This window comes from Acomys russatus, chromosome 4 (assembly GCF_903995435.1).
Source record: "Acomys russatus chromosome 4, mAcoRus1.1, whole genome shotgun sequence".
NCBI lineage: Eukaryota > Metazoa > Chordata > Mammalia > Rodentia > Muridae > Acomys > Acomys russatus.
In genome coordinates, this window is record NC_067140.1 from 70,320,190 (window position 1) to 70,392,278 (window position 72,089).

Consider the following 72,089-nt stretch of genomic DNA (forward strand, 5'->3'; position numbering starts at 1 on the left):
TTCTCCTCAGAAAAGGGGACACCCCTGCCCCCCCATCAAGTCACATCAGGACTAGGCATGTCCTCTTCCACTGAGGCCCAATAAGGCAACCCAGCTTGGGAAAAGTGATCCAAAATAAGAGGGGCCTTGTCGGAGACAGCCTCCACTCTAATTGTTAGGGGATCCTCATGAAGATCAAGCTGCCTATCTGCTGCCTATGTGTAGGGGACCTAGGTCAGGTTGATGCATGCTCTTTGGTTGGTGGTTTAGTCTCTGTGAGCCCCAGTGGTATTCAGTTAGTTGTTTCTGTTGGTCTTCTTGTGGAGTTCTTGTCCCCTCTGGGTCCCTCTATCCTTTTCCCCAGTTGTACAAGACTCCCTGAGCTACAATTGTTTGACTGTGGGTCTCTGCAACAGTTTCTATTCACTGCTTGGTGGAGCCATGTTTTCAAGAGCAATTTCTTCACTTGCTTCTGCCAGTACACCTTTACTCTCCTTCCCCAATAGCATTCATAAGAGAAATGATTGGTTTAGTGTGAATCCAAACACTAACTTGTTTAATTCCAGGCTCATGCCTATGCTTTTAGGGAACTCTTGTCTGCACACAGACCAGGACAAGTTTTTCCTTGGTTTTCATGGGCTGATGAGTCTTTGTTTTGCCAAGGACAGAGATGAGAATTTGCAGTTATTGCAGGTCATTCCCATTTTGTAGCAGCCAAGCCTTGTATATCTAATATCTGGAAAACCAATAAAGCATGTATTCAGTGGCTTCCAGATAAGTGGGCTTTTCACCACCACCACCACCACCACCGCCGCCACCACCGCCACCACCGCCACCACCACACCACCACCACCACCACCACCGCCGCCACCACCACCACCAAGACAGCCCTAACAGCTCCCTTACTTGCTTCTTGCTTTTTGTCAGTTTACCTTTTGTACTCCACGATGTAGCAAACATTTCTATTTTTTGTAGTCTCTTCCAAATTTCTGTTCTACTACACTGCTTACCAGGTATACCTTAGAGAGTCACATCTAAATATTTCTATCAAAAATCCCATTTTAATACACACAAAGATCTTCTGGCTTGTGTCAAACCCTAAGTTATTGTCTGCATGTTATAAACAGAGTCATTCTCCCAGCTCCCAGAGTTGTAGATGGTTTCTTGAGGCCATTATTTGAAACTACCACTAAGGCTCCTTACACTACCAGGAAAGAGGCTTATCTTCCTGTTAACATGTAAGAGCAGATCTATAGTTTCAAAAGGGGGGCTAATAGACAATAAAAATTTGCCTTTAACCTTCCTAGTTTATATTACTTAAAAATACAACTGCTGGGCAGAGAGATGCAAGCCTATAACCACAGCACACTTAGAACGCTGAGGGAGGATTGTAAGTTGTGAGGCTAGTCAGGGACAGATCTTGAGTTTTTGAGTGATAACCAGCATGACCCTGCTTCAAACCAAAACCTCAAATACAAAGTAAAATATTAAAAAACACAAGTGACAGCTAAAAGATAATTCCTCATTTTCCAGTAAGTAGAAGTGTCTGAAGTTCAATTGGCTTGGCTTGGTGCCTTATTTTACACAGTTGTTAAGGGTGTGAAAAGAAAACACACTGTACAGAATTGCTATTAGTCAAAATAATCGAGAGGTCAACCTGTAATCTATTATGTGCTTGAGACCTGTGCTTATAATTTACTGCCCAGAGAGCATGGGTTCAAAGAGCAGGCAATTCCATGGTGTAAAGACTTGGTAACCTCATGAACGTAGTGAGCCCTTTGTCCTTCTGCAGTACAGACACTTTCTGTGTCTATCATATAGTCACCACCCAAGTAACTGTAATTCCAGAAAAAGGTTCCACCAGTGACAAAAACACTCTACACTCTGATGGCTAAAGACTTTCCAAAGGGTAGCTAATGCTAAATTACCAGGATTAAACAGAATCCCACTTAATATATCCATGGAATCTATAAATTACTAAAAATCATTCGAACAAAAGGAAATACGGAAAGACAAACTGTGTAGCCATCACTCCCTCATGTAAAAAGAAAATCAAGGCCAAAATCTATCTGAGGGGTAGCTCAGTAAAGAACTTTCACTACATTTCATCCACACAGACAGAATTCTCAGCTTTACTTTGGTAATGACACTGTGAAAATGTAAACTTAATAACTTCTGGGTTTTTTTTTTTTAACTATACTGGTTACTATTCTCTTTCCAAAGGGATAAATGAAATCTCCATTACCCTCCCCCCCCCCCCCCCCCCCCCCCCCCCCGTGTTTATGTATATATGTTCAAAAGAGGCACCTTGTCTCTGCTTTTTATTCCTACAGTGATGGGAACAGGTAAATTGAGTCCAAGGAGACTGAGGTTCAGCATCTTGGAGGACTAGTAGAGTCATTCACTAAATGCACCAGCCCTGGCCATGGTTAGTGTAGTGATCTCCTATAGACAGTACAATGAGCTGTGATGGGTTGAAAAGCCCTTACATCTTTAGCATTGACTTTCAGCACATGGCATGGTTTTCACCAAGTTCAGGAAGGAGAGATGGAGAATCAACAGTCAGAGAATAAACAGAGAAGAAAAAATTTTTTTAACAAAGTAATATATTCAACTGCTTTCACAAATGCTTTTTTTGTGTGAAAATATGTATATGAAAAAGCAATACTCCATTCTGTTTCCCTTGGTCATCACTACCATTAGGTTTGACACAAATGGAACTTGACAATAAAATGGCAATATGTAGGCTAAGGGTTATGTACAATTCTGTGACCAGAGAATTTATAATGCGGGCAATGTAGCACTTGAAATGATACACTGACTTCTCATTTCAGTTGCTATACATCTATCTGAGAGAGCACAGAATACATAGGTGAAGAAAAAGAAATACATAGGGTTAAATAACACTGTTACAAAGAATAAACAACCATTTTATAATGCATTGGCTTAAAATTGAACAGCGTCTTTAGTATAAAAATTGCATTTCTACAAAGCTGTCTAGAAACAAATAAAATTCATCCACATTAGAAACAAGTCAAAGCCACATGTGAACAGCATCACAGTGTACACAGAACTTTTGAGAATATGCCTCCAAGGTCCACATGCTAGGCTGAAGCTGTCTAAGGTTTCTCAGTTGAGCCTCCTGTTTTGGGTAGCTGCTCAGAGAACTGACCCAGCAGTTTCAGCAGCCTCCTCCCTGGCTTCTGTCAGACTAGCTACAATCTCAACAGGACCAAATCTAAGAATGAGGTAAAGAGACACAACACTAGGACAGTTCTTGTTGGCACAAAGATTTACACAAATACTTTCCAAATAGTTGATAGATTTGACAGGCTAGTCAATCACACATGTACAATACTGTCAGGAATAACAGCAGGACACTAAACAGAACACAGGAAACCTGCACACACCAGCAAAAGCACCAAGCCCCCCCTCTTCCTCTCATTTCAAGCTTAGGATTTTATGCTGAAATGCCATTCACCACCCTTTTTAGTCTTTTCAAAGTTCTGTTTGGACTCTATTGTTTCCCATCTTGCAATTCCCTTAACTAGTGTTTATCAGCCCCCACCACCTCCTGCCCAAGGATGTTACAAGATGCAGTTATTCAAGCTTACATACACTCAAACCATGTGGCAATATCTTAATTATCAGCCAGTTTTTTGGCCCTAAAACTTAAGTGCATGAGATTTCAGCTGAAAGCTGATCTGTGTCAAGCTGATTTGCCTTCAATTAATTACACTAGTTACTATAGATAACAGGTACAGCTCATATGCACAGGGTAAGATTGCAGTGATTGCACACAGTGCAATGGCCTGCGTAGGGAAGGAGCCATCCATTACCTGCTCCATGATTAGCCTTCAAAACAAAACAGTAACAAAAACAACGTGAAACTGCCTGAGCACTGCTTCTGTGAGATTCTAAGCAAGCTGGCATGGTTCAGCACAGTTAAGGAGGCGGAAAAAAAAAAAAACAAAAACAACAACAACAACAACAAAAAAAAAAAAAAAAAAAAAAACTTTACAGAGGCAACTGGAATTTTCAGTATTTCAGTGAAGAACAAGGCACCGCACACTAACTGCCTGTACATAAAGTACTATGCACTCTCATTCCACAATCGCTATTGCAGTCACCCAATTTTAACTTACAGAAAATAGCATTCTACAAATAAATAGCAGATACAGCAAAGGAGAGGAAGCTTGGTTAGTTTTTGTTTTATAAAATCATGTTTCCATGCACTAAACTTCTGGATTAAATTTACTATGTACACAAAAAATAAGGTTATATTAAACATTGATCTACTTTTAAGTTGATCTTTTCCTTTGATTTTATATTAACTCAGTATTGAAAATAAACCTAAAGTCTTCAAATGGAAAGAAACTAAATTAGCTAATTACTTTCTGGGCTATTTACCAGAACCCAAGTTTTGCCAGGATGTTAAAAACAGAAGATCTAGGAAAAATGATTCCTATAGATAAATATAATTTTATTGGACTGGACTGGACTCTCTTCTCCATGACTTTTTCTCCCAGCCTCTAATTTCTTTTCAGTATTATCAAGAAAGGAAATATATTACCTTGTTGTATAACTAAATAGTATTTAGGGTCTAATTGGGAACTGGTTTTGAATAATTTATAAAAGCCAAGACAGGCTAATTCTTCAAGCCTTCTGTCTTGTCAAACATCCCACTAAAACCCAGTTGTCAATTTGCAGGAGCATACTTCACAGAGCGGAGAGTCGAGGCTTCCGTTTCCCACTCCTCTGAACTTGGACTTACTATCCTTGAACACTTCAGCATCTGCTGACAAGGGAAGGGAATCCACTGGCAGAGAAAAGTGCAGCTCAGCTCTAGCAGGAAGATAACAGGCACCACAGAACCACGGCATTTTTAAGTAAGGATGGGTCAGGAGGTCAGGAAGGCCTCCAGTTCAGTGATGGCCTCAGCCTTGAACTGACCGTTAGCTAAGCTACAAAGATGAAATAAAAACATTAATAAGGAATGAATTGTCACAATAATATTTTTCTTTATGCAAGGTTTGCAGCAGCCTCACACAGTACAGGAGGGCAGAATCTGACCTCCACTACCAAGGAGCTTCCCGTTGGCAGCTAATGCTGGGAAAGGGTTCCCTAAGCAGCCAGGGAAATACACTACACATCCTTTCTTAAAAATAACAAATACATCTTGAATTTCACAATCCTGTAGTCATTATTCTCTCTCAATCCAGGAGGAATAAGATTGAGTTTAGTCATCTTTCATACAGCTAGAATCTAATTTAATGGATTTATTCTCAGACATGAGAGAGTAAGAGAGGAAATGGTGAGATTTTTTAAAAAGAAAGCTGGGTTCCTTGGTACTAATATTAGCTTGAGTACGGAGAGATTTATAACAATACAGTTCTCTAGAGGATTAAGGGAGACAGAAGCAAAATCAAATATTTCACCTCCTGATATTGATTTTCATCATTTTTTCACCAGAAGCACATCAGTAAAAGCAAAGCAGACATGCCTCGACAGTTGTTATTAAAGTGCTTCCAGAGACAGAGGACCCCTCGAGATAGAAACTAAACACCACAGACCTGAAGCTGCCTTTACTGAACTACCTTGTGGTGACAAGACTTAGAGTCCTTTGGGTTCAGAAGAACAAAGAATGTGGCTGAAGGAACTCTTGAGGAAGTTACCTTGTCCCTACTACAGGCTGATCTAACAAGCTGTTGTATGAAACCCCTACTTTCTTTTGACTTTTCAGAGACTACAGCATGTCCTTTGGGGCACCTGGCAGTCTTAGCTTCATCAGCTGTGGTTGCTGATTACCTACAGCTTTAAGCCGAATACAGGCAATGGATGCCGACTCGCTGCTGCCTGCTGCTCTTACTACAGAAGTTGTGAGGTGTAGGAGTCTTCAGGCCCACAGAGGCAAAGTTACAGAAACTGAAGGCAAAAAATAAAAGACAACAGAGACCAGGAGAGGATTCCACAGTTCCTTTTTGAAGTTGTATCTATACCCAGGTCTCCCACAATTTCTAGCCCCAAGACAGTGTTTGGGGGCTGAGGTACCCAATGTTTCTTACGTGACAAAAACAAATGCTTAACAATGAAGTCCAAGACTTTTCCTGTACTTCACGGATGCTCTGGAGTAATGTGGCTTCACTCTCATTTTATTAGGCCAGCAGCCTCACTTTTAAAGGTGCTAATGAGGACTGGAGAGAAGTCCTCTGATTGACTCTTGGGCCCCCAAGCATATGAACTTGTTCTCCACCCAAGTCCCCACAAAGATCCTAACACCATGCTGGCTCAGTGCTCCACCTGACTCTCTTTAGGACCCCGAGGCTTACTACCATGTAACCACAGGGCCAGAGATCATCTTTTAAAAGTGACCATTGCTCATTAAGAACAAAACAACAAAACAAAAACAAAAACAAAATCCCTAAGGATTTGGCTTAAACTGCAGACCAGAGGGAAAGCTGCAGACCAGGGAGAAGCAGACTTGCTCTTCCGGCCTGCATGTTTAGAAATGGCATCAGGAACCCTATGGTCCCTTGTTGGCACGCTGGCTCTTGCGCTGCCTCACTGAGTCTTCCCCCACCTCCTGTGTACTGGCTGAACGAGCTCCATCAAGATCAAGCTCCCCGTGGGACACACTGCCCTCCTTCACGACTCCTTGGTCTTTGGGGTCGCTTCTCTCCTCATCCATGCTGCCTGCCAGGTTGTCCTCTTCCTCATCTTCTTCGGCTTCATCCTCATCTCCAAGGTCCTCTTTCTCTTCCTCATCATCCACAAGACTGTCTTTGTTTTCCTCTTCATTTGAGTCATCCTTTTCTTCCTCTGCATCCTGTAGCTGTTCAGCTGCTTGAGCCTCCTCTGGCCTCTGACCCTGTTCTATTGAGAGAAGAGAGCGAGAAAAGAAAAACAAAAACAAAAATCCTCTGGATAAACAATAACAACTTAGTAATTAACTCACCATGTAGCCATGAGATGGCCAAATGGGGAGTTTTCTGCTCCTAGAGTGCTGGTATCACATGAACAGATTTTCTGGCTGCAGCTTAGCCCCAACTAGACATTTCATACTCCCCTCTAGGGAGTATGACTGTGATGGAAAGGCAGATGGGAATGGACTTACTTTTGTTTTTGCTATGCATTACATACTGTGTAAAAAACTCAGTGACTCACTGTACATAGCAACTATTTCAGACAAGTGGACCAATCAAAGGCCTGCTCCCCAAGAGTTTAAGACCAAAGCCAAGAAGAAAAGGCCTCCTCTTACTACCAAGTTAAATTGATGAAATGTGCGTTGGGATATTGATAGTGTTCCCATACTCAATGAGCTTCAGAAATGTAACACTGCTTGGGCTGGGTAGGAAGCCAGAGAACCCCAGCAGCAGTTTACAATGGTTGCCTTTCACACTCCGTAATACTGAAGTCATACATGTCCTAGCTATCTGTGAAGTCTTAAAAACGTCTAGAACTAAAGATATGACCTTATTTAAACTCCTGAGAAATTCAACACTATAAGTAAAGGTCATCAAGTCTAGAGTCATGTAGGTCCAGAAGCAGAGGAAGTAAATACAGCTTTGAACAAACTGCTTAAAGGAGTTGAGGTAGTGACAACTGTTTTGGAGACTCAACAAATGTTGAGTTCCTCTAAGAATCTTTCATTCCAATTCAAAAATAAAAGTTAGCCACTGATAATTAAGGGGGATTATCCCAAGGAGAAAATGCAATCTCCAATATGAAGTATATTCTAATTTTAAAAGAGGAAAGTAAATGTTATTCAGTTATATGAGAGTTCCTTAGGGAACTCAATAGAGATGTCTGGATGCTCAGTGAAGGGTCCTGAAAGCTAGAGCCAAAATGCTGAGCTGCAGATTACCATAAAACTCTACAACTTCCTCCTATGAGAACTTCTCAGACTCACCACAGCGTTTAGATGCAGATCTCGGAAAAGGCACATAGAAGCATTCTGAAATCACCACCAGGACCTGGAGGAAACAAAGCGACTTCACACTGAGAAGATAAACTGCCAATCCGCCTCAGCGTCAGATTTGTTCCCTAACCAGATGTCCCTTAACCAGACACTTAGCAGCTAGTCAAGCCTTCAGAAAGATACCGTCGAGTAGAAGAGCACTCCATGGTACAGGCTTCTTGAATAGTTGAAAAAAAAAAAAAAAAAAAAACCCTGCGCATATATAAGAAAATTCTGTAATGCTGAGAACTAAATTCTCTTTTAGGTAGAGACTGGCAGGCTTCCCATCTGACCTTGATATATGAGTGACTTTCTACTGTATTAAAAAGTCTTTTTCCTTGAAAAACTAAGTTTATTAAGGCAAGGACCACCTTGCTGCATGTTCCATACCCAAGCATGGGCCATATTAATGAAACTGTGGCTTGTTCCATTAATTGGCTTGTTTCTAACCAACAGTGTAGAGTTAGCTGGAACCACAGTTAGTTGGAACTCTCCAAGTGCAACATTTTACTACCCTGTGTTACCATGCAGAACAAAGATCAAACCCAGAAGCTGCCCAAGTATCAGGCTGCATCTTCCCACAACTCACTCCCAACACACACCTTCATTCTCTCTTGTTGCAAAAGTCAGGCCAGCAATCTGTCTGACTGGCCTTGGACTTTGCAGTCCGCCCACCCACAGCCTCCTGGCTACATAAATACAGGCACTGCTATCAGAGGTATAGCACACATGCATTGCTTACTTGGATATTTCTTCTTTTACCTGGCTAACATATGGAGTAAGACTTCTCTCTGAGTGACCAGATTTCAGAAACAGGAATAGCACTTTATTATATTAGTATTTTACAGAGACTTTAAATTTTTAATTGAGGCCACAATCCTCTGGATTGCAGTAAAATACTTTGTACTCAAGTGTATATGCATATATATATGCATATATTCATTTGTTCAACTTCGGTTGAAGGTCCACCATGTTAACAGCTTAGGGAGAAATGTTGAAAGGGGGAAATAACAGTTTAACAATAAAGCAATATGGAAGGAACATGTGTTTCATATGAACCATGAATAAAGCACTGGGATACTTCAGGGATTGAAGCGATTACATCGAATGTAGGCTTTAGACTTCCCACTTGAATGAGGAAGACCCAGGGTCCTGGGCACAGGAGATGATGGGAAACATCACTGCCTGGCACCTCTAAGTTGTGCCAAGTGGGATTACTAATATGCATAGATCAATAGAGGGCCTAGAATTGAGGCAAGGCATCCACTAGAGAAGACAGTGGGATAAAGAAAAATTTTCTGGGTTGGACAATACGCCTTAAGCTATTTAACAGGTTTAGACAGCAAGGGTTAAAACATAGCTATCTGACAGACATAGTTTGAAAATTACACTTTAAAAGTGAGAGCCATGTGCTCACTACTTTATCTTTTGTGACTTTATGTTTATTTACTTCCATAAGGAGGTAAAAAATTTTTAATAATCCAATGTTTCCAATAACTTCCAGAGAGAGCAACACACTTACGACAAACTTGAGCTCTATGGAGGACTGAGTACCACAGCCTAAAAGAGATTCACCCTTCAGTCTTGCCTTTGTCTAGCATTGCTGTGGCCTTGGACACGTCACGTAACTACGGTCTCACTCCATGCTCACAAAGCTGTGAATGCGCTAGCCCACCATCAAAGTCTAGTTATGTTGTACACAGTTCCACTCTGTCTTCTTTCTCAGAAACTAGCAAGAAAATCTTCTAATCCTTTCATTAGGATTCTCTCAGTTCAAGATTGATTTCTGCTTTAAGGGCCACTGCTAGTTTCTAAGCCACTGTAAAATGGCAAGGTTTAGAAGCACTGCTTATAAATAAATGACACTTTCTTCATCTTACACAAAGATCCTTTCAGGTTTTGGCTTCTACCTAGAGAAAAGCACCTAAATAAGGTGGGCAGATGCATTTTTTCACAGATGATGGCATCTATGCCTGTAACACTGCAGACCTTTCTCTGTGGGAGGCCTTGGGGAAGGCAAAGATCATAGGCATCTTGAAAGTAATTTACTTAGCTTCAAAATTTAGGCAGTGCCTGCAATAACAACAGGAATAGAAATCAGGTGACAGAAACAAAATCAGCCGCTACCCCTTCTTGTTCTGTGAAAGCCTCTGCTTCAGACTACCTGCATCACTGCCTACATTCTCCATGGCTTCTCACAAAGCAGCTGGTGATGGCAGGATGGGATGCTGCCTGAGTGACCTAAGACCCTTTTCAAAAATTGCAAAATATGCACTTCATCCTCAAATTGAGCCCATGTGAAAATAGCATATAATAAAATATTTTAGCCGTTAGGAGACTCAACCAAGAATACGAAACTAACAGATTTGATTTAGTTATCTTCTAAATTTTGGGAAAAGATAAATACAACAGTCACACTTATATGAAGCAATGATTTTAGACATTTCCTACGGAAAATGTCATGCCCTTGTCTGTTATTTAAGTTCAACTCCATAAAGACTCACAGGCGGGAAGAGGTCAGCAAGATAAGTTTCACATGGCTGCAAGCCTGTGCTAGGCTTTTAGCCCCAGGCTATGGCGGAGGTGCCACAGAGTGCCAAACCCTGCTCCTGTAGGTCTCAAGGTCAATCTGATGCTGCTCATCAGTGAGGCCCTGAGTTGCAAAGCCTCTGTGGGGACAGGTACCTGGGGATCAAACAAAGCCACTTACAGGCTCTTTCCTTTGAGTACTAACCTAAGTTTTCCAATTTTGAAAATCATCAGATTTATTCTATCAGAACTACTTTCTTAATTTTGATTCAGCTAGTAAGACTACCCCCAATCTCTCTAGAGCCTGGCATCTTGGCTGATATGTCATTCCTTAGAGAATCTGGGAGGGCATGGGCCAATCAGAATCAGGCTCAAAGAGCTCTGTCCAGCAATATTATCCCTATGAAATGCTTTCCCTATGATCACAGAAGGTAACAAAAATGTATTGATATAGGTCATTTTAAATGAAATAATATGACCATTTCAATATAAAAAACAAGAGATTTAGTTTTAAAAGTACATGAAAAACTAATGATTACCGAAGGTAAACTTAACATTCTTTAAAATTATAGAAAAGATAGTCTGAACAGAGAGGTGTTTGCTCCTTTTTGGATATTTATTAATAAGTTATCTTCCCAATTTCCTGTCAAGAAATAACAGTGTTTCTCAGTCAATTACTTGGCCAGTCTGTAGCTAACTCTCTTCTGTCTTCAAGCCAAGCCTCTGATAACCCTTCTGAGTATTATTTCAATCTAAGTTTCCAAACAACTGCTATGCATAGGCATAAAATTCTAAAACCTTCAGTTGAGCAAAGTTCTCACTGGTTTTCTCATACCCACCCACACTGCCAAGGTCTCCACCTTTGATCCCCCAAGGACCTATCTCATACTGTTTCCCCTAAAAGACTTCATATTCACGTAGTTTCCAAACACTGATTAACAATGAACACCAACAACCAAAAGGCAGGAGAAGTAGAACTTACATTCTATTTTTGTACAGTTAAATTCCATTAAACCAGAGCAAGGGGACCATGTTAGTTAGCAATTAAAATAATAAAACAAGACATAGCTGAGGCCTAACTAATGATTCATACAGGCAGCCATGTCTCACCCCACATTAGAAGCCAAACTCAAAAGTGAGCTACAGTGCGAATAAACAATTGTCATGAATGAGGTCAAACCTCTTTAACTCTCTGGAGTTACTGTCTTGTACCAAGTTGTGACTTAACAATAATGTCAATTTCCAGCCATTTTAGTTTTTTCAAGACTTACCTAGATATTTCACAAACTTTTCAAAAAGTATATTATCTTAATTTGAGTTTAAATATAAAATCAAAACGTTCACATATAGGTTAAGCAAAACATTTATCTCAGGAAAAACAAACAAACAAACAAATACACAAACCAAAAACCCTAAGTGTCATAAAACATTTAGGGCAACTTCTGTATTTAAGTATGTCAAAGTATTATTCCGACTTTCACTAGTACCTGAGGAAAAAATATATAAACCTTATGGGATGCAAACTTTCATGTCCAAAGAGGACACTGTGATTCGCTTTGAATTTGTTGTCTTCTACAGTAATAAGGATGTTATTTTATCTACATTACCTAACAACAACAACAACAACAACAGAACCAACCCCAGGGGACCAGAGGGAACTTATAAGAATCTGGTCAGGCTTTTGTGTACTGTGGGGACCCTTGTCCTACTACCGGGTTGACTCATCCCCTCTTAATGTGAGGTGCCTGGTCTTATTGCATTGTGATATACCATGTTTGGCTGATATCCTTGGGCGGCCTGCCCTTTTTTGAAGGGAAGCAAAGGAGAACTGAATGGGAAGGAGGAAGGTGTGGGGAAAACTGACAGGAGAGGAAGGAGAGGAAACTGTGGCCCACATGTAATATATAAGAGAATAAATTAATAACAAATATTAAAAAAGAATCTGATCAGTATTAAATATTCAACTGGAGGATAAAAACAAGAAAATGGTCTGTCATCTAACCTGCTAGGTATATTGTTTGTCTTTACTACGGTAGTCAAAGTAAGGAGATTTGGGTGAGGCATAGCAAATTGATTGTCTTGGAAAATTATTACCAGATCAAATAAGGTAGTTATTTCTTCTTTGATCACCATGTATATTCTTGGCAGCATTAATCTTCAGAACATTTAAGAGGTAATATGAGGGGATGATAATTGTGAATTTCCCCTTATATTACCCATTACCATTGAAACCAAAAAGCAAATTAACTGCTTAAATGACACAAAATGATATTTATGTGCTTCTCCTTTCATAGCCACTTTTTAATTTTACCTGAAATCCTCTGTTTGAAGGACAAGAAAAAAGACTGACGTTATCTTACCAGACCCATGAACAGACCAAACACCAACGTGGCGATGACAAAGAAGATGTAAGAACACCATGCAGGGATCCCAAGAGTCACTGTGAAGTAGTTATGAAGGTGCTGCATGCAATCAGAGGGATGAGATGTTTAGTTGCAGTGCAGGAGTCTCTACTGTAACTCCAGTCTACACAGTCTCTCCATATGGGTGCCCAAAGTTTATACTGAAATAATTATAATTTTTCATTAACAAGCCAAACTTTGTAGCACTGACAAACAGTATCAAGATCATATCTAGTAAGAATTATTCTTAGAGCTCAGGATCTTGATAGAGGTCTGGCCAAATTATTTTGCCTGCTTTTTCTCCCCTCACAAAGGTGTTCTAATAGCCTTCATAAAATCATTACCTATTCCTCAGTACTCAATCCTAACATGAAATCTATTAATATATGAAATCCTTGGGCCCTTGTCAGTTTTTATGTAAGCAAAGTGACACCTTAGAGTATGAACCATTTACATTTTTCCACGCTTACTTTTCCTAATGCTAAGCAGTATGTGAATTACAGGTATGAACTGTTCATTTAAAATCAAAGTCTACTTAGAGGTAGACTTGCTGGGCCCATACTTCCTCACGTTAACTCAGACTGTTTTGGACCATGTTTGTTTCTCATTCAGAACAGGCTAGAATAAAATATTTAATTTCTTAGCATAAAGTAAAAAAAAAAAAAATAGGAATGACTTAGATTTTAAGAACTATGAAATCAAAATAGAAACTTGGACTCATTTTCATCAGTTTTGTGAGTTCTGGGAAGATCATTCAGTAATTGTTTTTATGGCTGCTAATGTCTTACTTGGAGCCTTTTAATTCCATGCCCAATAACTGACTGGATTATAGTTAGTGGACTGGAGTCCTTTGGAGCCCAGATAATGCCAGCATGAATGCGTAATATAGGAACTAGAGTTGCAGAGCGTAGTGGTTGCTTGCCCTGCAGAATCTGCCTCACTTTGATCAAATCTTTCCTTGCTATGCCACCATTTTACCACTTTACCATATATTTAAAATATCTAAGTTGGCTTTTTACTTTCTAAAAGCTCATGGATAAGAGAACTGCCCTGAGTCTTAGAAGAGACTTTGCACTTTTGAACAGCTTCTTGCCACATGGGTACCAGGGGCAGAGCATTGCTTGAATATGAAATGTCCCCCACAGGCACAAGTGTGAATGCTGGTACTCATCTAATGGCACTGTTGTCAGTGGCTATACAGCTTTAAGGGAAGAGCCTGTGTTTGTGAGAATAGGTCCCTAAAGGGTGGGCTTAAAAGTTAGAGCCTGGCCTTAGTTCTGACACTTTCCTCCCTCTCTCCTCTTGCCCTCTCTACTGCTCTTTCTCTCTAATATTTTTATTAATTATTTGGGAAATTCTTATAATATATTTTGAGCATAATCAATGTATTTCTCACAACACCCTTTAGAGCCACTCTCATATACTTACCGTTCCAACCTATTTACTTTTACCATTCTTTCTTTAACAAAACAAAAACCAAAATCAATAAATAAAATGTGTTACCCAAATACTTTTGCGTGTGGGGTCTGTCCTGATTGTAGTCTTTCCCATTTCAGCTGGAATTTTTGTCTGGCTTGAGCTTGCATAAGTCCTACCATGTAGTTATAGCCACTGTGTATTCATATATGCAACTGCCCTGTTGTATCTAAAAAAAACACAGTTTCCTTGTACTCAGACACTACCTCTAGCTCTGACATCTTTTGGCCTCTTCTTCCTCAAGAATCCCTGAGGAGGGACATGGTAGATATGCCTTCTATTCTCTGCACATTGACCAGCTGCGGGTCTCTGTGTTAATTTCTATCCACTGCAAGAAGCTTCTCTGATAAGGGTTGAGAGGTGTACTAATATTGGTTATAGCAATAAATCATTAGGAGTCATTTTAATGCTGTGTTCATCTAGCAGAATAATAGTAATAGGCTCTCCCCATCTAGGGCTAATGACCTATCTATCCATAGGTTCCTGGCCCCCATAACCCTGACAGGTTTGGGTTCCAAGTCAAGGACCAGGCCTTAAAGCCAATCAGAAAGTGGTTGGTCATTCCCATAACACTAGTGTCACTACTGCATTTGTGGGCATATACTACCAGGACAGTCACTATTGTAGCTAACAATTATTTAGCTGGGTGAGATTGATGATGAATTGTATCCTCCAGTGGTATGTGTATCACCTTTTAGCACCATGAAAGCCAGCCAAGATAAATGAAGTTTCTAGCTTAGTACCCACTGGAATTCTCCACGTTTTGTGACTCAAGTCTCTAGTATCTCAGCCGCAGGGTGTTATCGCCACATTCTGGAGAGTCACCAAGAGCAATGGCAATGGCCTATATGCTGTAGGCCAATGGGATTCCACCGCCCAACAGCTCAAAGGGAGATAACTGGAGGTGTTCTTTGTTCACATATGGCTCTTGTTGGGGTACTGTATCCCTCTCATAGGATAACTAACTTCAATTTCATATGTATGGGCATTTATTTTAGGCTTCTTCTATAGTACATTTTCATAATGTTGTTTCCAAAAGGCCTTTAGTGTTAGCTTTCCCTCCTCATAGTTCCCCCTCTATCTTGACCTACTGCCTACCTCCCACCTCATTAAAACAGTTTCTTTCCACCTCTGCAAAATGTCACTGGCTGGAAAGCCCCTATAGCCATGACAGGAGCCCTAGCCACCAACCTACCCTGCAGTGCAACTGTGAACTGAAGTAAACTCCCTGGAGTTGTTTTGGAATATAGTTTCCAACTCTTAATGTCTTAAGAGATATTATTCAGCTCTAGCTCTCTGTAAAACTGTGTATGGAACAGTTTAGGCTTTTCTTGATGATTCATTGTCATTACTGAGCTTAAGCCTTGAAGTATGCCAAAAAGACAGAGGACACTAAAGGTCACTCTGTCTCTGGGCTGACTCATGGATGTATTTTTAAACTGGCTTTGTGAATACCTGCTGCTTTACCTTACGCACGAAGCGGTAATGAACAGACTAGGTGAACAATGTGCACTGCAGGAACTTCTGGGCAATGTCGTGTACCTTTTGTCCAAGACACATGAAGAAAACACTCCAAGAACTTCCTAAGTGAATTTTTAAACTACCAAAAAAAGTTATTTGTTTCTGAACCATTGCATTTTGGGTCCAACATTCCTTAGTATTTGAAATCATTCTTTTATTTTAATATTTCGTTTCAAGTTTCTTGTATCAACTTATCTTTCAAGGGATCTATTTGAACTTCTAAAGAAATTCTGCAATACTGTGGTTTTTGTAGATATTTAATTATTACTAAAGACTAATGACTAAATAATTACTAGGAACTAAAATGAATGAAATTGTTTATATAACCTCGGACATAAAGATATACTTTGAGTTCACAGCAGCTTTAGAGACCCTTATGAAAGGCTGGAGCTGGAGCATTATGAAGCTTTAAATGTAGTTGATGAGAGATCCAGTTTAGCGTTAGATTTTTATGTTTCAATTTCCTTAATCATGTTTCCTCAGGTCAAAACACTGACACTTGCTCAATGTTATATGCTTTCATTATATAGACGTATCCTACTCTATTTATTGAAAATATTTTAAAATGTCAGGTAATTATTCTGAACTTTATTTAATATGTATCAATATATTTATATTATTAAATATCTAACTATAGTGTATCACTAAATCCACTATATATCGTACTCCTCCCCATATATTATATAGGATCCATAAACTGTCTCAGTTTTCTCTCTATATATACCGTTTTCTGTCATACATCTTCTGTATTTCCCCGATGCCTCCTTCGCGCTATTTTTTGCTCCATTTCGCTTTGCCATACCCGGATTACCTGAACTATCTTCACTCCCATAAGATCGTTTCAATCAGTGGTCAGATCAAGCCCTCCGTGAATAGGTAAATTCTTCTGTGTCCAGGAAGGCCATCCTTCATTCTAGATATCTGAACTCTTGAAGCCAGCAGTACATGGTTTCATTCAAAGCTACAGTGGCCCTAAATGAGTCTTAGGGTTTGCAACTCATCTGCATCACAGGCTGGATACTCTTGAAGAGTTCAGGAACAAACTCATGATCCCTTTCACACACATTTCAGAATTCTTTTAATAACTTTCTTACATGGGAGCAAACAGCGAGGCCTTTTCAGTGGTAGCTAAGGCTTCTTGTTCCTTTTACAGTCTATCTCTGAATATCTGGAAAACCTAAGCTTGAAGCCTCCAGCAAGCTTCAAGAAAGGGACTTCATAGATGTATGCCACCTCAAGATAACTTGCTATGAGAATTTCTGGACATTGTAATAAATGGAAGAAAAAGATGAGAGAAGAGATGTCCCCATCTAGATCACAGGGGAGCACATACACATGGGAACTGCTACAGAATTTTATCTTAAGTCTGTTATTAGAAGCCACAGTTCAAAAATAAATAAGTCTATGGTATTGTGTTGTTCACAAGCAGAAAGAAAGCAATTCAAACACAATACTCAGTAAATCTATGGCAGTAAGAAATGGTCAAAGGACATGTTAAAGACCAAGCAATAAGTCAACATTTAGCCTAAATAATTGTTGTAACTCTGAAGTGACTATATATCATTACACAAGCACATACAACAGGCAGTGTTTTACATTTGTGAGCCACAACTCTTTTGGTTTCTTTAACAACTACACAATTCCATCACTGTAGTTCAACAATAGTCAAGAAACATCAGATACTGTAATGATAATGCTGTTTACAGAAAGCTTTGTTTACAAAATCAGGAAGCTCTTTTCAGGATACAGTTTGCTACTTCCAGACTCACAGAATGACTTTCATGACAATCTTTGATCTATAAAGATATTTTCCAAAGGGAAAAAATGAGATAAAATAGAATCACACAAGTTTTTTTGCTTTTACAAGTAATTCATCATCAATGTAATAAAATATGATTCGGACACAGCTGCCATGGGTCCCTCTTCAAATTAGGCTTCTCTATAAATGGATTGTTCCATGACGAACCAAACATGAGAGTAGTTTTACAGCTTAAGGAAAACAGAATTTTCCTTACACATTTTCATTTTCCTATTGTTTAAAAGGTACAATTTCACTCATTAAAAATATACTTTCAAATATAGTAATTGTTTAAAAGTACTCACCCAAATCTTGCCAGAGATGCTAAAAAGACCAGCCATTCCAGACATCCTAAGAAAAAAAGAGAAGTATCCTGGTCATATACAAAGACAAAAACCAAGCAAAACTCAGGCCAGGGAACACACCTTCACTGAGCCTGCACTCCCTGCTCTCTCTCTTCTATTAACTTCAATTCTCAAAAAGATCAGATTTCACGATCATTATTTAGACCACTCTGCTGTAAATACATTCAAAGTCCTTGGCCCCTTATCCTTTCATCCTATAAAAACTACAACTATGAACAAATTATATATATAGAAAGACAACATAACCTGCTGACTTCCAAAAGTGAAAGCTCAATACTGTCTCGTATGTAACTATCATAACTCATTTGTTTTTCCTTCCTTTCAATCCTACACATCCACCTCAATGAGCACTGTCAACTCACAAGCACAAACACTCCTTGTATGTCACTGTAAACTCAGAAGCCATCGTGTGATCACTCCTATCGTCCTATCAAATCTGAGCCTGATCAGCATATCATCTTTGTATCAACAGCAAAGTCTACCTGGCCTAACATACACCAATTTATGAGCCTGTGACTTAGATTTTAACATGTTTGTTTTGGTGATGACGTGATTCTTTCTGTCTTCCCTTCTTTCTGCATTATTATTTTCCCTCTCTGGTATCACTCTCTTTAGCATAAAGACATGTCAAACTCACCTCTATCTTCTGAACTAAGCAATTCTGCCCCTCACATGGCCCTCAAGCTTCAAAGGAAAGTTCTCTCAGTTTCTTCAGTGGTTGAAACCATTTAAATTTGGCTACATCCTAACCACCATTTGCCAGGGCCACAACAATGTCACCCTGCTGTATTCTACGTCCTTGTCAGAGTTTATCTTTCTTTGCCTCCTGGCATCATAGGACACAAGTAGTTACTATTTGTTTCTTTAATATCTTTTATTTAGTTTCTAAAAAATATTTCACCCTTGTTTTTCCTCTGCCTCACTGGCACTGATTTTTCTATTTCCTTTCTTAATTCTAATTACATGCATTTATTGTATGTATGTGTAAATACACAGTTGAGCCATTTACAGTGGCCACAGAAGAACTTGCTTGAGTCAGTATTCTCATTCTACCTTGTGGCCCAGGGATCAAACTCAGGTCATCAGGCTTGCTGGCAAGCATCTTTACCTCTGTGTTATGCCACAGGTCTACTTCCTTTTGATGTCTTCCTTAGTACTTAGCCTCTTACCTTTGAGGTGAGTTGTAGATTTATCCCAGGCACACTAGTCTTTACTTCCTACATGTTTCCTTTCATTCTAAGCCTCACAGTCATGTCAAAGTCTTCTGTAATTATGTTAATTAATTCTTTACAGGGAACTATCTACACCCACTCTACTGAACAGCTTTACAGAGTCTAACATATTTTTCTTCCTTTCTAATATTTTTGTTAAGACTCTCAGAATTTCACACAATAAATTTTGGTCATATTCACCCCAATTCTTCCCAGATCCACCCCCACCTCCTTACTGCCCCCTTGCTTCATGTCCTAGGAATAATGGAATAGGACGTCAGTTCTATTTTGTTGGTTTTCGGAACTGAGGCCATGATTAAAAGGGACGGCTGGGTGCATTCGTATTGTGCCGCTAATGGTGAAATGATGAAAGCGTTTGCCAAGAAGATTTTCATTAATCAAGAATGAAAGTCAGAGGTTCGAAGATGATCAGATATCGTCGTAGTTCAGACCATAACCGATGCCAACTGGCTATGCAGCAGCGTTATTCCCATGACCCACCGGGCACCATCTGGGAAACCAAAGTCTTTGGGTTCAGGGGCCAGTATGGTTGCAAAGCTGAAACTTAAAGGAATATTCCTAGGTGTGGGGCCATCCAATGAAGTGTGGTTAACATACCAGGAAGTCACGCCCTTAAAAGAAAACTGAATTTTTCTTTCAGAAAAGAAATCCAGGCCAGGTGTGGTGGCGCAGGTATTTAATCCCAGTACTTGATTTTAAGCTATCCAGCAGTTTTTATGTTACATGTTGGTCTAGGACTCAGGTGTTTATGACTTCACTGCGTAGGCTTGCTTTCTCCACTACCTTATCAGATAACTTAAAACTACCAAGACAAATTGCAAAGCAAACTATAGAGATATGATCATTTTAATTAATTTTAATTAAAATCTAATTGTATCACTTTCTCCTTCCCATTCCTCCCTACACCTCAACGCACACAAAGCTCCTCCTGCGCTATCTTCTTCTGAAACTTATGGTGTCTCTCTCTCTCTCTCTTTCTCTCTCTCTCTCTCTAAATGTCTAGCAGAATCTTGATGGTGGGAAATAGCACGGTGCACCAAGTATTGAACAGGAATCCCGGAGAGATTTTTGTTGTTGTTTTCCTTGTAAATGCTCCTCTTCATGTTGGCCAATTCTACCTTACAAAATCAACTTTAAATCTACTTATTTTCTCCATCTCTACCATTGACACCCTGGTATAAGCTGCCTTTCTTTAGGCTGGATACTGTAAAAACCTTGTAACTGCTTTCAATCGACCTATTCTTGTCTTCCCAAATATCTCTTCCTAAAAGTCATTTTTTCTTTTTGCATGTACTTATTTTAAAAAAATCCCTTCCTGATTGTGGTCACAACCCTGTACAACCTATCTTCAGCTTACTGCTTACTCACCTTAGGCTCTGTTCATCCTTTCACAGTGCTCCACTCTGCCACCATGCTGCTCCCCAAGAACTCTATACAGCACTTCCCCAAACTCAGGCTTCTGTGTGGGCCACCATCGTCCTGTGGCTGTCAGCCCTGCCTTTCCCCAGCCCACAGCTCCTCCTGTCCTGAAACTCTCACCTCAAGGCCCCCTTCAGAGAAACCTCTCTTAACATCTCCTCAAGCAGGCCCAAGATCCAAGTTTTTCCATCCTAATATAAAAAAATCTGGTGTTGTTTTAATAGGTCTCTTCAAATGATCATATCTCTATAGTTTGCTTTGCAATTTGTCTTCATAGTTTTAAGTTATCTAATAAGGTAGTGGAGAAAGCAAGCCTACACAGTGAAGTCATAAATACCTGAGTCCTAGACCAACATTTAACATAAAAATCAGTGCTCAGTTATTTATAGAATGACATGCCAGAGGTGAGCTATTTTTAGGATACTTTCCATACCTCCTAAGCACTAACACGTGTCATGTGTTAAATGAAATACTATTACATTACATTGGTTCTATGGTATTAAAAATATTTTTACACTTGTATATGCAAAATAAAATTATTTACTAATATGGCCATTCAAGATTAAAGCCAAATAAGGAATGAGTGACTGCACTTCAGCCTTATCTACTTTATTAAATATTATCAAAAGCTATCCCCAGAAACATTGTGCCAGACAGCCTACACCACCGCCAGTTTTATTTTCAATGTAAGTCACAAGAATCCCTGAGTACTGTAATTTAAGAAACATTTGTCATTCCAGATAATGGCAACCAGCACTCACACTACATTTGTAAAGAGAAAACAGCTGGCACGGCTGGCTGCAAAAGGTGGAAGAGAGGTTTCCTGTAATGCCCCTTAGCCCAGCCACTCACATACTTCCCACTGTACTAAAACCATTCTCAGTGCAGGTGCGTCACAAACCAGAAACTCAACATGGACAGTAGAAATGTGCAGTCTAGATAAAAAGAAAGGAATATGAGAAAAATTCTAGACTTGTAAGGTCTACACATTAACATGGAACCCGTTATTTTACACACAGCACTTTACTGATAACTTACGTTAGAGAAGCTGGGGACTTCCAGCCAGTCAGAGGCTCAACTGATTGCCACTTTTTCTCTAAGATGTAATTCTGTAAGTCTTCATAGATTCCTGAACCACGGTAACGGCGGAATATCCCATCTTTTGCACTGTAGATTATAAAATCAAGTACAAATTAGATAAATCAAAATAGTTATTACAGAATACTATTTAAAGTAATTATTGATCACACGTGTAAACTCTGCTTGAATTTTAAATTAGCTCAAAGAAGAAAAAACTGTAGCCAGACATAAACCAGTAGGCATGTACTATTCATTCTAACCTAACACTAATGAGAAATTCTAAAACTTAAAGTGTGTAACCTATAACCTTAATCTAAATTTCTAGCAATATTTAATCAATCAATTCATTTGCTATTGCTGGGTCATGCAAGAGGAACAACAAAGGGCTCTAGAACGCGGCCCAGTGGCTGACATACCCATCATGGGCCTGTCTTGGTGAGGTCCATGCTGTTATGGGGTGTAGCTCTGCTTGTTACCTTTGCAGTCTTATAATCCTCCCAATATATGAATTGTGTGAGGGCTGCAAAGGGGGCAATATCATTTGCATACATAATAGGAATGCTTGCTCTCTTTCAGGTATTGTGTAGGGCTCTGCTACCTCATGTTGAGCTCTGGCCTTCTCTGGATAGCCAATTCCATGCTCGGACTAAGAAGAACAGACTCCCTTTCTCAGCAGAGCCCTTCATCCCATGTAGTCTGCTCACTCCAGAATTTTGTAAGAGATGTCACATAGAAAGTACAGGCCGGGGTTCTAGCGCCACCCCTGTGGCCAGTTGCATTAGTTCCTAAGGCAGCGGCTGGCAGTGCAGCACAGGAGTCTCTAGAGGAAGCTAGTGCAGATGGGGCAGCGGAGGAAGAGCCCAAGCACTGCGCTATGAGGTTGTAGGCCAAACACACCCCTTCCAAGGTGCACATGAAGCCAAAAAGGGCCACTGCAGGAAAGGATAAATCATCAGACAAGACAGTGCAAGCAAAAGGGAAGAGTGGAGCAGAAGGCAAACAGGCTGAAGTGGCTGGCCAGCAAGCTACAGACCTGCCTGCAGAAAATGGAGAGACAGAAAACCAGAGTCCAGCCTCTGCAGCGGAAGAGAAAGAGGTCAACTATTCATTGTGTCTGTCAGTGACCCTGCCTTCCTCCTTGTACAACAACCCAGAAGAATGTTTTTATCAACTATTTTGTAAATGCAAGTTTTTTAGTAGCTCTAGAAAGATTTTTAAGAGGTGGGGAAATCCTACCTCATCCCATTTTTTAAATGTAAATGTAAGAGGTTAAATCATTTGCTGGATGTTTATTTTTTGGTAAAACCAGAAAATAGCAGAATACTGAATCAGGAGAGGCTGTGACTGTCTCAAGGATCACCATAACATTCCATAGAGGGGGCTAGCTTTATATCCTACAACACAGAGAGCACTAAACGGCAATTTGGAGTCTCAGTTATACATTTGTGTTTGGAATATTTTCAGTTAGATCTGTTCTCCCATTTCCTAAGAAAGCCAGTCCTTGGTCCTTGCCCTGTCAGAACTGTAACATCTCTGGTTATGGCAGTCCATTTTTTTTTTTTTTAACAAATTTGATAAAATGTGCTGTGAAAGGTGGAAATTTTGAGAATGTACTGTTTGTAGCTTAAAATTGTGAGTCAGTGGAATTGAGGATTATGCGCATTTGGTTGTTATGTGGGGCCTGAAATGCCACTGGAATAAGTTCAAAGAGACACAACACATGGCTCTTCATTTGGGTACGTGAAGACAATGTGTGACTTCAGAGTCTGGGATGCTGACCTGCCTGCCTTCAGGGACCCAGACCTGTGGGACCAAGGGCACTGGCAACGTGGAACTTAGCATGTTGCTGGAGCAGATTAATGATTCAACTACCACTTTGAAAAGAACCTACAGATGTAGATTGCTAACCATGTCCACCACCCTCAGAAAGAATCTGGAGAAATAGATTGCTCAGTAAGATTAGGTAAACATGTTGCTATTGGCTCTGATGCAGAAAATCTTAGGGAAAAAATAGATTGTTGAGCAAAGTTAGGTAAAGATGTTTATGCTATTGACTCTGATACAAGAAATCTTAGGGAACAATTGGAAGTTAAGAAAAAGTACACTCCTAATAGTAAAGCTAGAGCCTTTCTGAGGTTACAGAAGCCAAGAGCAAAGCACATGTCTCACATCCACCTCTAAGCATTCCCTCGCTCACCATCTCAGCTCAGAAAGGACTCACAGGGAGAATCCACACATGCCCTTTCCTTCTCTTCATTCCTAATGCACTACTGAGTGAAGCCGGGAGTTCTGTTCCCAAGACTCCATTGAATGTGCTTGGCTTGTGTCTTGAATGACCCCAAGTGCTATATCCCCAGATCATTTTTCTGCCATTTTCCCTTCACCTCTCATTAGCATAGCTCACTACCACCTACTTAACGTCTCCCCCTCCTAATCTTTATAAGATCATAAAATTAATAAAACTTACTGAAAAAATGCTGGGAGAGTGGTAACAAAGAAGCGGCCACTCAAACCTAGGAGAAGCATAAACAGAAACAGTTGAAAGTTAAACTCCAAGTAACTCAAGTACCAAGTGCTGAGAAGCATCAACAGCTATATTTGTGGCTTGTGGTAACTGTGACCACATAAACAAAGATCACTGAAATTATTGATTTACATTTATTATCTTTTGACTTAAAGGAAAAAACTTTAGTCACTTTTATTTCCTAATTCTAGTTACTGACACATACATGCTTATGATTTAGGTGTTACCCTAGAATTTTCTGGTTTATCTATTACTTGGGAATGTATGCAAGCTAAAATAATATATAGAGCAATATATCTGAGTTAAATACTAACTTTCTCTACCAGTTTTATGGCTTTAGATAGTTTTTAAATCTTTAGTTTCAGCTGCTTTATCCATAAAATGGATATATTAGCACTTAATTACTCTAGAATTAAATTATGTTAAGAACATAAGGAAGTCCCTACATATAAAGGACTCAACAAGTTATAGGTATTAAGTACCTCAGCTGGCAACTTAAAAAAAACAACACACTCTTCACTACAGGGACTCTGGTAGTAGGGCCTCCGTACCACAGTAGACAGACAGCTCCACGCCCATGCACATAGTGGCAGCAGTAAGTAGACTGAATAAGTTACTAAGTAAGAGAGAGAGGAAGATAGATACATGTAGTTGAAAACAGAATATGTTGAGGACCTGGAAAGAATCCAAGGGTAGATGTGATATTTCATTATACAAATATATGAATACCTCGAAGAATAAAAATTTTAAAATAAAAAGAACACTTAAAATAAAAACAATTTAAAACATAAGGCAGGCTCAGTGAGGCAAGCTGGTAATCCCAGCACTACAAGTCTGAGGAATGCCTAGTCTATATACTAAGTTTTATGCCACTTCAAAACTACAGTGATGCTTCACAACATGCAAAATATAGTAATAAAATAAAGATACTTGTATTATTCCATTAATACATATTTTAAAAAGACTTAAAATCCTAATTGTTTTATATAATTTTGTGTATTTGTAACATTTCCAAGTATTGTACATGAATCATACTTATTTTTCATTTGTTTTTGCAAATCTTTACTGAACATATCAAATGTCATACTACCTATAAGTAAAAATAAATAAAATAAAGGTCTCCTTCATTTACCAACACTAAGACACTTCTTTGTTTGAGGAAGTCTTAGTTCCTGGAAATAACTAGATGAAGAAAGCAGGTAGTGTTCTCACAGAGCACAGACGGAAGAGTTTATCTGATCACAGCCATGGCCTCACTAAGACACTATACAAAAAACAGCATGCAGCAAACCTAACTCACAATGAATGCAAGCATCTCTCTGCCCTATAAGTGTGATCTGCAAATCAATTATATTTAGAAGAGTACCTGTACTAAGTGGAGGAAAAGAACATAACATGAAAATAACACATCCTTGTAACTCTTCTTCTTTCTACCTACCTCTCTTGCTGAACAATACTGACAAAATCAAGACTCTGTGAGAGCAAATTAAGCTGCTCCAATTTTTTTATCTCTTCAGTCACTTGAAATTTGATGCACTGAAGCTTTGCTTTTAATAATATTGACAATGATTTCACTGTTTTTATGAAATAAATCTGTATTTAATAATACCTATGATTATCTGGCTGGGCTTGCTGACTATGTTCCCTTACAGAATGAGGAGTCAGACATCCAGTCACTTCTCCTAATCAGCTATATGGAATTTTGCTCTAACCACATGAGGCCTTGGGGGAAGGGCTAGAGCATACAGGCAGAGAAGGACAAGGAAACTATATACAGGAGGACTCCATCTATTAAGCCAGGAGGGAGGCATCATCCTCGCTATGGGCAGACCTTCTAGTGTGGCAGCTATAGGGTTATGCACATTTGCCTGTAACCAAAGGGAAGGCAAGCCAAATTGCTTGATGACTGTTGATACTCCTCCATGGAAGGAAGGGCTGAAGGATCCTGGGACCCCCACTTAAAGATCCAGCCAGTCCACCCATCAGGTTGCATCCATCTCCGTCCTACTTGACCATGATCTGGGGAAGGAAGAGTATACAGGCAGCGAAGGACTAGGGAAGCCGACTCCATTTACACAGCTATGACGGAGTTGTCAACTGTGCAGAATGCAGACCCTCCAGTGTGGCTGCAGCAGCTAAAAATAGAACTGTAGTAGAAAAAGAAACTACTAAAAATTTAAAAATCCATATTTTGAAGTTTTCTATGATAAGCCCCAAGTTTTGTTCTTATGTATAATAGTTATTTTTAAGTGATAAATGTTAATTTGTGTTTATTCGGAATTTAAAATGGCCTCCTATCTTATATTAAGGGAAAAGTGATTCTTTTTATTTATAAATTATAGCTAGCACAGGTATATGGAATGGCTCATGAGTTCACTATTCGAAAACCAAAAATGAACTATCTGATTCAAGCAAGAATATCATAAAGATTAAAACTCCAAGGTATCACCTCTCAGATTATTCACTAGAGAGAAACGAGAGGATGGTTCTTCACATTTTCTGTATTTAGTGTTGCTAGGTTTGCTAAGTGTTCAAACTTAACTTCACCAATGGTGACAATAGGAGCCTTCTGATGCAGTGCAACATGAATTCACAGCACTATCTATACAGTACTCTTTCTATAACCTGAATGGAATCACATTCCTATAGCAAGCTTCCAGTTTATAGAAAACAGGAGAATAAGATAAGTATTGCCATAGAAAAATGTCTGTAAATCGTGGACTATTCTCTTACGCATACTGACGCCATTAAAAAGAGAAAATAATTCTAGACTAGGAGAAACTAAAAATGCTGTAAAGTTGTTTTAACTTCCTCAGACAATGGGATAAGATGAGAGCTGCACCCAAGCTTTACCAATGCATGGCTTGTGCTGAGCCCAGAGCATTTCCATCTAACTATCCCTAGGTCTAGGCCTGGAAGTTTCTAGTTTCTGTACAATCTAATCTTCTGCAAGGCCAAATCTTGAAGGCTTCAGCGTCCAGCCTCCATCTGCTAACCTTGTCCTAGAATGTTTTCGGCCTCCAAGACTTACTGCTAAATAAGCTCACCCTTTCCAGTTTTTTCTGAACTTTGGCTGGCTGGTTCAACTCAACTATTCTGGCTGAAAATTCCTCTCCAAGCTGACTGATTTAAATTGGCTTCTCTCAGCTTCTCACTGAATTGTTCTGCTTGGGAAAACTGCCTCTGAACTTCATGAACTGAATTGCACCGAACTGCACCGCTCTGTACTTCCGAACATACTATATTCCTGTACTGTATCCCTCTTCCTCCTCTCTCTACACTACTCCCACGTAGCTTCTCTTTCCTGTCTGTACTCTTGATTTATTTGGGTGTATCCTATCTCTGACTCATTCTGTCAAATCTTTCTCTCATTTGCCACTTTGTCTGTCCCTCAATAGATGTCATCATGTGGGATTAAAGGTGTATACTAAATTCCAGCCAGAAAGATTAAAGGTATATAATAAGGAGATGTTTATAAAACAGCCAGATTGCACAAACCTGGATCTTTGGATGTGATCCCTTGCCAGAGCAGCCATGTTTCTGGATTAAAATTCCTCTGCAAACACTTAATAAAATCCAAGTTATGAACCTTGATTGGATCACAATTCAAAAAAAACTATACAAAAATCAATGGGAAGCCAGATTTGGCATGCTAAAAAAAAAATGAACTATCATGATATTTACAACTTACTGACAATAAATGTAGCAACAAACAGTAATAATAATAAATACAAATATTAATGTATGTATGTTTGTATGTGTGTGTGTGTATGTATATGAGTAAACACGCACATCACAGACACTTAAAGGTCAAATGGGTCTGTTGCTTCTAGCTGGTAAGTTCAACACCCTACTTGGCAAATTTTCTACACATACAAAAAGTTCTAAGTAGCCAGTTGCTAAACTTCCCCACCTAAAGATGACATTTACAGTACCTGGTTCTTGAATGACATCCACCTTTCCCACGCTGATCTGAAGTGTGTCTCCATTCTTTGCAAAAGTTTCCCATTCAGAATCAGTCTGCTGGCAGGATGGACACCATGGGGCATAGCTGTAAGAGCAGAAGAACTAATCAACATAAACTATGTGGAGTAAAATCTATAAACAAAATTAATACAACAATTGAAGATAAATTCCCAACTAAAGGGGGAATAAAAGCAAGCTTTCCAAAGTTATTTGACATAAAAAGTGTATTTCCCACTTATGATTTTATATACAAATATTAATTCTATTGGAAAAATGAAGTCTATTTTCAAAATTTATCTTAACATATAAAAACACTTCCTCCATATGCTTTTTTAATAAGTGAATCAAGTTTTATCCTTTTTCAGGTATCTTTCATCTATGAGGCAAATATGTTTTGAGCACCCAAATTAAAATAACTTCCAATGATGTCTCAATACTAGCCAGGCCAATTCCAGATATCTAAAATTTATAGATGTGATAGGCAAAGACCAAAGAACTGTCACTACTGGGTGCCCTCGCATGCTTGCAAGTATGTAAATACCTGTGAAAGTTCTTAACTTTTCCAAAGAAAAGAAGAATGACTTAACAATTTTTAAACACTTTAAAAAGTTAAGAATATCTGGGCCTTAAAGCTGTAACTCTACTTTTTACATATACTTTCAGCTAAAAACAGGCAGTGACATCTCATAAGGGTCTACAAGTGAAAGGGACTTCTGCATGAAGGCCTAAGGAGAACAATCAGCCAAGAAAGGGTTATCAAATGTTCAAGCAGGGAAATGGTATAAATGAGTAAGAGAGAGGAAAGACACTTTTTACAGCCTCAGTGAAAATCAAGGACTAGAGAAATATACTTCCTGTGTAAGGGCATTGTTGTGTAAGCATGCAGACCTGAGGTTCAAATCCCCAGACCATGTGGTAGCATGTGACTATAGCCCCAGTGCTGTTGAGAATCAGACACAGGGAGATCTTTGGAGCTTACTATAGGCCAGGCCCCTCCAGGTTCAATGAGACACGCTCTATCTTCAAAGAAATATCATAAGCAGGCCTCTATTTAAAAAAAATAACGAACAAACAACAACAAAAATACTATAAGAAAACACACACACACACGACCCAGATTTTAAAGCTGAAATTTTTTTTCTTAGTGTTGAATCAAAAGATATCAAAATGGGAATAGAGTGATTTGCTGCTTGTAAAGTGTATGGAGTAAATAATTTTCCCAAAATAATGTGTTCAAATTCTACCCTGGTGCCTGAAAATGTGATCTTATTTGGAATAGAGTCTTAATCAAAAAAAAAAAAAAAAATGGGAGATGTTATAAAGAGATCACACTTATTTGAGATGGGGCCTACATGTAGTAACATAGTGACAGTTCTTACAGGAGGAGGAGGGAGCTCTGACACTGAGGACAAGCACAGAGGCACACACCAGCAGCCACAAGAAACTGAGAGCAGCACAGAATGGACACTCCCACAGTCTCCAGAGTAAACCAACCCTGACAAACAGTGACCCCTGTAGGCCTGTGATCTCCAGAACTAGGAAAGAATACGTTTCAGTTATTTCAAGCCTCCAGTCTGATGTTCATTTGTTACAGGAGCCTGAGGAAACTAATACACAAAGCAAGATAAAATTTGAAAGCAGGACTTCAGTTAAATAAGCTTTACAGGTCTTAGAGCAGTGGCTCTCAGCCTTCCTAATGCTGTGACCCTTTAGCACAGTTTCTCATGTTGCGGTGGCCCCAGGCATGAAATTATTTTCCTTGCTACTTCATAACTAATTTTGCTACTGTTATGAATCATAATGTAAATATTTTTAGACAGAGATTTGCAAAGGGTTTGCAACCCACAGGTTGAAAACCACTATGTTAGAGGAATGCCAGGGCAATGTTTAACATAAAATATGTGAACAAAAAACCCCAGCATATTCTGGAATTCCACATGAAAATAATAACATGACACAACTTAAAGAAAAATGAACAGTTTCATAATGTCACAAAAATATATTGACAGAAGTGGTGAAACAATTTGGTTTAGTGATACTTAGAAGATAAACTCTCTAAAATAAAACGATCATCTTCAAAAATTGGAACAGAATATTCAAGGTGAAAAAAGTCACATGGCACACTTTGAAAAAAACATTTCAGGATGCCACCAATTAGACATAATTTAGTAAGTCTAATTAAATTGAACTTTTAAGATTTAGAGTCAAAATATTGAGGAAATAAATGAAACAGATTTTAAAAATTTGATATCACTAGATTGTTTCCACACAATGAGTGAATGTTGTACCTATATAAATTACAACACCAGGGGCTAGAGTGCAGCAAATTACATGTCAATTCATAGTGATGAACATGTGTGACCTCAGGCACAAGTGCATTGTGAGACCTATCTGTTGGTCTGATGTATTTTGACGCTAATTACTGCTTGCTGTCTCTCTGCGCCACCTGTATAGGGCAAAAGGGATAGGTGTGGCTAAGGTTCCTGGGCTTGGGGAGACAGAGAGAATCTTGGGAAGGAGACCAGAGGAAAGGGGAGAGAGAAGGTTGCGCTATCATGGGTTAAGTGGAGGAGAAGCGCGTGGCTGGTGTGGAAGGAGACTTGGCCCAGATGATGATAATTAGCAAGCATATGGGATTATGGATGGGAAGTAGCTTGACAGAAATTATTAGAAACAGCTGGCATGGTTGTCCCACTATGGGAAGTAGTTTAGGAGATTAACATCTGCCCTGCCCCAGGTTAACTAAGGCTATTTTAAAATATAACAGGTGTCTGTGTCTTGATTGATTACTAGCAGCTTATACTGCCATAATAATAGTTACAGGCCTGATAATAAACATTATTAGGCCATCCTGGTAATCTGACTGCAACTCCCATCTCCCCCCCCCCCAAAAAGCTAATTCTCCTGATTTTTAAAAATTGGATTTATTAATTTGTGTGTGTGTGTGTGTCTTATCATTGTTTATGCCATGCCTTTAAAAGAGAAGCCAAAAAAGAAAAGTAGTAAGCTAGTCAAATTCTAAGGCTTGCTGCCATTGTTGTTTCTTTGTGTTAAGTGCTTATGATTAAACACAGAGCCATGTGCATGGCCACGGAGCTCTACTCTCTTAGTTTTAGAGATAGACTCTTGCTGTAAATAGCTCAGGAGAGCCCAGATTGGCCTTGAACTTACTTGTAAGTCTAGGATGATTTGGAATGAGCAACCATCCTGCCTCAAAGTTGGTACTAAGGTTACAGGCACGTACCATGTCCTGATAAAAAATTCTTTTAAAATCTTATTGTACAGACTTTAACTGCCACTTAAACAACAGAAAATTTTAAATAATGAAATTTGGAAATATTTTGGACATTTACATATTAAAAAAATAGGTAGGGATGTTAGCCACAACTAGGTGGAAGTACTTATTTTAAGAAAGATACTAACAATTAGGTAAAATCAGAAAGAGAAATTTCACTTAAAAATGTTTTTATTCACCAAAAAAAAAAAAAAAAAAAAAAAAAAAAAAAAGGCAATTTTTTTTCTTTCTTGGTTCTACTTTCACCAGTGTTTCTTAGAGTACTCAGTTTTCTGAGTTTTTCTTGTTATTACAAGAATTAGCTGGACAACAGATATAGGCAATTTACTTAGGATTTACTTTAACAAACACTCAACTGTGACAATGAAAATGAAAGATATACTAGGCTCACTGTTCTACAACTAAATAAATTAAATTACAGTGTCAACAAATGATACATTAACTACACCAATCAAGTGTGGTTGACTTCCCCATATATACAGAAGGCAGGATCTCACAGCAGAGGCCCTGGTCCTTTGCCTCTTCTGTGATGATCCCTGAGCTTTAGTATAGTGATTGTGTTATAAACTATCAACTGAGGTTAGGCACACCACAGTCATTTGTTCTCTGCATTTATGCCAGATATGGATTTCTGCAATGGTCTCCATCTGCTGCAAAAAGAAGCTTCTTTGATAAGAAGGTAGAGCTACACTTATCTGTGGACAGAAGGGTACGGATTTAGAATACAGTTAAAAATTCTATTGTCTTACAAAAGTGACAGTTAATAGACTTTCCTCTCCTCTCACCAACCGTAGATAATTAGCTAGGTTGACAGTACTAGGCATAAATTCCCTCCACTGAGTAAGCCTTATGTTTAATTAGACAGCTCTTAGTTACTCCTACTGTACCCTTTGGGCTATCTTGACATGCTGGTCATTGTTGTAGCCTTACACATTACAGCTGGGGAGGATTACTGATTGCTTTTCTCTTCCGGCAACTTGCATAGCACCTTTAGATACTAGGAAGGATACCGCTCACAGAGGGAGGAGGCTTTAGGTCCGTTCCAGCTCTATTCTTCACAATCCTGTGTCTGAACTATATGGTGCCTTCAGCAGCTCATCTTACCTTAAAGTTGGGGTAAACAACCAAGGGGAAAGGCAATTGTGTAACAACATGGTCTGGTGCTTTGTATTTGATTGTTAATTATTTCTCCCCTGAGATCTGCTTGCTGTCTTTAAGGACCACTCGTGTGTCCCAAAATGATGTTTAAAATCCTTGCCTCCAAGTTACCTCGATTGGCTGAATAAATGCCCACACCTGGGCAGGGCAGAGTGAGGAGGTATGGCTAAAGTTCGAGGGCGTCTGGGAAAGAAGGATCTTGGGTAGGAGAGAGGTACTTGAAGAGGAAAAGGGGGCAGATTCGCCATGGTATAGGAAAGAGCCATACAGGCCAGGAGTAGAAGGAGGAACTCTGAAAATGAGCAACATAAGCAAGTATTTTGGGATTATAGATGGGAAATAGCCCAGATAGAAATTATTAAAGCATACGCCATGGGATGGGGGCTGGGAGATAATGGAAGGTAGATTAGGGGGTTAGTATCTGTCCAGCTTCAGGTAACATGAAGCTTATTCTAAAATATAACCAGTGTCTGTATATTTTACTGATTGATAGTGGGTTAGATAATACCACTGTAATAATTACAGGCTAATTTTATAATAAACATTATTAGCTAATTTTCACATTTCCTATAACACAATTGCCTAACATTTAATTATACATGTAAAGAATAAAGACTAAAGCGGTATGAAAACCCTGCCACCTTGCTTGAGTGAGGGAATGCAATGTTCCCAGGCATAATGAATCCCCAAAGGCAATGACTGCTTCATCTCCTGTACCTAGAACAGAGACTAGCAGGACCAAGCTATGGAAAACACTTAAAGCATCAATAAGCAAATGGGAGATGACACACATGTTCTTTGAATGATATTCTTTAAAAAACTCAATAAAGAAATAACTAAGTGGCATTACTTATTCATTTAATCAAAAACTACTGACCACTTGCTATTTAATAGTAAGGCTCTAGAGTTAAACAGAGAGGAAGAAAAATCTTATTCCTCTATATAAAGTTTATAGTGTCATGGAAAAATGAAATATTTAATACAAAGGCATATAGCCAAATTTATATTTACTAGTTGTGGTTAAAACCATGCAGCATACACAGGTATTGTAAAAAGGGAGTTTCCTGAGGAAAGTTATCCCAGTGGTAAGGAGTGTCAAAATGGGCCTGCAACAATAATGTTTGTCACCTGCAGGAACTAGAGAGGATAAAAATATGGATGGGTCCCTGCTTCCTAAAGAACAGCCTTCCCTTATGTGATCTGGATGCTGATCAGCAGAAATGCTAAGAGCCTAAACCAGAGCCAGTCAGACAAGCATTCTCATTTACCAAGGAGCTGTCCAGCCCAAAATGAAGAGCGTCCTATTGAGGACGACTGATAAATGTCTAACGAAAGACTACTGTTCAGTAAGCAGTTGCTAAATAGTTGACTGCTACTCACACTATCTCCTTCCGAGCTCAACAGATGGCCAGCTCCCTTGAAATCAAGGTTGCACCTCCTTCACCTTCACTTTCCCAAATCCACGCCTCTCCCCGGAACCTGACAAGTACCAAGCAACCATTCAGTGACTACTTCCTAAACACTCAAACAAGAAAACACAATAGACTATTAAACTAGATGAAATTTAACTGTTTGAAATGAGCAAGTCAACATTTTTTCCTACAGGTAGAAGGAGAACACTGGAAAGACAATACTAAAACTTTGAAGTCCTACAGAAACACAAGGCTACATAACGAGGTATCTAATCTCAGCTCTGAAACATGAGTAGTCCACGAACAAAGTCAGAAGCCATGCTCCATAAAAATTAATTCCTTTTATAGAAGTAAGTCAAGTTCACTCCAAAACATATTTTATCCAGCTGATAGTATAATTAAGCACATCAAAATTATGCTGCATGGATATCTAGACAGCTTAGACAGCTCTTTGGATTGGGAGGAAACACCATCAGAACAGTACAGAGAATGAATAATATTGCATATTTTGGGTTTCCAAAGAACAAAAATGACAAGAGAACTAGGGAAGGCAGGGTAAAGGAGGGACTACAGAGAGAGACAGAAAACACTAAAGGGATTTTGAAAGCCATACAGAAACTTACTACTGTAGAATACACATGAAAATAATTTAAATCAAGTCACCATATAATGGAGAAGACAATTTTCCAACTAAACAACTTATACCAAGAAGTAAAACCTCTGCATCTTGTTGAGTTGTAGGACAAAGGGGTCCCAGAGACCCTTACCAACATCAGACTCTTGCCAAGGCTATTGGTTCGCTGCTGTTAAAGACACCACTTACTCATAACATCAAACATAGAGAAATCAAGCTGGAGTATCCAAAAAGCTTCTGCCCTACTGCCTAATGTTCATGGTGTTGGAAGGTACTTGGCATAGTACTGGAGAACTGCTATCATCAATAACACCCAGCCACAAACCCTGAGACCTACAACAGTAACCTGCCTACACGATAAACTGCTGCAATAGTGGAACAAATGTCATAGAAATAGCGAACCACTTTTTAATTGAAGTTAAGGCCCACACAAAGAAATAGAACCCATTCCTGACATTGCTAAAGTGGCCAAGATCTAAGGCTACACAGGCCACGGGCTCTACAGGAAAGCCTATTATTATTCCTGTGCCAAAGGAACACAGCAAAAAAATGACTCCTAATGACATGTTGCTGTACCTGTAAATCGGAGTCCTGCTCATAACTTATCCCAGGGGTTCCTCTTGAAGTGGGTAGTAATTGACAGAGACCTATAAGTGGACAACGTGAGCAATGAGAGACACACAGCCCTCCCCTCCCCTCAAGGCTCAGGGATCTATGAAGAAGAGGAGAGGAAGACTGTAAGAGCCGGAGATGATAACTCCAAGGAAACAGTGTCTGCTAGAAACAGATGGATAGACTAATGACCTGACAGTATTGCACAAGACCTGCACAGGTTTAAACTAGACAAAACCCTAGCATGGAGGAGAAGTGGGCATACTATCCCACCCCTAACCAAGAAGGTAATTACAGCTGATACCTGCTAGGAAAGAGAAAATCAGTTTTCTCCAGTGGAGTGTCCCTGGGTATATTAACCAAAACAGACTCCATGGTTCTTTAAGCACTTTTGCCTTGGTTAGCAATTTTTTTGTTATTGAATTTTTTTAAGATGTTTGTTGTTTGTTGTTTTTGTTGGTTTTCTTATTTGGGTTTTGTTTTGTGTTTGTTTGTTTGTCTTAGAGAGAGAGACAGAGAAAAAGAGAAGATAAAGTTGGGTGGGTAGGGAAGTGGAAAGGATATAGCAAGAGATAGAGGGAAGGAAAGAATATACAATACATTTTATGAAAAAATATAATAAAAATTACATTAAAATATAAATTATAATGAAAGACTTTTTAAAAAGTAACATAACAGGAGCCAAGTAAAAGTTAGAAAGTAATTAAATTAAAGGTAGTTTATATAAGCCAATAGAAATTAAAAATAGCATCAGAAGTTGTTTAAGGACAGCAATCAATTATAGTGAGAAAGAAGAAATGGTGAATAAACATTATAAAATAATACATGAAAATAAATGAGAGGAAAGCATAGTGTACAACAAACCCATAACATTAATGAAATCTAAGTAGTAATGGAGTCATTTTGCAGCTTTGTAAAATGTTTCAAAATAAAAATAGTAAATTATCACAAATTCATCTCAACTGGTATTTCTCAAATAGGATAGCTTTCAAAATTGAAAATCCAATTCCAAGCACAACAAACCTTAAAAGACAAGGAAAATTTAATTAGTTAAATTTTCGATAGCTATTCATGTCTCAAACTACCAAACACTGCTAGGGTTTAAGAGCAAATGATTAGTACCAATGTAGGCATGAATTGTGTTACAAGAGCTCTGTATGATTCAAGATACAAAAGCTGATTCCCAAAGAAAGGTAGCATATAAACAAATGAAGGGCTATCATTTAAAATAATGTCAAATTTTTCCAACATTATCAAAAAGCTTTCTAATATACTTCTTTACAGAACACAAATGCATTTTATCTGAAGGCTCCCAATGACCTCCAATTATAAGACCAGATCATCTGATAAAACATTGACTTGAGAAGTCAAATAGACAGTTTAGTGCATGGATATTAGTGTGTGTATACATGTTTGAATGTGGTTGTGCATATATATATACACATATATATGCATATGTATGTATGTGTGCATATGTGTGTGTGCATGTATGTGTAGGCAAAAGATCAACATTGGGTGTCTTTCTCAATTTCTCTCCCCCTTATTATTTGAGGCAGGGTCTTTCACTGAACCTGAAGTTCCCCTATTTAATAAACTAGATGACCGAGCAGCATCAGGGACTTCCCCACCTACATGTCCCAGTGTCAAGATTATATAGACACGTATAGCTGTACCTTGCTGTTACACGGTGTCAGGGATATGAACCCAGGTCCTCAGGCTGTGTGGCATCTCTCTTATATACATGGGGGAGTAGCTATTTTGAAAGAATAATACAAAGTATATTTATAGTAGGCCTATAGTGGTCCTGAGAATACAAATAGGTCTTATATTTAAATGATGGAGTTTTTCAAAGAAGGATCAGCAACATCAGATCCAAAAATACAGGAAAATAGATTTTTAAAAAATGATAGGAGTCATGGTATCTCGTCTGAACCAGTGTCTGGCATCCAGAAAGAAACGGGATATAATAGCATACTATAACCCCATTTCATTGTCACTTCCTATCTACCAATCCTGAAGTATTTTTGAGTGTCTCAATATATATCTACCATATAGCTGGACTCATGGCAAGACACAGGAATGGATGATAACTATCTAGGCTGGGGCATTTTAAAATAGTAAAATATGGCCCATCCACAGAACCAACAGTTGTTAGCCAGCACTGAACTAGAGGCTTACTGGAACTTACAAACATCCCAGCTTAATTGTTCTCTTTTCTTTAAACAGGAAAAAAAAAAGGGGGGGGGGGGAGATAGGAGGATTCAAAAGGAATCATTAAGGAGTTAGTTAACAGCATTAGATACGAGGAGACCTTTCTTTGTGACTGTTTTATATTTCATATAAAAACATACACACTCTGCTCTAACCAGAAAGCTAGAAAAACAACCAAGCACTGAAAACTGACAGTGCTAACAGAGAGCTTACACCTTTCACCTCAGCACTCCAGAGGCAGTGGCAGGCTGATCTCTGATTTGGAAGCCTCTTATGTCTACACAGCTAGCTCCACTCCAGCCAGAAATACACAGTAAGATCCTATCTAAAAAAAGAAAAAGGGTTTCTCTCAAATAGAATATGACCTCATTCCCATCCAAATAGGATACTCATAGCCATAGTCTTACAGTTTCACTGCTTTGATGATTTAACAGCAGCATTTCCTTTGGAGGCTTAAATATCTCTATAGTGTGAGGGGATAAATATGCACTCTGTTCCTTAAATTACGTATTTTTTTACCCTGATCTAACACTATGGTATTCACAACACAGGTGTCCACATACAGTCTAAACTAAAGAAATCAAAATGTGGCCTTGGACAAATAAATTTTACAAATACAATTTTGAGAGGATCTAATTACCAAATGGTAGTGATAAATCTGTATTACCTGAGACCGGGGGCTATGGTAATGTGGTCTCATAAATTATGTTTCCATAGATTTTTCATTTTCCCTTGATGCCCACGAAGTCTATAAAGCCTATTCAAATGGCTGTTCCCTTCCCTGGTATTAATTTTATGCTGCAATCAACATATATCCCTTCCCTGGTCCTGGACTGCGGCCCATAACCTTCAAGCAAGGTTCTATGCGCCACCACAAACCGATTTTCTGTTGTCCAAAGGGGACTATTTGTTAATGGCCTTTTCTTTATGCCTGCCATTGGCGAAATCCAATTTTGATACTGACTCGAAGCCCTAACTCTAAATGTTATGGCATCAGAATTAAACTATAACCGTTTTATTTAAGTCAGCCACCCATGTTAATGTTTTATCTCCACAATGACAATTCAAAGTCTTCAAAGGGGAAACTAGTATTTCACACAAACTCGTGCTGCAATGGCTAATTTCAACACATATCTTACCCTAGGTGTATGCATCCCTGAATAGCTGCTCCTTTTCTAGTTTGGGGTATGCCTCTAAGAACACATGGTTTTCTTCCCCCCTTTATCGCCCCTCCCCTTTGGTATACTGCCTCCTCTATTTCTAAAACACTTAAAGAGGCCAAGGATGCTGGCTTAGTTTCTTCACCCGCAACCTGACAGCGACGGGGTTAACGTGCGCATGCTCCCTGCGAAGGCCGCAGCCCGCCACTGCAGATGCTGGCCGGGGCGTCACCGCAGCCCCGGGCCAGTTCCCCATAGGATGGCGGTCGCCGCGAGGACCCGGCACTGTGCAGGACGGGTGGGCACACTCACAATTTCAGCATCCACTCGCCCTCCATCACCAGCGTCCAGTTGGAGGCGGTCATGGGCTGCACCCGGCTCTCCTCCGCCGGCAGCGCGGCCTGTTCCAGGCCCTCAGCCGCTGCTGTCGCGAGCCAGGCGGCCAGGAGCACCGGGACGCAGTAGCTGGCTGTCATGGTGGCGCCCGCGAGATAGCTCGCTTCACTGAGGGCGGGGAGCAGTGGCTGGGCTTCTCACCCGGAGCAATCGCCCTCAACGAGGTCTGAGGAGAACCCCAAACCCGCCTCGGCGCCGCGCTCCCAGCCACGCCCGCCGTGCCGCAGGGTTGTCTCTTATCTGCCCGCCCGGCAAGGCCACGCCCATCCGCCGCAGCCACGCCCCCAACGCTCTGCGGGAAGGCGGTTGCCAAAGCAACTGTCTGCTGTTTGCCAAGGCAACTGCCTGCTCTTTCTTCTTGCTGTCTTGGCTGAAAATAAGCAGATGACCCCCATGTTGTTTAAGCGATGGCTTGCACTCTCTTTGCTGTCTGTTTTTGTAAAGGGAAGTGTGGCCAGTGCCTAAACAAGCCGCTTTCATGGTAACACAAACATCTTAAGATCTGTGCACTGGACCATGCTTACTAGAGGGAGGGATAATTTAAAAGCTCGCTGCATAAGTATACTGGAGCAGCACCACTGGAGGAGATAAAACTAAATTAATGATAAGTATAGATTACGCAATCTTTAAAAAAATAAACCTTTTTAAATTTTATAGACTTTCAAAATCTGTGTACTAACCAAATGGGTCAGTCTGTAAGTATTACTGGTTGCAATGAAGTAGATGCCATTTTTTCTCTCAGCCACAATTTTGTCAGACCTACAATCAGAGTAATTGTACACGATTTCAGTATCTTTACAGATACACACTGGGCGAATCTTTACCCTGGCACCACCACACCTTGAAGATGTCTGACTCATTACAATTAGAAGACCCATGAACTTCTTTAGATATCTAAATTGCAAAATTCAGTAGTATGGTTAATATAGCATGAAAACTTTAATTTCCTGCAACTCAGAGACTGTAAGGTTAGTCCGTAGCTGGTAATATAGAGAAGATTAATTTTGCATTCAGAGACTGTCTGGATAGGAAAGAATATTATGATGTGCATGTCGAGTCTACAATGTCAGGAGAAAGAAATTACTGTGCTTATAAAAGATTCATTAGCAGGAAGTTGATCATTTTCAGTATGGCTTTTTAAAATTCAGGATCTATGATTGATTCTCAACGTTCATATAATAGTGTTGCTGTTGACTATGTTAATTGCAATAAAGATGTTATGAATATTTTTCAATCATCACTAGCTATCGACAGTAACATTTATGCATTAATATGATGCATTGGGTCTGGTGGCACAGGTTGCAGATACTAGCTGTAGGCAGGAGAGTCACAAGTTTAACATCAACCTGGGAAACTCAGATTTGGCCTCAAAAACAGTTAAAAGGGGCCCTGAGGATGTAGCCATGTCCTAAAACATTTTCCCAGCAGGCCAGAGGAGGCCTTCCTCGGCAGCACACACACGCGCGCACACGCACACACACACACACACACACACACACGAGACAGAGAGACAGGCAGAAATGATATAATACTTATGCTTAGAATGAATTGGCTTTGGAGTATTTTGCAGGCAGAAGAAGCATAAATCAAGAGTGATACAAGTTTAGTCCATATTGAACCTAAATGTGTTTTCCCTGTTATTTGTTTTTGTGTAAATCTATTGGAGATGAGAAATCAAAGAGAAAAGCACAAGAGGCATAGAAGAAAATTATTGGTAATGTATTTCTTACAATACAAACTGTCAAAAAAAATCCCACCTCTGAGTTTCAGATGGAAGGGAGGAGGAGGATGGTAAGATAGAGCTCAGCAAGGATTGCGGGAGGGACTGTGCCTCTAGGAGGTGCAGACCAGGACAAGTGCATAGCTCCCTTCACCCACAATGGCATCTAGGTCACTAGGTCCCAGTGCTGCCTAACCACACAAAATGTAGGGCTACAACTAGCTTCTGTTTAAAGACAGCTGATGGAAAAAAAAAAACAAAAACAAAAACAAAAATAAAAAACCTGTTCTAAAAGGTAGCTGTGCAGACTGCAGAAGATGGAAGTGTAATTTACACGCCATGACTCGTGAAAACTGGTTGTTATTTGTAGGCAACAGCATACTGTAACATGGATAAGGCTCTGTATTGTCCCTAAAGTCAAAGTCACTTAGATGTCACACAGTGTCATTCATAATGCCTTGTTTTTGCCCACCATTCCAGTAAGCCCCTATGCTCCAGTAACAAAAAGCTGTGTCCCATTGCTGAGCACATCTACTTAGTCTCTTTATTCTTCTTACAATCACTGTTCTGCTCCATCACATAGCTCACATTGTACTGCTGACAGCCCTGACAGAATGAGTTGCTGGTTTCAAAACCAATGGTTCTTCTGTTAAGCTTTACCACACTTCTGTCCTATGCAACAATGTTGCTTCCTTTATCACTCGCCTCTCTCCTCTTTTTCTCCAAAGCCTACTACTTTGTTGTCTCCTACACTGTAGACTCCAATCTTACTTGGCATAGGCAGTTTCTAGCTTGACTCTGAAGGTCACCCAATTCCTAATATTTGGAATCTCGTGTCTTTCTCTCCTCTTGACTGTGTTTTGGGCTAGTGACTCACTTCCAGCTAGTAAAATACAACAGAAGCCATGGGTTAGATATCCCCCAATAAGATCACAAAAGAACCTGGAACTTCCACCTTGCTGTCACTCTCTGTCCTTCTAGCTTATTCATTTGAGACCCTGCTTAGGGAAGTCCAAAGAGAAGCCTCAAGCCAACATCCCACAAGGAAAGGTGGCATTTTGTATAATAGCCTGCTGAGAACTAAACCTCGGGGACATCCATGTGAGTGACCAAGATGAGAGAACAAATTCTGAGAAGTGATTCAGAGCTCGAGGTGATGAACAGATGGGTCTTTTATGCAAGAAACAGAGACATTCAATGCAAGTTTAAGCTTCGCAGGTTTGGAATGAGTGTAGGGCACATCATTTTACTTATGTTTGCAGGCACAGTTTGACATGATTGGCAGAAAGGAAGATGCTCTAAGAGACTCTGTGGCTCTCAAACTGATTGTCAGGTTATTGAAACAATGGGCCCCCAAAGAAAGAGAGATCTCCCCAGGAACTACAAGCTGGAGAAGGAAAGAGCAGCAGCTGGCAAGGGGTGGGGAGGTAGCAATGATGACTTGTCTTCCTCAAAATGATGTCACACAGTTTTAAGATCTTGTCAGCCCACCTTCTATAGTGAGACTGAATTCCAGATAATGACGGGTCAATGATAAGTAGGTAGACACATTGACAAAACCCACTTAGAAGTGTGTAACCTTGGCCTTCTATTTAAACTTTGATCTCTCCTTAGGACCCCAAAGACAGACTTAAGGGATTCACTGGATTTCTCGGCCCCTCCTCCCAATATAGCCACCTTGAATAAATCTTCTTTTCCTGCTTTCCGCTTTTAAGTTGGCTCCTTTGATCTTCTTTTTGAGGTCAGGTGGTCAGGCATGGTTTGAGCTCTGGTTGTAACACCCAAGTCTGACAGCAGAACTTGGCACTGAGGAACAGAGCATTTTGTCATTGGAGCAGTTGGCACTAATGGGGCTATGGGCCAGCTCTGGTTACCTCAAAAAAAAAAAAAAGAAAGAAAGAAAGAAAGAAAGAAAGAAAGAAAGAAAATAAAAAAAGAAAACGAGTCTTTATAGGATTGGGTAGGATTAGAAGGTGTGGCCTTGTTGGAAGAGGTGTGGTAAGGGGGCAGTGCTTGAGGCTTCAAAAGTGTCACCATTCCCAGTGCTCTCTCTGTCTTCTACCCAAAGATCATGGTGTCAGCTCTCAGCTGTTCCTGCCTCTGATCCCTTTGTTTTACCATTATGGACTCTAACCCTCTGAAACTATAAGCCAAATTAAACACTTTATTTTATAAGTTGCTTTGGTCATGGTGTTTTATCACAGCAACAGAAAAGTAAATAAGACAGCAACAAAACTATTTTTAATACATAAACTTGTAGGACATAGGAAAAAACCTATAGGACTTTATATAGCAAAAACTTCCCAAAATAATGTCTATATCCGATGCTACATTATTCAAAATCTAACCAAGGTCTATTCTAATATAATTGTGTAAATCTATCTTACAAGGTAATACGTCACTGGGCATCATAGCACCCTAATATGATTCCAACACTAAGGAGACTGAGGTAGGAAGCTCTAGGGTTCAAGACTAGCCAAGTATCAAACAAACAAGCATATATAAAGTACAAATAAATGATTACAATAACAAGAAACATAATGCTTAAAAATAACTACAGGGATTTTGAAATGAAGTACATGATTCTCATGGGTATTAAAATCTACCATAAACTTACAAAACAATAATGAAATTTTGGTATAGAAAATATTAAGTAGATAAGTGAAGCAGGATAACTACACAAACTACATTTTTATTATAAAATTATAAATATATATATTTATCCAAGCAATTACCTGTGTTAAAGGTAATATAACACAATAAAGTAGACCTGGGGAACAATAAAAATATACATAAATAATAAAGAACACAAGTCTCAGATGATAAGCTCATAAAGATAATCTCATGTTATGTCAAACACATCTCTGATCTAAGAGAGTCAAAGGAAAGCTGTAATCTGTACACCATCTCAACTCTAAGGCTTTTCTGTCTTAGCTCAGACTTTCTTCATGACCAAGTAGGGATAAAGAAATGAACCACAGTGCAAGTAGCCTTTTGCCAATTCAAGGAACACATGTCAATTCAGCTTGTTAGTCCATTAGTCAGAATAAAACAGAAAATCCTGCCTAGCTGGAAAGAGCAATGCTCTCCCATGGGAACTAATAAATAACAAGTGCAATAACGTGTACAAATGTCATTTCAAATCCATTTGAGATTGGTCTAATACAAAGTAGTATTAAGACAGAGTCTTCATCAAGAACACACACACATATGTTGTTGTATTTTTATACATATATGTGTGTGTAAATGTGCATACATATTCTTCAAAGGAGCTCCAGATCCACTTTTGACAAATGAGCATTTTCAGATGATAATTTTCTATTCATCTGTTGGACAAAGCTTCCCTAGGTATCATGTGATACACTGAGGACATAAAAGAACCCTAGCGGTTTACCATATATGCACACATGTGCGCACATACACACACACATACACACACACACACACACACACACATACACACACACACACACACACACACACACACACACGGAAAAAAAAAGAACTAAACTGGGAGTATAAGGAGTAAAAAACAAGAAAAGGATATTAAATCTAAAGATCAGGAACCCCTATAATAATGCAGAGACACACAATTGAGCAGAAGCTGTGATGATGCACTCCTGCAGAAGATGGACGTGCACACCACACACAAGGAAAGTACATCTGAAAGCTGCTAATTCTCTGTGACTCCTGTCAGCACAGACCATTTACTTAAGGGGCAGATGAAAGAGGGTGCAGAGAAAGTTTTGGGTGAGGAAATAACAGAACATGATTGGGTAAGAAGATGAGCATTGACCTCAAATTGACAATGCCAGCAGACAGGGAACTTCAGTCATGTTTCTTATGAAGAAGCCTTGTCTGTACCTGAAGGAAATCAGGACCTGTATTTTTATTTATTTATTTTTTTTATGGTTTTTTGAGACAGGGTTTCTCTGTGTAGCCACCGGTGGCGCACGCCTTTAATCCCAGCACTCGGAAGGCAGAGGCAGGCGGATCGCTGTGAGTTCGAGGCCAGCCTGGTCTACAAAGCGAGTCCAGGGCAGCCAAGGCTACACAGAGAAACCCTGTCTCAAAAACCTAAAACGAAACAAAAAAGGACCTGCATGTATTCACATTCCACATGTAGTCAGGATTGATTTTCACTGGGGAGAAGAAACAACACAGCAAGGGCATCCTCTGACTGCACTGCTCTGCTCTAAGGCTGTCAGATAAAACTGACGTAATTCCTATTTTCCTTGATGTTTGATACAAATATTTCTGGCCATACATATTATGCTGTTTTCTTACATCTCAATAAATGTAGGAAACAATTAGTCACCGAGAATAACTTTATATTTCTAATTTGCCTTTTTTTTTTTATCTCTATGGCAAGCTTTTCTCCCTTGTTTTTACGTATGATTTTTGAAATACAATATCAGGCATACATAATAATAGAAATATTACATATGCTGGTAGCCAAGAATCTAATGTTTGGATCTTTCTAATGAAATACTTTGAGAACATTGCTATGAAATGACTTCTGTTTCTGATAGGAGACAGAAAAAACTTAAGGTAAATAACATATGTTAAAGACAAATGAAATAAATGTCCATATTTCATATAAATCAGTTGTGTACTATACTACTAAACACACACAGTACTTTACATTTTGAACTATAGTGGGATAGAGTTTATGTCTCACCATTTAGGGTAGTGACCAATGATATATGTTTACCTCACATCCCTGACAGGGAGTTTGCCAATTTCCATGGTTTAAGGACACACACCATATCTATTTCAACTGCCAACTTGATGTATGTACTAGTTAGTAAAATGGCTGAAATTTACTTGTGTGAATGCGCACGCATGTATTACATGCATGAATTAGGGGTGGTTGTTTCCACCTTTAGCTCACATGGAGGCCAGAGCAGTACATCAGGTGTTTTTATCTGTCACCCTCTGCCTTGAGACAGCATCTCTCTCTCTCTCTCTGAATTGGAAGCTCCTGGTTTTGGCTGGCTGGCTGCACCCTCTAATGCTGGGTTTATAGACACAGCTTTTCTTTTTACCTGGGTACTGGGGATTTGAACTTATGTATTCAGGCTTGCTGAGCAAGCACTTACCCACTCAAGCTCCTCGGCTTGTTTTTGTTTTAGTTCTGTTGTAAGTTGACTCCTGAACTCACTGCAAACAAAGGTCATATATGTAGCATACTAACAATATGCTTATCTTGCACTTAAACTAAATGCTAGTGGCACATATAAACTGTCAATGTGGCAAGGGTAGCGACAGGTTTCAACTGTCTCCTGATATAGCCTAAGGCGTCCTTTTTCTAAAACCTCTGCTGGTAAACCTGGATTCTTGGCACCACTGCATAAAGGAATTTTGGGATGAGTCATTATGAAGTAGAGGGTTTTTTTGTTTGTTTGTTTTTGTTTTTGTTTTTTGAAGCCATTTTTAAACGTACGATTTATGCATAGGAGTTAATAGAAAGAGTGGTGTCCAGGGAACCAATACCACATATGGAAGTCTGGATCTGATTTCTCAAGGGACAGTCAATATCTCTTCTTTCTTCTTTACAGTGGCCGTGTATACACTCCTATAGCTTTCTAAGTTTAAAGAGTATAATTTTCAAAAATAATGCTTGAAAGTTGAGCCGAATGGTATTAGCTGGTTTAACTATTTCTCTTATTTAAAATATTTTCTTTTTTACATGAAGCTTTCAGAGAACATTATAAGGCATGTGGTTGAGATTTAGAGATGAGAGTGCATGGTGAACATGACAGAACCCAACGTTACACACCTTCTGGCCCTAAATAGACAGAGTCATTTATGGTTTTTAATGTCATCATTTGCGATGTATTTGGGGAAAGATGCATTGTTCCTGAGGGCAATTTTGATTTCCTGCTAGTGTTGAGGTCTTCTTGACTATCAGCAGAAAAGGCGAACCCGATCCTAGAGAGACTGGTTTCCTTCCCTCTGCATGTCTCCTGGATTTCCTTTTGCTGTGTCCCGTCTAATAAAACATGGAATAGAGCTGCACAGGCTGCGGATGGACAGACACGCAATCCTACACTTGATTCAAACATACGCCTTTTGTTACTCACTCAACTTCTTGCAAAGTGTCACTTAAGACATAACCAAAGAAGAGTTTCGTGGATCCTTGGGTAGGAAGTCACTGAGGTTCAGCATCTGCTTACAGCTGTTCACACACGCACACACACCTTTAGCTTTTATTCACCCAAGTCAGCACAGGTAGCTGGGCTGTGGTGATGACCCTCTTTCCAGTATAGCTTTTTCTCTCTTCGTGGAAGATTTTCAGCACTGCCTAAATCCTGATGAATCACAAAACTCCTTCCCTCCTCAAGCATATATAAATAAAAGACAGCATGCGTTTAAAACATCTGAAAAAAAAGGACACATGCTATGTTGGCAAGTTTTTGGTGCCAGCTCCTGTTTGAAACAACAAAAATGAAAATGAATCTACTAACTCTAAAAAATACCAGATATTTTAAAAATACAATCACTTTCTCAATTTATCTTATCTTCTGCCATGCAAAACAGAATTTTCATCAAATCACTTAGTAGATGAGTGAAAATTCCTCTTTTGTATACTAGTGGCTCCTAAAGTTCTCACTGGATAAAAGACCTAGAAAATCAGCGATGGCAGCACAGCTGGGATTTGGACAATCAAGAGAACCTCCTCGTGGGAGAAGGGATCAGACCATTCCTTGCCTCTCTAAGATCATAAGTTCACAGTGTATGGGAGCAACAACCATTTTCATGCTGGTGAATTTTCATCAGGTAACTATGGCACCAAGGATGCCCTACTGAAAAGGAGGTGACCTTACCCTTCCTGGGTGAGGGTGAAGGAGACATCTGGCAATGTCTGGGGCATTTGGGGCGGACTCTAGGAGTAGGAAGTGTCACTGGTATCTGGTGGGCAGAAGTCAAAGATGCTATTGATATCCCAGGACGACAGACACTATCAATCAATACAAAGCTGAAAGGTCAAAAGCTGTACACAAACATTCCCACACATACAGAACATGCCCGTGAAGAAATGAAATGTCACCAGCACCACTGAGGCCCCCCACCTGGCTCTGCCAATCCCCACACTATGCATCCCTCCATCCCTCCTGGAGGAGATCTGTGTCTCTTCCATTGTGGCAATTGTTTATGAGCCTGACTTCACAGTTTGTAGATTTCCTTAGTAGTGCCCAAGTGTTCTACTTGTCTCAAATTCCCCATAAATATAATTTTAGATAAATATGATATCTTTGTTAGATATTCTTTTGTACACTTTAAAATCATTTTTATTAATTCTTCGAGAACTTCATTCAAAGTATTTTGATCCTATTCAACCCTCCCCTATTCCTCCAAGATCCACTGTCCTTTCCTAACCAATCAACTCTGTGGCTCTTTTTTTATTTTTGTAAAATTATCAATTCCACTTTGTGCTCAGCTGTGGGGCTGTCTTTGGAGTGTAGTTGACCTACTACGGGCTGTATTCTTAAAGAACACTGAGTGCCCTCTCCCAGCTGGTGTCATTTGAAAATGATAGCAGCTCTTCAGCTAGGAGTGCCACTTTTTACACCCCACTCCACCCCACTGCTGTTGAGAGCCAGGCCAATTTAGGGCTTTCTCAGAGGCCCTGATGAAAGAACAAAAGGAATCCAGTTCTGTGTCTTCTCCTGTCCCCGAGGGGCAGACTTGGCAAGGCCTGGTCTCAAAGGAGTTAAGGTTTCAGTTGCTGGGAACTTTGTTTTCCCCATGAAAAGAGAGGAGTTATCAGCCCCAAGGTCATTGTGTGCTAGATCTCTGGCTCCTGTGTTTGCTTTTCTGGTGCAGCATCTGTGAGGTCATCCTATAGGCTGATAGCTTTCTGCTAACTCTGTCCCACCTTCACCCTCACCCCTGCCCTGCAAACAGTGCACAAGATGCTGTGCTTCTTTCTGTTTGTTTTGTTGTTTTATTTTGTTTTGTCTTGTTTTGTTTTTGTTTTTTTGTTTGGTTTGGTTTGGTTTGATTTGTTTTTCTTTTGTTGTTGTTGTTGTTCTTTTGGTTCTTGTTCTTTTTTGTGTGTGTAGCCTTGGCTGTCCTAGACTCCCTTTGTAGACCAGGCTGGCCTCGAACTCACAGAGATCCATCCGCTTCTGCCTCCCAAGTGCTGGGATTAAAAGCGTGCGCCAACCTGGCTTTGTACAGAACATAGCTTGTGCAAGACCCCTTGATCCTACCTGCTTTGTCTTCTTTTGTCTCTGATCTCCTGTCTCTTCCTAGGAACCTGTCACTGAGGAATGACCTACTGGTCCAGGTCACCCCTCCAGGCTGGGAATTTTGTCTGCCTTGAACTAATGCAAGTCTTATGCATGCAGCCACAGTTACTATCTGTTAGCAAGTGCAACTGCCCTATTACGTCCAGAAAATACTGTTTTATTGTAGTTACCCATTGCCCTTGCTCTTATATCTTTCTGCACACTCTACTGTGATGATGTCCAGATTATTCTGTTTAGGGCTTAACATCATATTTTCTGTCTCTTGACCAAATGTGGGTCTTTGTGTTAGTCACCATTTACTGCAAAAAGAAACTTTTCTGGTGAGGTATGTGTGGTGCACTAATCTATGAGTAGAGCCATAGATCATTAGTAGTCAGCTTAAAAATATGTACAGTTAGCAGAGCAATGGTAGGAGGTTCTCTCCTATGGCCAATTACCTAACTAGATACAGATTCCTTTTCTTTTTAATTGAAAATACAATATATTTTGATCATGGTTCCCCACTTCTCCTCCAGATACACCCAATCTCCCCTCCCACCCAACTCCATGCCCTCTTTCTCTTTCTCTTTCAAAAACTAGCTAGAGAAAGTAAATAAGCTAGACTATAGATAAATACACGTTAATTAATTAAACAGCAAAAACTCACAAGAAACACAGATAAGGACATACATACATAGAAAAAAATTAAAACACAAAATTGGAAACCATAAAATGATAAAAAAAAAAAAAAAAAAAAAAAAAAAAAAACCCCACCAGTTTGACCACAAAAAAATGTTCAAACAAAGCATACAAGCAAAAATCCACAATCACTGAGTTTGCTTTCTGTTGGCCATTTACTGTTGGGTATGAGGCTTACACTTAGGTGTTATTTATATACCCAGTAAGACTCCATTGGAGTTGACAACAGGAGATCACTTCTTGGTTAGAGATGAGGACTCCTGTCCACTTCTCCCTTTCAGTGCTGAGATCCATCTCAGCCACAACTTCTTGGTACCAATAATCATGTCAGGTATAGGTTCAATGAACTTTAAATCCAATCAGAAAGTAGTTGGTTACTCCCATAATATTTGGACCACTGTTAAACCAAGAGACTTATCATGTCATGCCTTCTTGTAGTTTCCATTCAAAGAACTCAAAAAGCTAAACATCAAGAAAACAAATGAACAAACCATAAACAATTAAAAACATAGGCTTGGAACTATCTGGTTACCATCCTTGTTCTGAGACTCTCCATCACAATGCTTTGTAAACACTGCTCTCTAATCGTTCCCTGATGTGCCAATACAGCAGCTTACAACTAATTGGTGAGCAGGGGAAAGAATAGAGCTGGACTTCCTGCCAGCAGGGGAGGAGGTGCTAGAGAAGGAAGTAGGGGATTCTGCCATGGCATAGGTCCAGGAGACACAGGGAGAGAGAGCTGGAACAGGAAAAGCTACGGAGCACAAGTATCTCTGGGATATATGGGAGGAGGAAGCCAAATTAGCTTAGAGGGTTAAGATTAGAGTAAAAACTGCTCAGTTCTTGTGATTGAAGCTTATTTAAACAACATAATAAAGTTTCAATTATTTGTGTGATAGCTGGGTTAAGAGAGAAACAAACACAGTTATATTAAAATAACTGACACTTAGTTATTAGGGGAATGCAAATTATAACCACTTTGAGATTTTATCTTCTTCCAGCTAGAATAACTCAGTAGACACACACACACACACACACACACACACACACACACACACACACACACACACACCATACAAAGGGTATTACTGATTCACTGCTGGTGGGAATACAAACTGGTGTAACCACTGTGGAACTCACTGGGGAGATTCCTCCAAAAGCTAGAAATAGATTTCTTACTCTTTCACTTGCTCCTTGATCCATTTATATGATGTCTGGGCATAGACCCAAGACTCTATATTCTACTGATGATTATATATACTTTTTAATTTAAAAATATTAATTTTATTTTAAGTGGTGTGTGTGTGTGTGTGTCTGTGTGCGCGCGCGCGCGTGCGCACATGCGTGCATGTGTGTCTGTCTGTCTGTCTTTCTGTCTGAGTGATCTGTGTAATGACCCCAGAAGCTGGAGGTATCAGACGTCCAGAGGTAGAGTTAGAGGAAATTGTGAGCTGCCAACCGGGTGCTGGGAACCGGACTCCAGGCTTCTGGAAAGGAAGAAGGTGCCCGTCACCACAGAGCCACGTCTCTAGCCTCCCATTAGCCATGCTGTACCAGCTGCATCTCTTATACAACACCTGTCTTTTCAGCTTACCTATTTCAACGCGCGTACCATGGGGAGCATCATGAAACACAGGTGGGCACAGTGGTGGGGAAGGAGCTGAGAGCTTTGCATCCTGGTCTCCAAGTACGGGTGTGTGTGTGTGTGTGTGTGTGTGTGTGTGTGTGTGTGTGTGTGTGTGAGAGAGAGAGAGACAGAGAGAGAGAGAGAGAGAGAGAGAGAGAGAGAGAGAGAGAGAGAGAGAGAGAGAGAGAGAGAGAGAGAGAGAGAGCGCTGAGGTAGTAGCTAAGCGCTTTATATCCTGATCTTCAAGTAGCAGACAGACACAGAGAGCAAGAGACTGGGCCTCCTTTGGGCTTTTGACCCTTCAAAGCCCACCTCCTCCGCCAAGGTCGCACCTCTTACTCCTTCCCAACAGTCCACCCACAGGGAACCAAGTGTTCTACCATATAAGCCTATGGAGCCATTCTCACTCAAAGCACATCGACTATTTTCTCGGTGACCTATAGGTGTTTGTTATATGTTCTTAAACATGGTTCTTTGAGTCGCACACAAATTACTTATTCACTTTCATGGCACCATGAAACAAGTTCATAAAGGTTTAATAAAGGCACTTTTATTTTTCTTCTCGTTGGTACAATTAGCATACTATTAAGAACTATTCCTCTTAATGTTAGAGGTCACAAATGTACTTTTCTGTGTTATCCTCTAAAAGCTTTTAATTAATGTTTTTAGTTCTTTTATCTTTAAACTCTTTAAGCCTTTTATGAAAATATGGTATGTGGTGTTATATTTGTGCCTAATTGTCCCTGGAATAGTTAACAAATGATCTCAACTTGTCCCTGCGAGGCTCAGGTTTTATTCTTCTGTCCTAGTGTTTGTGCAAATGGAATGTTCTCTCCAAGTTTCTACTGTTTCGCTGAACTTTTCGTCCCAGTATTAGTACTATTCTGTTATTTGTTTAATCAGTAACATTTATTTTTATTTTTACATCTCAGTCATAGCCCCCTCCCTTATCTCCTCCCAGGTCCTACCCTCCCTCCCCCTAAGCCCCTTCCCTAGTCCCAGAGATGGAGATCTCTTCTCCCTTATCAATTGCCTCCAGCCTACTAAGTCTCATCACAACTGCCTGCATCCTGTGCCTCTGTGGCCTGGTAAGGCAGCCTGCTGCAGGGAGTGAACAAAGAGTAGGCAACAGAGTCCATGGTAGAGACAACCCCTGTTCCCCTTACTAAGGGACCCATATGGAGACTGAGCTGCCTATGGACCACATCTGAGCAGGGGTCCTAGGTCCTCTCCATGCATGGTCCTTGGTTGGTGCATCAGCCTCCTCAGGCCCTGCTGGACCCATATTTGTTGGCTCTGTTGGTCTTCTTGTGGAGTTCCTGTCCCCTGCAGTTCTATTATCCCTTTACTCTCCCATAAGACTCCCTGCACTCTGCCCAAGGTTTGGCTCTGAGACTCACTTCTGCTTCGATGCCCTGCTGTGTGGAGTCCTTCAGAGGACATCTATGGTAGGCTCCCATCCTGTTATGAGTCAGTATCTTGCTATGTAGCCCTGGCAGGTCTGGAACTCACTCCACGAAACAGGCTGGCTTTGAATTAGTGAAAGTTTTCCAGTTTCCACTTTCTCAGTCTAAGGTTACAGGCAGGCACTCCCACAGCCAGTTGTTTTTATTACATATTCTTATAGGTCTCGGAGCTATCTTATTGTCTACTTTTTTAATGAGCTCCTAGTCTATTCCTGATAATACTGTTAATATTACTAAAATTTTATACTTTTTCTCTACAAGGATATCATAATTTCTGTCATTCCATTTTTTAAAATGCCACTTTAAGTAATTGTTTAATTTTAAATATATTTTATTAATTTATTCATATTACATCTGAATTGTTATCTCATCCTTTGTATCCTCCCATTCCTCCCTCCCTCCCATTTTCCCCCTACTCCACTCCCGTATGACTATGACTGCGGGGGACCTCTTCCCCCTGTATATGTTCATAGGGCATCAAGTCTCTTCTTGGTAGCCTGCTATCCTTCCTCTGAGTGCCATTGGGCCTTCCCATCCAGGAGACATGGTCAAATATGGGGCACCAGAGGTCATGTGAAAGTCAGACCCCACTCAACTGTGGAGAATGTCCTGTCCATTGGGTAGATCTGGGCAGGGGTTCAAAGTTTACTGCATGTATTGTCCTCCTAATTCACTTCCTAGTAAAATACAAATGGTCTGGAATGTAAATTCTGAGTAAATGTCTACTGATGTTTTTTTTTTTTTTTTTTTTTTTTTTCCTTTTAACCCCTGAGCCTCTGAGCAGGAAGAGGTCTAGGATGGCCCCTTCACTTCCTACTGTGCAGAAACACGTCCCTGAAGTGTGAGCAGGGCTACAAGCATCACGAGATAGCACCCTCTCATTAGGTAAGGCTTTATGGCAAAGGTGATGGTATTTTTTTCAGTTATTATGAAGAATTCCAGTTATTTGATTTTTAATTAATCAAACTAGACTTTATTGGCTGAAAATTCAGATTAGTGTTAGAATAATTGCCTAGCAATATGCAATACCCTGGGTCAATCCTTAACACACACACACACACACACACACACACACACACACACACACACCTGACCAAATGAATAAAAATTCAGTTTGTGCAGATATGGCGTTGAATGATGTGAAAGCAGAGAGGCGAGGCTTTTCCCGAGGAGGCATCCTTCTGCTGGAGTGCGGGAAGCAAGCAAGCACACACTGAATGGGCTAGCCTGTAACCTGAGGGCTTCAGTCCCCGAAGCAACCTTAAAGCTTGGCGAAGGACTGGGAGAAGAAGCCCTGTATCTGCTGAGAACGTTGTCAGAAAACTCCTTCCTGCTGCTCTGCAGCCCACACCCACAGAAACTGAGCTAATTAAATGTGTCATGTTTAAGCCACCGGATTTGTGCTAATTTGCTACACATATTTTGTATATGCTTTGTATATTAATTTACTCAAATAATGAAGAATTTATATATTTGTTTTCTGTTTTAATGCAACTTAATTTTTATTCTAACTTTTAAAACAGCCAATAAAAATTTGACTAAAACAAGTAGAAATGGTAGTATGGTGTAGGCTTTTGTCACTTCTTATCTTTTGTGGTAGTGTTGGTTCTGTTGTTTCAATGTTATAAAATATGGGATCTTTATAGGTAAAAATTAATCAAATTGAGCAATGCACCTCTATTTTAACTTGAGTATCTTTGTGCTCTATGTGAATCTGTTACCTAATTTAAAATAATTTAAATAAACAGCAAAAGTGAAAACAGAGCATGCAATTTTAAACTGAAAAAAAAAAAAAAAAAGCCCATGATTTTTTTTCCTGATGCACATTTTATATTCATGGCAAGTGCTTCTTTGCTGCACAAGAGCCTTGCCAATTTAATTTTCAAAATGGAATGTTTGGCATGGGGAAGATTGGGGTCAGGTTAGGGTGTGTGACAGGTTTAAACTCGTTAGTTAAGAACACTTACAGAACTTCGCATTTGATTTTGGAGCCCTGCCTAATACAAAACTTCCCTTTTCCTCTCCTAGAACATATTAGTGAAAGCATGTCTGCTTTGTGTGTTTGGCTGTTATATTTCCACATTCTTTCTGAAATAGTGGTCAAGTTTTAGGGCATTACCACACTAGTCCTATGATACTTTACTGCTCAAACAAGACACACTGCACCTCCGGGTCAGACATAGGACCGAGTCGTGAGAATCTGATGGATTTATCTGGGGTGGGTGTGGTCATTTACTAGCCATGCCACTTCAGATGTAATCACAAGATTATAGAGGCAGAATAACTAAAAACAAAACAAAACAAAACAAAACAAAACAAAAAACCAAAACTGCCGCCGCCACCACCACCACCACCTACAACAACAACAAAAACAAATAAACAAACAAAAACCTTGATTTTCAGCTTGAGACATGATTAGACAAAAACACCATTCAGGAACAATATAGAAATAAATCAAATTATAACATTATGTTTAACCAGGAAATGGAAGAAAATGGAGCTAGTGGTCCCTCAGCATTGTGGAATTCCCTTTAAGACTATGCACACACCTTGTGTGTCAGGACTCTGACCGGCAGGCTCCGCCTCTATCTGCAGACCTTGCCTGCAGGGACCACTGGGCTTCCAGTCTGAGGGGCTTTGTAGCCTCCTCCGTGCGCACTTGCTCTTTTTAATCAGAATCCTGTTGCATTCTTCCCTAGTTTACTTATTTCTTCTTCACATCTTTATTCTCTTAGCCTCAGCCCATGGATATTTCTCCTGTGTACTCTGGGCTAGAATCCAATACTCCTGTTACTTACCTAATTACCCAAACTGGCTGGCATTGGCAGAGGAAAGGCTTTTCAAGTCAGTAGCATCTTCCTCTGACGTTCCTCTACCCTTTTCTAAGATCTCCTCACAGTCTGTGCTATAAGAACTTTGTGACTCCACTATGTATATTTTAAATGTAACCTTTTCTTATCTTAAGATGTACAATAGAAATATTTCATGTAGTTAATAAAAGGATCATTATTTACAAAAACCAGATGATTATTTTAAAAGAAATATTTTGGATTAATATAATAAAAAATGCTGGGGAGATGTTTTGACTGTTAAGGATGTTTGCTGCACAATCATGAGGACTGGGGTTCAGACCAAAGCACCCACACAACAAGTACCAAATACAGTAAATAGCCATATGCTAATATGCTAAGTAATCTAGCTCCAAAGGTCTGACATCCTCTGTGAAGCATGGATAGGCATGTGCACGCACAGCACACCCACACTCACACCCATGTGTACATGTGTGCACCCATGCAGGCACATATACACACATACATACATAAACCAATCAATAAATAAATCTTTACAAAATATAATGGCCAATCTAGGTGGCTCATTCCTTTAAACCCTGTACTTGAGAGGCAAAGGCAGGTGGATCTCTGAGATCAAGGCCAGCCTGATCTACAAAATGAGTGCCAGAAAGACAGAGAAACCTTGTCTTGAAAACAACCCTCCCCCCACACACATGTGCACAGACACACCTTACATTATATATAAACATTATTTTATTTATATTAATATATAAATTATATAAAAACATATATAACTAAAATAATCTCCGAAATAGGTGAGTTTGAGTAGAGAAAAAAATCAAGAAGAAAAACCTAATGTAAATGGCATTAAGCCTCTATAAATACAAGATAAAAATGGAGGGAAACAGGAAAGGAGGGGGAATAGTGAAGTAGGCGTGGCCATAGTGAAGTAGGCGTGGCCATAGTGAGTGCAGGTAACCCAGCACTTGGGAAGCTGAATGAGAAGTTTGTGAAAAGGCTAGCCTGGGTTACATAGCAAATTTGAGAGCTCAAGGCTGTCCTGGGCTACATAGCAAGAAATGTGAAAAGTGAAACATAGAGATTATTTGAAATGAAGAATCATTTTCGTCTGAGTTCACATACACTTGGGTACCTCATAATATAATCATTTACTTGCTGTATGATAATATGAAACATGCGGGACTACAGATTTCTCTGTTTCCAATTTTTTTGTGGCTCATGGAATTTTAGTTTTAGAACTTGCTAAATTCGTAGACATCACTTATTTCTGAGGTAGAATGTATTTCGACTGATTTTCCCCCTTTTCAAGCAAAGGAGATGAAGACAAATGTCAACAGTGCTATACACTATTGGCATTATTCCTTTCCACACTGCTCTGCAGAGAGAGACAGAAAAGGAATCTGGGGACTAATGTGCTGGCTGCGCAGCATAGCCGTGCACGACACACTAAGAACAAAGAGAGACTGATGCTCTGTGGTACCTGCCTCCTTCATGTACACAGCCGCATGCTAGAGAGGCTCTCTTCTTTGAATCCACTTCTTAAGATTTCTGCCACTAGGTGGCAGTAAAGTTCACAGCTACATCCTCAAACTAGCTGGAATTTTCAGAGCTCCGTTATTTATGCATTTGATTTATTGATTTTAAATTTTTATTTATTACTCAAATATAAATTATGATTCATACAACTGCAAAGAACTTGGCTTCTTAGAAAACATAAATTGTTTTCTGTGCGGTCACATAAGTGTAATATCTACTTTAATGGTCTATATTTATACTGCATGTATGAATGATAGACTGTGTAATATAAACACAGTGAAGCAATATGAAGGGAAACACTAAACTGCAGCATATGCACCCCTGTCTGCTGTCCTACAAAGGGGATCCCCTTTCACCTGAAGCCGCTTTTGCTCGTCCTCCCAGAACAGAGCCCGAACAGCAAGCATCAATAGCTCAATTAATCCTTAACAAAAGACTGGATGTATTCAGGCAGCTTTCTTCTCTGATCCATTTTTATTTAAAAATAATTTTTGAAATACTCTATTTCTTTAAAAAGCACCACTAAGTAACTATTGTACTTGACAGTGGAAGCAGGCTAGCTAATTCCATCATTATAGTGAATTGAGGTTTGTTTGCATCTTCTGAAATAATATGTTGTTCATCCACATATTCAAGGATTCCCTTTCATATTAATCAAACACAAAGGACATAGAAAAACCTCTGCTTCTTCAAGAGCTCCGAATCAGAATAAGCTGAAACGGAGCCTGTGGTTGCTAAACAAAGCACAGGACAAAAACCCACATCTGCTTGGAACATGAGTTTTGTGTGACTTAGAAAAAGCACTTAGGTGATGTGGTGGCCCACACCTTTAATCCCAGCACTCAGGGAGGCAGAGGCAAGCTGTTCTCTGTGAGTTCGAGGCCAGCCTGGTCTACAAAGCAAGTCCAGGACAGCCATGGCTACACAGAGAAACCCTGTCTAGAATCAAACAAACAAACAAACAAAAACAACAACAACAACAAAATCACCTAACATCCAGCTACTAAGGAGGCTCTCTGAATTATGGGAGGGGTGTACAGGATGTGTGTGCTTAGTAGCTGTGTTCTCACTGTATTTCTTTCACCCATGAGGAGCAGGCCTTTTCTGAGCACATTCTAAGTCTTATAATTAACTTTAATGCATGATCAAGACCTTTGCACCCCTTTGAGGCCTCCTCTAGGCTCAGTGATGCTGGCACCACCAGTTAATTCTCCTTTTCACCCCCAGGAAACCTGGCTTTTAACATCTCAGGCTTCTTCTCTTTGCCCAACTGGCCAGTGAGCCTCTATTACTGTCCTGGTCTGTCTGTCCTGTTTTAATTAGTCCAGTCCCTGGGCTTTGTTGTTCAGCTTCCAGGCAGCAGCTGTTTTCCATGGCTCCTGCTTAAGGGAATGCTTTTAGCTATTGCCGCTTCAGGGATAGGTGGGCACTTCTTTATACTGAGAATGCCTATCCATAAAACCTAGTGTGCCTTCTATCACCCGAGGACATATTGACTAATAATCCCCTCTGCTGTGCCTCCAGAATCTTCTTCTTTAAGACTCAAAGAATTTCCCAACCAAAAGGACAAAAAGCAAACTACTTAAAAGGAGCCTCCTAATGACTGAATAGCAAAACCTAGAAGGGATGAAAAAAAAAAAAAAAAAAAAAAAAAAAAAAAAAAGACAGATTCAGGTAGTTTTTTGCATATGCCATGATTGTGCCACAAGAACTTATTTCTGAGAGTATTGTTAGACTTAATAGAAAACCACCTTTTGAGAACTCTCAACTGGAAAGATTCTTTGACCCAGTAAGTCAAAACTGGAAAGATACATTGACCCAGTAAGCCAAAACTTCAGTATCCTACACACTGGAGACTTTTATATTTCTCCGGAGTCAACAGGAGCTCATGAAACTCTCCATAACTTTTTTCCTTCTCAGAGTGGAAGGAAGCCATTTGGACATTGCTCTCTTGTTCAGCAGCTTTGCACTTTCCAAAGATCAGCCACTGTTGGACTGAAAGTCATCTGTCAGAGAAAGATTAAATTAGCTGGGATTAAGACACAAGGATTGCGATTTGTCTATTTTGGTAGCTTCTATTTGTACCATTTCTCATACGACACAATGGATCTCAGTAGACGGTTTCAGTTTGTTTTGTTTAATGAGATGTCCCAGCTAGCTTTTCTTAATATAGCATATAAGTTACCATGGCTACCAGAGTTCTGAGGATTCATTTCTTAGGATGAACCTATCTTAACTAGCTTTTTATATAGTATATAAATAATGCTTGATTTTTTTTTAAAGAAATGTTTTAGGAGACACATCAATTTACATAGAAAAAGAAAAAAGAAAAATGTCCTGAGATCTCACAACCTTATCTTATTGTGCGAGCGCGCGCACACACACACACACACACACATGCACACACACACACACACACACACTTATGTAAAATCTATTATATTAACTGCTTTAATATCACTTCATCAAAATGTTTGCAAAGACGGCCTTGTGTGTAGCTGTTTATTTCTGGGGCATGTGGGCTAGAAAACCACTTTTGTTGTTGTTGTTGTTGTTGTTGTTTTTTTTTTTCAAGCATAGGTGATAAATCCCCAAATAAAAGCAAAAGAGCGACAGAGTATTGTATAGTTTTCCTGTTTGTACTTCTTCTCCCTCTTTCTCTTAACTCACACTTTCTTTCCTTTTAAAAGTCCTGCATGCCCTTCCATGGAGATGCATGGCTTTATTGCCCAGCAGCAAGTCCCCAGTTGGCTGCAGAGATCGAATCTCGCTGATAGCCTCCTTTCCCGGAGCTTTAGTTGACACCTTCACCTTGGAGTTGACGCCATAGTCTTAGGAGTGGTGTAACACAGACAATGAGTGAGTGTATGCAGGTAGAAAGGCTAAGTGGCCATTTGTGCCCTGTGTAAGGCTGCTCCAGAAGACAACCTTTGCTCTGGTGATCACCATTAACTTGGTTGAGATGGTGGCAGGGACAAGTGTATTTCCAGACACGTTCTAGGTTGCCAGGGCTTTCTCTTTTTGTTTCACAGGGACCATTTCTGGAAAGATCTCTGGAGCTCTTAAGTCCATGTGCACATCTGCTTTATGGAAAGGGAGAATGAAGCACTTACCTTGGCTCAGCTCACCTGATTACACAAACACCTAATTACACACACATAAGAAAATTTACAACTGTTTCTAAAGCTATTTCGATATGTATAGCTCCAGTCATTTTGCTTCTTAACAACATAGCATGGACATGCATCCAGGTCCATTAACAGACTTTTAGGTTATTCTATTACTAGCCATGGTGTCAGTGATATTTTAAATGGGTAGTTTTTCCCATTCACGAATGTTTCTAATCTTTCTGCTCTCCAAACTGTAGCACACAGACATGCGCATTCAGTCTTCAGCACCTTGTCCCTCAGTGCCACACACTTTGGATGTGAGGTTCAAGAAGTAGGAGTGTGGGGGCTGGAGAGATGGCTCAGTGGTTAAGAGCACCACCTGCTCAAGCACCACCTGCTCTTCCAAAGGTCCTGAGTTCAATTTCCAGCAACCACATGGTGGCTCACAACCATCTATAATGTAACCTGGTGCCCTCTTCTGGCTTGCAGGTAAACAAGCAGACAACACTGTATACATAATAATAAAATAAAATAAAAAATTAAAAAAAAAAAAGAAGTAGGAGTGTGTGTTTTCTATTTATTCATTTCTCTGTTGGTCTTGGTTAGCATTTTGAAGACAGGGACTTAAAAGGTAGCCCTCACTGAACTGGGCCTCACAATCCTCCTGTCTCAGCCTTCCCAGTGCTCAGTTACAGGTATGTACTACCATACCTGGCTTGTTCTTTGGATTTCAATAAAGTTTTGTTGAGAAGTTACATTCTAGAAGACTCCAAAATGAATGCTTATATCCACTTGAAATTAAAGAAGGCCTTTCTTCTGCATTCTTTCCAGTAGCAGGTGTCCACTCCCTGGTTTCTCCCTAGTCTAAGTCAGACAAAGTGGTGCTGTGTCACATCGCTGATCTCTGACTACAGACAAATTTGATCACTTTTCTATGTTTACCACTTATTAGTATTTGCACATCCACAAATTGTCCTTTTATACCATAAGTCTACTTTTTCCTATTAAAATTGTAATTTCTAGGAACTCTGTGAGTAGTGAGTGGCATAACTCTATTAGTTACTTTTCTGTTGCTGTGGTGAGGGACCATGACCAGAAGCAATTTAAGGAAGAAAATTTATTTTGACCTAGAGTTCTATGGGCTAGGAGGTATGTCAGTAAGCCAGAGCCATAGTTGGAGGAGCAGGAAGCTGAGCGATCACATCTTCACAATAGGAAGCAGAAAGAGCCAACTGAAAATGGGACAAGGTTATAAACCATCATAGCCTGCTCTAGTGATGTACTTTCTTCATAAAGACCACACCTAAAGGTTCTATAACTTCCTGAAAAGTGCCACCAAATGGGAACCAGGTGTTTAAATACATGAGCCTATGGGGGACATTTCTCATTTTAACCACCACTTTATTTCATATACGTATCTTTTTTGTAAAGTCAAAGTTGTTTATCAACATTTTTTTTCTTCCATGGCTTCTTAACATTTCCAAGCCTACTGTGGTGACTCAAATCAATAATCCCAGAGCAAGGAAAGCAGAGGCAGGAGGATGATCAGTTTTTCAAGGCCTGCCTTGACCACAGAGCAAAGTCAAGACTAATGAGAGCTATGGGCTACAGGTGACACTGAAACCAACTTACTAAAACATATCTGTAAAACCCCCGTTGCTTTTCCCTTTCCCCAGATTGTTCCCCCAAATTCTTATGGTCTCTTGTTTCCGTTCTGGTTTCAACTCTAAATGGAATAGACGTGGCTGTGTGTGCAGCTGGAGTGCAAGGTATCATCTTGCGAATGTGTGCACCAGTGTTACATTTTTCTAATGCAACTGCTTTCCCCATGATTTTTCATCTTTGCCTCATCAACTTTCTATGCCTTTTGATGGAGCTGGAAGATTTGTAGTCTCTCACAGCGTGTGTGTGTGTGTGTGTGTGTGTGTGTGTGTGTGTGTGTGTACATATATGTGTGTGTGTGTATATATATGTGTGTGTATATATATATATATATATATATATATGTGTATGTGTGTGTGTATGAGACAAAGGCAACTTCACAGTAGATGTTAATGTTTAAGAATCTTTGACTTATTCTTCTACTCATATCTTTTAGAATGTGAACTGCTTTATGCTTTTTTGTGAGGTTTGTTAATTTCCTTCACATAAATCTTTTCAGACTTATTTGCAATTATTCTGTGGATTTTGCTCTTAATATGAAAGGATTGATTTCTGATTTGTTTCTAGATGGCTATCTCAATTGATAATTGAATGTCTTCTAATTAGCTAAAAATGTCTTTAGATTTTTATTTACTATTACTATGACCCCTTTGCCTTGTAAGTGAGAAAAAAACAATTATGAGTAAGTTTTAAATAATAAAATTTTATATTTTTGAGTACTTGAATTCATTGGAGTCTCTAATATAGTAGTGAGTAATAGTGGCAGGAAGAGACATTTTTCTTTTATAGTTTTAGAAGACAAGGATTTAGCTCTTCACTAATCCCATGTTAGCTCTAAGGTTTTTGAAGCTAAAAAATATTATTTTTCTTACTCTTGTTTTAGATTTTTATTCCCTTGGCATTATCTATGTGACATTTTTTGTTTTCTCTTTAATTTGTTGACTTGATAGCTTGAGAGACTGTGGTACTGTGTGTGAAGCTGGCCTCCTGCACTGCCTTTGCAGTGAGAAATGAGAAAGGGAGCATTCCAAGCATTCTCTGACAGAGTTAAGGCGGAAATGACTGGCCAGGCAAGCACTGCAATCCTTCATTTGCCTCCGCGTCATCATCTTAACATCTACTAAAAAGTAATGAAGTTTTCAATCTCTGGTTAGTTTCCTCCATTTTTAAAAAATTTTAATTTTATTAATTTATTCAGATTACAATTAAATTGTTATCCCATTGCTTGTATCCTCCTGTTCCTCCCTCCCACTTTCACCCTATTCCCCTCCCCTAGGGCTAAGACCCAGGGGGACCTCCTCCCCCACTATATGGTCATAGGCTATCAAGTCTCATCTTGGTGGCCTGTTTATTCCTTCATTTTTAACAGTGAATCCTGGGGTCAATTTTGCTCATTTTTCTTTTCTAAGAAAGTATGTGTTTTCTCTAGGACTTCAAATGTTGTATCCACAGATAACATTCATCTCTTTTGGGTGTAAAGTGTATCTGTTAAGTTTCAAACTGGGACAAATGGCTGAGGTGCCTATTTAACACATCAAAGTTGACCTGGCTTCCAGGATCTCCCAGCATTCCTCAGTCCCTACCTGTTACAGGGTTTGGCTGACAAGCCCTGCCTGCCGTTTACCCTGAACTCTGCAGTCCAGGGGTTGGACTGTCCTTCTCCCAGAGGCTCTTTCTTATATAATCCAGATACTTTGGTTTCCTGACCCTTGGACTGCTGCATCTCACTCCCCTTTCTCCCCTTTCCTTTCCGCTCCCTGACTCCTCACATGGCCCAGCTCAATCTGGTCATGTCCACTCTGGGCTCTGCCAGGTGTCCCTGCCTCTGCCTCTGCTCTCCCGAATCTCTAAAATCAACTTTCTCCTCCACCCTACCGAGGAGCAGTCATGTCCTTTCCTTTCCTTCTCATTCCCTTTTTTAATTCATTATCTATTGCACTTCATTTACAGTTTATCTAAATTCAGATTTCAGCTTTGTTCTTTATTCATCTCTGCTTCATACTTCATTTTATATTTGCATTCTCCCAAACTCCTCCTGTTTTAAGGCTGTAAACTTTCAGATAGAAGATGAGCAACACTTAGAGATTGACAATGTAGCATTTGCTGGTGATGGAGATGTAAGGAAATTAACTCAGTGGTGAGCATCATTATCTCAGGGGTGGCCATCATTAACTCCATGGTAGCAACCACTACACAATATTTCACATACTTCTTTGGGAAAAAGCAATGATGATTTAAGTTTTGCTCTTTTAAAAGAGGCTAGTGGTTAGTATTGAGCCAGACTTCTCTACTTTTTAAGGCTGTTGGCATCACTTGTCAGTTCTATTTTGTTTTTTAGGTTTTCCTTTTAAATTTCACTTGAATAGTTATGTTTTATTTGTAATAAACTGAAGTAAAAACCCATCCCAATGTCCTCCCGCAGTTGAATGGATAAACTGTGACAGATACATGCAATAAAATACTGCTGAGCAATAAAAAGGAGTGAACTCTTGGAACATAAAAATAGATAAATATTGGATAATATGCGAAGTAAGTAAAAGAATCCAGATGTTGTATGGTTCTATCCAGAAGACACACAATGCTGGAATCTACAAAGACAGAGAATAGGTCGGTAGTTACTTGGGTTAGAGGTATTTGGAGGGGCACGAGAGATAGACAGGCAAGGAAGAAGGTGTTTTTATTTCACTCAAATACACACTCTGACACACACACAGACACATACACACATACACATTAATGTGTGTGGAGGTCAGAGGGCAACTTAGTTCTTTCCTTCCACAGTGTGGACCTCAGGGATCAAACTTGAGTGGTCAGGCTTAGCAGCCAGTTCTTTTACCCACGCAGTCTTCACACTGGCCCAGAGGATATGGTTATTATCTCGATCATGGTAATGATTTTTACAAGAATGTCCCTAACAAAAATTATCAAATTGTGTATTTATTATTCATTATAAAAAAATTAAAAATAGGAAAAATAATTTTAGGATGATGGTGTTTAGATAAAATGGAAAAAAGATCCTTCCATTGGCTTATAAACCAATGCCTACCACATGTTGCTAGCCTTGCATCATATACTCACTAGGGAGCTTTCATATGGGGCAAGCAGTGCTCAGCTCTAAGCTCTGTCTTAGAGAGCTTTTATTTTGTTTTCTGGTTTTTTAAAAAAATTCTTCCTGTGATACATATGTGTCCCAACAGGAATGAAAATAGGGCTCTTACATGACCAGAGCACAACATTGGGAGTGGGGAGAAGCCTGCGTTTGCTTGAGGCCAGAGATTTTTTTTCTAATTAAATTGGCATATAAAATAATGGGTTCCATTGTATTATTCTATGCATTTTTGGCCAACGATTGATCCTCTGCTCCCATTTCTTTAGCTCACTGCCCACGTTCACTTCTTCCGTGTGTACCCTTTGCCTTTAAGACCCCCCTTTCTGCTTGTCATGTGTATTTCATTACCTTCCCCGCAGCCCTCCTTAAAAACGCCTTTCCCTTCTGATAGGCTGGCTCCTCCTCCAACAAGGCTACATCTACCCCAGTCGGAACACACTTCCTGTTCATGTTCTAACAGTTCCAGTCACCATTCTCATCCTAAGCACTATACTGCCGTCCAAAACATTCCTGAGCACTGCAGAATTTAAAATACATGAAGACGACAGATACTATTCCATCCTTTACACTGCCTTCCTATCCTCCTACCCACTTAATCCTCCTATTCTAGTTTATTTCCCCTTTCTTAAAGGTCCCCCTCTCCCCTTTGCTCTCTTACTAGCTACCTATCCTTTATGGCTATTTGGACTGAAACGCACATACCTAAAGCTTAAAAGCTAACACCCACATATTTTTAAAAATGCAATATTTGTCTCTTTGGGTCTGGGTTACTTCACTCAGGATGATTATTTCTAGTTCCATCCGTGTGTCTGAAAAATCCATGATGTCATTTCTTAACAGCCGAATGCTCCATTATGGAAATGTACCACATTTTCTCTTATTCTTATTCATTCTTCTGTTCAGGGACATCTAGGTTGTTTCTAATTTCTGGCTGTTATGAACAGAGCCGCAGTGAACATGGTTGAGCAAGTATCCTTGTGGTAGGATGAAGTGTCCTTTGAGTATATGTCTAAGCATGGCACAGCTGGATCTTGAAGTAGATCTAGCCCCAGCTTCCTGAGGAACCACAACACTGATTTCCATGGTGGCTGTACAAGTTTGCACTCCTACCAGCAATGGATGAGTGCTCACCTTCTGCCCACCCTCACTACCATCCACTGCCATTTGTTTTATTACTCTTGGCCATCCTTATTGGTGTAAAATGAAATATCAAAGTGGTTTTAATTTGTACTTACCAGATGGATAATGATGATGAACATTTAAGTGTGTTTCAGTAGTTAATTTTTTGAGAACTCCCCGTTTAGTTATATACTCCATGTTTTAATTGTTGGTTTCTTTTTTTGTTTGTTTGTTTAGTTGGTTGGTTTTTGTTGTTGTTGTTTTGGTGTTCAGTTTTGTTTGCTTGTTTGTTTTTAACTTCTTTTTTTTACTTTAGATACTAACTCTTTATTTGATGTACTGTTGATATTTTTTCTCATTCTCTAGGATGCTACTTTCGTTTTCCTAATAAACACAAAGGTCTTTGTTTCATAGCTTAAAATATTCAGATTTTCAGCATAATAACTTAAATAGTGTCTTGATGGTGATTAGATAATATGACTAACAAAATCTGTTTTTCACTTTGAGGGTCATGATTGATTTTTAAAAACCCTAAGTGTAAGAAATAACTCATGTAATCTCTATGTAACTTTTTTATTTCATCAAATCATTTTTTGCTGTTATTAATTTATTGCTCACGCTATTATTGTTTTTAAAAGTAACTTATTACAGTATTTGATCACAACTATTTTTGCTCTATTCTTCTTGAACTTCCAGTGTGTCACATTGTACATATTTAGCTGCCATCATCATTGATTCATAATAATTTTATCTTATTACTGAACCAAGTAATTCACTAGCAAATGCTGACTACTGCAATTACTGTTTTCAAACTTAAGCTAATCTATATTCTATTAGCATTGAAATTATTGCTCTTTTGCCTCATATTATCCTTGATGTTATTTGTCCACACACATGTTTCCCATTTTCTTGAAGATATATATATTTTCCCCCAAATCTTAATTTTTATAATTTCCTTTTTAGTTTATTATTTCATTGTATGTGTATAGATGTTTTGTCTGCATGCATGTCTGTGACCCACATGTATTCTTCATGCTCCAGGAGGTTAAAAGAAGGCATCAGTTACAGAATTGGAGTAACATATGTTTGTGAGCCATCATGTGGGTTCTGGATACAGAACCTTGGTTGTTGCCAGAGTAAGTGCTCTTAACCACTGAACCATTGCTTCAGCACCTTGTTTATTGTTTTCAGTTTAGTTTCTCAAGACAGTGTTTCCTGTTGTAGCCTTGGCTGTCTTGGATTCACTTTGTAGATCAGGCTGGCCTCCAACTCATAGAGATCCACCTGCCTCTGCCTCCAGAGTGCTGGGATTACATCATTCACACTGCACCTGGCTTCGAATTTTTTTTTTAATATTTGCAATTTTTACCAATATCTGCCAAATCTTATTTTCTAAACATTATGAGGAGCTCTTTTCATTTTTTTTCTCTATGAAAAATCTGCTTTCCTTCTACTCAGGGAAAAAAATGTCCTCCATTGCTTCATTCTTGCCTCACTCCATCTGTTCCTGTCTATTTTGAGTACTTCTTACGTGTTCTAGACTTCCTAGAGTTGTACTTTCAAATTGCTTCTACTTTGCTTTATGCCTTTTAAAATCTTTGAAATTTGTTTTGTGTTTAAAGATATTTATTTGACAGGGTCTTCCTGCCTGATATAGCAAATCTGCTGTACTTTTAATTATATCTTCTGAGTTATAAAATTGTAACAACACTTCGTTGTTTCTAAAAGAACTTTATGTCACATAATTGAATTCTCTCCATCTTTTGTTTATTTATTCTGTCAGTGAGACAGTTTATTTTTGTCTCTTGTATCAGCAGATTTTTGTTAGAAGCCACCTCTTTCTCAGTTATGCTCTGCTTCATTTTATGATTTTCCAGACTACCTTGGAATGTCTTATCCTCAAGTCTTTTACTTAAATAGATACTTTATATCTTTCAACCTTACCATGGGAAAAAAGCCCCGTTGTTGATGAAATGTCACAAGAATTCCTTTTAAAGTCAGAAGGAAGACAAGGAAATCGCAGTCAGAGTCACTGTGTTTGTGAACATAGCCTACAGAATAAGACAAGAAAGAAACTAGTTGCATTGATTAGAAAGGAAAAGAAAAAGTTGGCACTGATTACAAATGATGTCCTGTAGCTAGAAAAATCTGTAAGTGTATACATCAAAGTTTTGCTAGAACTATGAATATACTTTAGAGATGGTCAGATATGAAATTAGCCTTCAAATCTCAGGTAGCAGTCAATAATAGAAAGAACTATCCCAAAACATCTAGAAATAAATCTACTAAGCAATATGTTCAAGATATATAAGAAAAAAACTATGATACCTTAAAAAATAATAACATGCAGCAACTACATTGTTTGCATGGATTCTAAATTAATGTGGGCTTTATTTAAAAATCATACACATGTAGAAAATACTAATTTTTAAAATTCTTTAATTCTTCAGATACCCAGTATCTAGAATTATACACCCAATATGATGGCAAATAAAATCTACTTTGTATTTTTATGTGTTTCTCAGAAACAAAGTTAATTTTGCCTGTAAGAGGAAATACAAGCAAAAGGAACAAAGGTGACAGATAGTACAGAAGAGCTTGTCTGGCAGCGTGTCAGACTTATCTTAAATCTACCATCATCAAAGCTTTTCCTTAAGGGCCTGAAGAGGTTGCTTGGTAGTTAAGAACACTTGCTGAGAGCCGGGCATGGTGGGCCTTTTATCCCAGCATTCAGGAGGCAGGCAGATTGCTGTGAGTTCGAGGCCAGCCTGATCTAAAAAGCAAGTCCAGAATAGTGAGAGAAACCCTGTCTCAAACAAACAAACAAACAAACAACAACAACAACAACAACAAAACACTTGTTACTCTTGTAGAGGACCCAGATTTGGCTCTCAACACCCGCATGATGACAAACAGCTGCCTTCTGTAACTCCAGTTCCAGAAGCTCTGATGCCCTCTTCTGACTTCTGAGAACACTGCACATGGTGGACACACTGTGCAGGCAGAAACACCCATACACATACTTTTTGATTATGTTAAGAATTAACTTAAATATAATAAATTAAAATATAAACAGAAGATTCAGATATTCTAAACAGGCCAAATATAAATCTATGTCCAAAGGGAAACTCACCATATAATGCAGGTGGCATTTTAAACTGGAAGTACAGGCCCCGGGGGTGACTCAGTAAAGATGTCTGATGCCAAACCTCAAGACGGGTGTTCAATCCCTGGTATCCACATGACAGAAGGAAAAATCCAACTGTAGAAGGCTCTCCACTGGCTTCCATGAGAATAATATTCCATGTGTATGCCCATCCAAATAATAATTCTTTAAAAAAAAAATAATGGAATTACAAAGCCGAATTGCTTAGTACAATGTACTGAGATTTTTAAATTGGTCTTGGAAGAAAACTACGTTTAGTTTGCTACTTCAAATGCATTTCAGAATTTGAAGCTTCTCTGCGAAGCAATTTTTTTGAGACAGATATTTTGGCTTTCAAGTGACCCTGAGGTCACCCTCTGAGGGACATGCTGAGAAAGCAGCCACAGTGAGAGAGTGGAGCTGAGATCTCAGCCAGCCCTGTGTGAGGATGCAGCGAGCCTTCCGAACTGTCCTGCATGGAAGCTGGGATCAGTCAAAAGCTTAAACCCTGGATGTGTGCGAACAGAGTGTGAATTTGAGCACGGCTGTTCCTAAGACCAGACACAACCACATGAAAGGAACGTCTGATGCAGCTAAGAAACGGCGACAGAAAAGTAAATTATGGGATATTAGTTGTAAAATGTAGCATGCGTTCCCCGGAAGCAGCTGAAGAGCCCATAGAGTTCCTCTGAAAGACTCCACCCAGCATGGGATCCAAGCAGATGCTGGAACACACAGGCAAACTCCAGGGAGGAGCACAGGGAGTCTTATGGAAGAGTTGGGGAATAGAGGGATCTGGAGTGGGTCAGGAGATCCAAGAGGGGACCAAAGGAGCCAATAAATCTGCACAGAGGAGGCGGGCATGCTGCAGAGACTGAAGTAGCAGCCAAGTACCCATGCATGGTGAGGACCTAGACCCTCTGCTCAGACGTAGTAGATAGGCAGCACAGTCTCCTGTGGGTCACATAAAAGGGGGAGTAGGGGCTACTTCTGACATGGACTCTGGCCCCCACGTGTTGATCACTTACCTCTGGCGGGGCAGCCTTGCCAAGCCATAGAGGAAGAGGATACAGGCGGTCTAGATAAGACTTGATTGACTGAGGTCAGATGTTAGGGGAGGAGGGCTCCGCTAGGGGTCAAAGGGAGAGGGGATGAGGCAGGGAGGGTGGGACAGGGAGATGACAAGGGAGGGGTCTACAATTGGGATGTAAAGTGAACAAATTAAAATTTTTTTTAAATTTAAAAATTAAAAAGTAGAATATGTTTATAAGCTTGGAGTATGAAGGTGTCTCATGTGATAGATACATTTGGCAACGTAAAAGGTTAAGACAGTTTAATAATACATTATTATATAACAGACGCTAAAGGACAGATTAAGAAAAAAGTATTGAGTCGGGCATGGTGGCACACACATTTAATCCCAGCACTGGGAGGCAGATCACTGTGAGTTCGAGGCCGGCCTGGTCTATATAGCGAGTCCAGGACAGCCAAGGCTACACAGAGAAACCCTGTCCTGAAAAACACAACAAAACAAAAGATTGACGATGTGTTTTTACCAATGTGTGACGCCTGAGCTGAAACAAAAAGTAACTATTTTTGGTTCCTCAGGAGCATCTTTATAAGCCTCAATGAGCTCCATGGCTTCTGTCCCACATCCCTACCAAGTCACTCACTTTCACTACCAGGCACCGAGAGGCATAGCTGTAATCTCAGCACTTGGAAGATGTAGGCCAGAGGCTGGGGATTTAGAGAGTAGCCCCAGATATATAGTGAAATCCCATCTCAAAAGAAAAAGAAATGAGAGTAAAGAAACAGAAATGAGGACATATTCTTATTTCAGTCCAAGAGATTAAGCAACACCCTGAACTTCCTTCTATAGTGGCATGTCTCCCCCATTTATATGCATGCTGCGTACAGTGGGGTCTTTAGGAAGAGGGTGTGGTTCACTGTGCTTGCTCTATTTCCTCTCATCTTGTGCCTCTTGGTAGCTGGGGACTCAGACCCTGGGTGGCAGCAAAGGGCACAAGTAGATAGGAGAGGCGAAGGGAGCGATCTGAAGTTCCCACTTGGCTAAGGATGGGTCTGTCATGGCTGACTTCTTGCGTCTGTACCTGGGTGATGGTGTGTAAAGGTCATTATTAGGGGAACGATCTCTGGAGACCCCAAAGGTTTCTTCCACCACAGCATTTATGCTGCCCAAGTTGATCATTGTCGTTTTCTGTGGAACAGTCCTCAGAATCCTATGAGAGTTTCTACAGCTTCCCAGGTAGCTTTGAAAACACTTAGGAAAGGTTGTCACATTTTTGGAATGACGGAGAATAGGAGAGTGGCTACTTCCCAGATGGAGCCTTTTACCCTCTCGCTTGTCCCTCTCTCACTTTAGTAAGAAATACTAAGCGTGAAGAAAAGGAAGCATTTTATACATAGTGGGGAAGAGCGGGGGTCCAGTAGGGATGGAATTCAATACATAGACATATTTCTTGATGTTTTCCAGATTTCTACCCACCTTACCAACCCTGAGGAAAAATGTTGCATTTGGATTGTGTATTCATACTAAAATGTGTTCCTCTGAGCAAGTTCTCTCTGATACATTCCAGAAGTGAAGTGATCATATTGAATATATAAAAACAGGAAATAAGGAAGTTATGGAAATTGTAAGTTTGAAAAAAAAAAAAAAAACGCAGCTAGGCTAGTGATCTCCCAGAGGGATAGAGAGCAAG

The 72,089-nt window shown here is 39.6% G+C and overlaps 1 protein-coding gene across 1 annotated transcript; it reads right to left on the minus strand.

Moving 5' to 3' along the window:
- Positions 1 to 5,668: 5,668 nt before the first annotated feature.
- On the minus strand, positions 5,669 to 39,311 carry Tmx4 (thioredoxin related transmembrane protein 4). Its single transcript, XM_051144699.1, has 8 exons — positions 39,043 to 39,311; positions 28,218 to 28,333; positions 24,226 to 24,271; positions 21,717 to 21,845; positions 17,968 to 18,013; positions 12,826 to 12,927; positions 7,889 to 7,952; positions 5,669 to 6,852 (listed from the first exon to the last, which is right to left on the minus strand). Exons 1-8 carry the CDS (start codon positions 39,204 to 39,206, stop codon positions 6,503 to 6,505), a joined length of 1,017 nt encoding a protein of 338 aa, XP_051000656.1. The 5' UTR covers positions 39,207 to 39,311; the 3' UTR covers positions 5,669 to 6,502.
- Positions 39,312 to 72,089: the final 32,778 nt, after the last annotated feature.

Bases quoted from the DNA above. Each gene is read 5' to 3' on its own strand.
- Tmx4 (XM_051144699.1), bottom strand. From the start codon at position 39,206: ATGACAGCCAGCTACTGCGTCCCGGTGCTCCTGGCCGCCTGGCTCGCG. The intron at 28,334-39,042 runs GTGAGTGTGCCC...CTGCTCTTACAG, and splicing joins GGCGAGTGGATGCTGAAATT to CTATGCCCCATGGTGTCCAT. The intron at 18,014-21,716 runs GTAAGTTATCAG...TTTTTTTCTTAG, and splicing joins AAGTCCCCAGCTTCTCTAAC to GATGTCTGGAATGGCTGGTC.